The sequence below is a fragment of the Primulina tabacum genome, chromosome 5 (genome assembly GCF_025594145.1).
Source record: "Primulina tabacum isolate GXHZ01 chromosome 5, ASM2559414v2, whole genome shotgun sequence".
NCBI classification, from domain to species: Eukaryota; Viridiplantae; Streptophyta; class Magnoliopsida; order Lamiales; family Gesneriaceae; genus Primulina; species Primulina tabacum.
Genome location: NC_134554.1, coordinates 23920526 through 23992614, shown reverse-complemented (window position 1 = coordinate 23992614; position 72089 = coordinate 23920526). Strand labels below are relative to the sequence as shown.

At 36.6% G+C, this 72089-nt stretch overlaps 3 protein-coding genes across 10 annotated transcripts; all 3 read right to left on the bottom strand.

Moving 5' to 3' along the window:
• Positions 1 to 24348: 24348 nt before the first annotated feature.
• Positions 24349 to 28735, bottom strand: LOC142547345 (protein NLP5-like). 6 transcript variants are annotated; one of them, XM_075655601.1, is made up of 5 exons: positions 28527 to 28735; positions 27130 to 28047; positions 26823 to 26870; positions 25886 to 26681; positions 24349 to 25760 (listed from the first exon to the last, which is right to left on the bottom strand). In XM_075655601.1, the coding sequence occupies exons 2-5, from the start codon at positions 28012 to 28014 to the stop codon at positions 24874 to 24876; spliced, it is 2616 nt and encodes an 871-aa protein (XP_075511716.1). In that variant the 5' UTR covers positions 28015 to 28047; positions 28527 to 28735; the 3' UTR covers positions 24349 to 24873. The 6 variants fall into 6 exon arrangements, with proteins under 6 accessions (XP_075511716.1, XP_075511718.1, XP_075511719.1 ...); XM_075655603.1 differs by having other exon boundaries at positions 27130 to 27998; XM_075655604.1 differs by lacking the exon at positions 28527 to 28735 and adding an exon at positions 28385 to 28492 and having other exon boundaries at positions 27130 to 27998.
• A 4573-nt stretch (positions 28736 to 33308) lies between these two features.
• On the bottom strand, positions 33309 to 37743 carry LOC142547344 (catalase isozyme 3). The gene is made up of 8 exons (XM_075655598.1): positions 37585 to 37743; positions 37206 to 37302; positions 36487 to 36764; positions 35199 to 35975; positions 34822 to 34911; positions 34041 to 34108; positions 33724 to 33817; positions 33309 to 33580 (listed from the first exon to the last, which is right to left on the bottom strand). The coding sequence occupies exons 1-8, from the start codon at positions 37597 to 37599 to the stop codon at positions 33521 to 33523; spliced, it is 1479 nt and encodes a 492-aa protein (XP_075511713.1). The 5' UTR covers positions 37600 to 37743; the 3' UTR covers positions 33309 to 33520.
• Positions 37744 to 42741: 4998 nt separating this feature from the next.
• Positions 42742 to 55927, bottom strand: LOC142547342 (uncharacterized). Of its 3 annotated transcripts, none has more exons than XM_075655597.1 (5): positions 55804 to 55927; positions 54399 to 55141; positions 54220 to 54303; positions 43163 to 43268; positions 42742 to 42896 (listed from the first exon to the last, which is right to left on the bottom strand). In XM_075655597.1, the coding sequence occupies exons 2-4, from the start codon at positions 55072 to 55074 to the stop codon at positions 43189 to 43191; spliced, it is 840 nt and encodes a 279-aa protein (XP_075511712.1). In that variant the 5' UTR covers positions 55075 to 55141; positions 55804 to 55927; the 3' UTR covers positions 42742 to 42896; positions 43163 to 43188. The 3 variants fall into 3 exon arrangements, with proteins under 3 accessions (XP_075511712.1, XP_075511711.1, XP_075511710.1); XM_075655596.1 differs by lacking the exon at positions 42742 to 42896 and adding an exon at positions 42934 to 43087; XM_075655595.1 differs by lacking the exon at positions 42742 to 42896 and having other exon boundaries at positions 42934 to 43268.
• Positions 55928 to 72089: the final 16162 nt, after the last annotated feature.

The window sequence follows — 72089 nt, the reverse complement described above, 5'->3', positions numbered from 1 at the left end:
ACCATTCAGAAATGCACTATCCTTGTCCATCTGGTTAGACTTTAAAATTCATGAATGAGGCATAAGCAAGGAACATTCTGATTGCTTCCAGTCTTGCAACTGGCGCATAAGTTTCATCGTAATCTATTCCTTCTTCTTGCATCTATCCTTGTGCTACAAGCCTCGCTTTGTTGCGCACAACTGAACCATCTTCGTTCAGTTTGTTTCACTTTGTACCTAAAATGGTTTTAGAAACTGATCTTGGAACTAAGTTCCAAACATTGTTATGGGTAAATTGATTTAGCTCTTCTTGCATGGCATTTATCCAGTTAGGATCAGTAAGAGCTTCATCAGTTTTCTTAGATTCCAGTTGGGAAATGAAAGCTGAATGAATAAATAAATTAAACATTTGATTCCGAGTTCTTACCGGATCATATGGATTACCTATCACCAATTCTGGTGGATGTGATTTCTTCCATCTGTACTCAGCATTTGTTGCATCCATCTCAGCAACTGCTTCGGTTGGCAACTGAATATTTTATTCGGTTTCAATTGTTGTTGTATCAGTTGGTAACTGAGTATTATCATTTTGCTCCACCAACTGATTATCAGTAACAGTTTCTTGTTCAACTTATTGATCCAGCACTTCTGGTTCTGGTGTTTGAAGGATATTTCGATTAATATGATTCTCTTCCTTATTATCATCCTCCAAACTAATATTTGTAAAGCGATCAACTAGCTCAACTGGATCAGTTGGCTTATCAGTTAGCACAGATTCATCAAATACAACATGAATAGACTCTTCTACATTCAAAGTGCATTTGTTAAAAACTCTGTAATCTTTACTAACTGAAGAATACCCAAGAAATATTCCCTCTGCAGATTTAGCATCAAAAGATTTTAAATGATTTTTGCCATTATCAAGAATAAAACATTTGCAGCCGAATACTTTAAAATAAGAAACCACGCTTTTGCGTCCATGCCTGATCTCATACGGTGTTTTCAAATGATTCTTATTAATCATTGATCTGTTCTGAGTGTAACATGCAGTTTTTACTATTTCTACCCAAAACCTCTGAAAAATACCAGAATCAGCAAGCATTGTTCTAGCAGCTTTTTTAAGGGTCTGATTTCTTTTCTCAGCTAAACCATTTTGCTGAGGAGTTCTTGCTGCTGAGAGCTCATGCATGATCCCAGTATTTTTTAAAAATTGTGAAAGATTTTGATTGATGAATTCAGTCCCTAGATCAGACCTTATTCGATCAATCCCAACTGATTTTTCATTTAATATTCTTTTGAAAAGCTTAATCAGTTGTGCAGCAGTTTCATCTTTGAATTTAAGAAAGATAACCCAAGTAAATCTTGAAAAATAATCCACAACTACTAAGGTGTATTTCATTCCCCCTAAGCTCATGACTGATATAGGACCAAAGAGATCCATATGTAGCAGTTTTAAGTATCAGGAAGATGATTTACAACCCTTGTTTTTAAATGAAGGTCTTACTTGCTTACCAAACTGACATGCTGAACAAATTTTATCTTTTGAAAAATCTATTTTGAGCAAACCAGTTACAAGATCGTGGTTACTCAGATAGGCAATAGATATAATGTTTAGGTGGTTCAACCTCTTATGCCACAACCAGTTTTTAGAAGATTTGGAAGCAATAAAATAAACTGGTGCATAAGGTTGATCAGTCCAGCTGACTTAGTAGGTATTCGCACAACGATTACCAGTTAGGATGATCTCGTCGGTTGAGTCTCTAACTTAGCAAGAGTGTCTGTCGAACTGAACTGAGAATTTATTGTCGCATAACTGACTGATGCTAATCAAGTTAAACTTCAAATTCTCAACTAGTAAAATATCTTTGATAGTAAAATTTTCATGGATAAGCTTAACCTTACCCACAGTTTTACCTTTGGATTTGTCTCCAAAACTGATGTTTGGACCAGTGTATTTGATCAGTTGGGATAACAAACTTGCATCCCCTGTCATATGACGCGAGCATCCACTGTCCATATATCAGGTTGATTCTTTGTTTATACATGTCACCTGCAATCACACACAATATATGATCTTGGTACCCACATCTATCTGGGCCTTAAACTGATCAGTCTTTTAGGAACCCAGACTTGGACTAATCTTACTGACTTTCCAGTTGTTGTGTTCCAGATAGTTTTTCTCGGCTTGTGTGTGCTTGATGTGTAGTGTGTAGATGAAGCAATATGAGCTTTAGCCTTTTTGAAATGGTTTTTCAGCCGATATATTTTCTGAACTGGCTTGTTCTTATAGTAAATGGAGTAGCCATTTGAATTGTTCAGGTATTTATTGATGAACCTTTTTTGTGGCTGACTTTGTGGGTCAGTTGAAATTTTTGGGCTATAACCAATACAATACCTCCTAGCCTTGTTCTTATTTTGAATAGGTTGTACAACTGGTTTACTTGGCTCAGATTGTTCTTGTACCACAACTGATTTTACAAAGTGAACATATTTCCCTTTGCTCATGTTCAGTTTTGGCTGAGTATCACTGGTGGAAGTTTCATCTTGGTTGCCAATCCCTAAACTAGTTTTATCAATATTTGATTTTTTCTTATCTTGTATTTCAGCTAGTGCAACAGATGATTTATTACATGCCTTTATAAGCTCAGTTTTCTTTGAATTCTCAAGCATTAACTGCTGAATCATATATTGATTCTTGTTTCTTTCAGCATTCAGCTCAGCAATATCTCTTTTAAGACTCAACAAATCAACTGATTCATCAGTTTTCAGTTGTATCGTCTTTGGGATTAATTTGCTGTGCTTTGGCCTTCTTAAAAGATAGGGCAAGCTTGTGATACTCATTTACCATGTCATGAAGTGTAGAAATTAGTTCATCTCGTGTGAAGTCGGTTGAACTAAAGTTGAATACCTGTTGACTGGTTGACTCCAATTCTGTGTCATCAGTCATTAGACACTTGACCTCTTCATCATCATCACTGGAGCTAGCTCAAGCTCTCAGGTTTTGAATCATCACTGTCAGATTCTGCCCATTTAGACTTGCTTTCCTCTGCTAGAAGCACATCATGCTTCTTTCTGTATGATTTCTTGTCATCCTTAGTTCTTCTCTTGTGCTTATAAGATTTTTTTCCCTTTTCAGTTGATTCTCGACTGTCTTTCTTTGGCTTAGAACAGTCAGCAATGAAGTGACCAGCTTTACCACAGTTGTAGCAAGCATTAGGTTCTTCCTTGGAGTTATTTGTCTAATATTGTCTTTGAATGTTTCCTTGATTTCTTCTCATAAATCTTCCAAACTTTTTGACAAATAATTTCATAGCGTCATTACTTAACTAATCAGCAGATTTGTCAACTGAACCAGTTGGTTCTAGTTTGACAGCAGTTAGGGCAGTTGTAGCAGCTGATGTAGAAGGTTCCCCTTCTCTGGTTTGCAACTCAAACTCGTAGGCTTTTAAATCTGCAAATAAATCATGAAGTTCGACCTTGTTCAGGTCCTTTGATTCTCGTATTGACATGGTCTTAACATCTCATTCCTTGGTAAAACCTCTGACTACTTTCGGTGTTACCTCTTTATTTGAATACACCTTTCCGAGTGCATTCAGTTCGTTTACTATAATGTTGATCCTTTCATCATATTCATGCATGGATTCTCCAATCTTCATCTTGATATTGTCGAACTTTTGAACAACAACAGATAGATTATTCTCCTTGGTTTACTCATTGTCTTCGCAGAGCTGAATCAGTTTCTCCCAAATTTCTTTAGCAGTTTTGCACATTTTTATTTTGCTGAAGGTGACTTTATCCAGCGTCTTGTACAAAATATCTTTAGCCACGTTGTCCAAGTTGACTTTTCTCTTGTCTTCAGCTGTCCATTCATCTCGGGGTTTTTCAATGCGATGTGGTGCCCCATCAGTTATGGCAACAGCAGTGTTTGCCATCAATATTTTCATGGGTCTGTCTATAATAACGTACCACATGTCATCGTCTTGTGCAGCTAGATGAGCCTGCATTCTGATTTTCCAATCATCGAAATCTTCTCTAGAGAACATTGGAATTTTGTTGAATGAAAATATGGTAATCAATTTGTATATTGGAATATTCAGGAACAAGATTCAACTTCTCTGATACCACTTGATAGGATCGGTTAAAGGTGAAAGAGTGTTTAGAAGGGGGGTTTGAATAAACACTAATAATTTTCACAACCTTTTCTCGATTTATGAATCAGTTTAGTGATACACTGATACTCGAGAATCTTGTCAGTCGATATCAATAAGTTAACAATAAAAGTGCGGAAATAAACTGACTGATAGATAGAATAAAACTAAACTAAGAAGACACGAGTTTTTATGGATGTTCGGAGATTTGAAACACTCCTACGTCACCCCTTCTATCACAAGAATATGATATTCACTAAAATACTTTGATCAATACAAACTGTTGTACAGACTCACTTCAGTTTTGGACTTAACAATGTCAAACTGAACGCTTAGTTACAAAACAATTTACAGTACTCAAATGGACTGAAATAAATTAGGACAACTGATCTCCTCAAGATCAAGTATTATAACAATAACGATTTGTGCTTGTAAGCTCAAAGTATAGCCTTGAATGCTATGATTGTATATAATAAGAGTGAGCAAATATTTCAGCAGAGTAACAGTATACCAATTGGGTTAATTCAGATTCAGAGTTGAGATTCAGAGAGTTGTATCTTTCTCAGCTGCTCTTCTCTACTATTTATAGACATTGCCTCCAACGGTAATATTGAATATGATTTGAAATTTTTTATTCGTTGTTTGCCACGTCAACATTCTTCTGAGAGTCGTATACTGAAACTTTTCTGACATGCGGCTATCCCACTACTTGTTGCAGTCAGCTTTTGTGTAGTTGTTGGTTGAACGTCCTTTTCCTTAACTAATGACATGTATAGCTGAAGGATCAGCTGATAGAATACAGCTGATGAGCTTACAACTGATTGTAGTAACTGATCAGTTCCAACTGATCAATCATTTGTCTGCGTAGTTCAGTTTGCTAGTAGTAACTGATCAGTTAAATCTAATCAGTCAGTTGTCTTCGAAAAACTGTATACTAATCTTCAGTTATGGACAACCGATAGTTTGCATATTTTAGATCAGTTTCTATCAGTCTTCTTGATCAGTTATGTGGGGACCCGGACGCTAATCATCTTCTTAATCATCTTTGGGATTTAATTATCAATTAAGATAAACAGGGTCTAAAAATTTTTCTTTTTAAAATATAAGTGCGGAACGTAATGGAATTTAACTAATATACATCTCAGTATAAAAGTACAATAATGTACAACAATTATTCAAACTAGTCTAAGGTTCAACTACTAATTTCCAGTGTTAAACCAAGTCTACATCTAAGTCCGGAATCACCACTCTAATCTCGATCTCTCATCTTCCTCTTGACCCTGATCGTGCCCCACCTGTTGTCATGCACACATACAAACAAGACAACAGCCGGATACTCCGGTGAGAATAAATCCCAGTATAAATAATGTATACATGCAGTTAACTGAATTAACATAAAAGCATGAATTATATCTTATCACATGTAGCATAATCAACCAACATGTATCAATATCAATCTGTAAATAATATCTGAATCGTAATCTACGAAACATAAATCAATACAAATCTGTAATCAAGTTCTAGTCTCGATATCTAAGACTCGACTCATCTCTCATTCTAATCTAGGGATTCCGGTGAATAAGAACGTAACAAGTCTCACACCTACTACTACCAGTCGCGGTGGCGGTACATTCTTATTTCTGGACTATGGTCTAGCTGTATCGAATAATCTACAATAAGAACAATGTCTGTATCTTAAGCATATCGATACACCAAATGTCCAGTGCCTTGGCGTATCTACCAAGACTAAGCCTAGTCTGACAATGTGCAATGGGTCAGTGACTATACTGTCAAAATCTAACCGCTCTGTCAGTGACTCTCACTCAATAGCTCTCTGCTTTCTACTTCTAATTCAATAGAATAAACATAATCATTAAAATACAAAGGTATAAAAACAATAACATACAAATATGTGGTTTAGGGAAACTCGAGTTAAATCTAACTCAAGTCGATCTCCCAATTAACATCAATTTATACCTTTCTCTTCTCGGTCTGATGAAGACGAAGTTTTGTATTCCAATCTGTCCATACCCAGTCTGGCAATGACAAATCACATAAATACCATATCAGTATATAACTCAATTCAAGACTTGTTCTGATCAATACTCAAATCAATACATAATCTGATCAATATCTGAACAAGGTACAATCTAATTCATATCAACGATATCACGATACAATCGAAATTATTACTGAATCTGATCAATCTAAATCAACTGATGTTTCGACGGCATAACGATACAGTTTCGATATCCCCGTCAATCTCACATCACAAAGATACTACCAGAATTCATAATCAGTATCAATACAATTCCTAATCTCAATATCGGTACACTTAAAATCAGTAATAACTCAACTCTGATATCGAATCTCAATCAATTCAACTCTGAAAATCATAACAATTGTATAACCAGTCTATTCTTTAATCTGACTTCAATTATGCAATGCCTACTGTAGCAGAAACATCATATCTGATTCATATTCAATTCTGACAATATCATAATTTCAAATCATGTCTAAACGTAACAAAACTTACGTCAAGTTGTAGCCTGCGTTGATAGGAACACAGTACTGAAGTCGGATTTAAAATTAGATCAGCGGATGTTTCACAATCCTAAATCTACGATCAAAGAATTGAAAATTCCTCAAAGCTTTCCTTCGGTTTCCTTTTTCTCCCTCTGAATAGATTTGTATAATGTATATATATATATATATATATATATATATATACACACATTGCACTTCAAGAGACCAAGTGGCAATTCGACAAAATTCATGCCGCGCGCATATGCGCCGGTAGTTCTGCCCGGCTGCCTGTTGCATAAATCTTCTCGCGCATATGCGCGAGATGTTCTATCTCGCATATTCCCTTACTCGCGCATATGCGCGCCTTCCGCCGTGCATGTGCGCCGAACTCTCTGGACGTTCCGCTCATATGCGCGCATTCAAGCCGCGCATGTGCGCGCATGGTTCTGTCTTCCTCGCGCATGTGCGCCTAACACGTCGCGCATGTGCGCGGGGACTCTTCCTTACACCTCATGTCAAATCTTCTTTCGGCTCTCCCGGTCTGATCCGTTCCGTCTATAATCATCTCAATTAATAAATAAATCATTTCAGATTAATCTCAGATTACAGTAATAAATTCTCGGGCCTTACATTTCTCCCCCTCTTAGATCTGAGTTCAGTCCTCGAACTCGTAAGTAATCAATTCAGATCTATCAGAAGAAATGTATAACGAGTTTAAATCAGAAACTCATCTTAATGAATCCATTCTGAAATCCCAATCTTATATTAGATTTTCTCTCTCAAAATAGCTCTGACAAAATCAATCTCGCAATACTAGCTATATAACATCCGTATATACCAAACTACAGCTCATAACAAATCACTACCATCAGCTGTTATCAAATCTGTTTATCCCATTCAAGGATATATTAAATCTTCAGCCTCGAATACCAATCGTCACCATCCGACGTTGGCATATTAAGTCTGTCTGGTCTGAGCTATCTTCATTCTTTTCTGAATTAGCTACCTTTTCTTTGTCATATCTCTGACCGTATCAGATCTTATCTCAGATATCTTTGAGACATTATTCTTATACCAAAGAAATCTGCAGTACTTATTGTACAATGCTTCGTATGTTGCTATCCCAATACTCATTTGATGATTCTCATTGCACCAAGTGACAATGCATCGTGTTAACTAGTGCTAACATCCAGCACTATAGATCTATACATAATCTCTCAGATCTGGATAGTATGCGAAGGAGTTTGTGGTATATTCTGCCACAAGTACAAAATCACGCAAAAATCACAATCTGATATAATCTACTGTGGCATTCTGGTTACTCTGACCACTTCTCTGACATCGATCTGTGTCATTTGGTCATGTTTGTACGTTATCTGGTACAAACTAATAGATATAGATTGAACAATCTGTCAATCACAATCATATCATATCACAATCTGGAAAATATTGCAGTGGTCTAATTACGAAATTCATCGAAATATACTCCCTAGGTCTAGTCAGAATATACAAATTCTGTAATAAATCTTCTGATTTCTATTTTTCTTTCTTCATTTATTGACAATTCAGACATATCAGTACAATTCTGCCAACATTTCAGTATAATTCTATCATAACTGATTTAATCTGTCTATATCAAAACTGTCTGTTCGAATTATCATACACTTTCTGTTACCTGAACGACTACTGAATCCATTTCTGTGCGCTTCTGACCCTATCTGTCATTTCAAATTCGAACTATGCAGCACAAGAAATCAGTTAATAATATAAACTAAAGAAAAATACCTACCCGATATTCGATTCTGATTATCAATATCAAATTCGGTTGTACAATTCTGAAATATTTGACGTCACAAGATAAACATTCTTATACAGTAAAATCACATATCTGTCACTCGGATCGATGTTCTGCTCTGATTATCGAATTTAAGTTCTGAACATTCTGGTTAAATCTCTGAACTGCCGTAATTCTCGAATTTAGCTCTGATTCGGTTTAAATAATCTGTATATAATCTCAACTATTCACAATGATCTGTATTAAATACTGCTGTAAAAATATAACAATACTCAGGCAGACACAAAATAACAATCGTATAAGATAATCTGCCAACTCAGACCAAAAATAAATTTCTGACAATTCTGACATTTCTGAAATTTCTGATATTTCTGATATTTCTGATCTCTCTGATATCGGTATCATTCTCAGTCACTGATTCTGATCTCAATTGTGTCAAAATCAATCAGTTTACTAACTTCAGATATCGCATATTCTGAATACAATCTGTTTCAAGCAGAATTCATTTCTGAATAATTTCTGTATACAATAATTACAGTTTTCAGAGTATTCAATACAATCTTCAGATATTCGATTCAGTCAATCAGATGCTGCAAGTATATCAAAATATCATAGATACAACCAGCATGAAATCAACAGAATATCTCTAAACATACTGAAACATGACATAAAGAAACACTAAATCAGATGTAACTCCTGGTCGGTACTCTTCTATTGATCTTTTAATTCTTTCAATTCATTCTGTATCATTCTGTACATTCAATATCCTTCTGTATTGAATTCTAAAACAACAACAGTACCTGATATCAATTCAATTCTGAAATCTATCTTTCTGATATAAAGCAAATCTGAAATCTTATCTGGCAATTATCAGCCAACTCGTACATCACTGGCAATCTGCCAATGCTAGGCTCGATTTCAGTACATCTACTGAATACATAAGGATACCATCTGCTCCTTTCTGTATCAATCGAGTCTTAGACAATACAGATATCAAAGGAATTCTAAATCTAGAATCCTTACCGTGAAATCTTTACTCATCAGCCATATCTGGTCCGAATCTTATACTCTCCTGAAAGGAATCTATAATAGTTCTGTACTTGTTCAGCATATTAATATCAATAATGCAGTCAAATCAGAAAACCACAAGTACATCATAATCTAACTCGGTCGCATTCTCATCTTACTGTAGTATACAATATTTCACAGAAATATCTAATATCAACATTTCCCCCAAAAGGTAAGGAAATCAATACTACAGTACAAACAGACCCAATAGATAATGCATATCTCCATGCAACTCAGTCAAAGATAATCGTAGAAAATGCATTAGTATATATATCAATACATAAGCCACATAATCGTAAAAGATCAGTACCTGTTACTATATCATCAAGTGTACCCTGGATCTGTTCCTCGATCACCACACCCAGATGATCCAGCTCCCTGAAATCTGCGGGAAACTCTCTGTGGACAGACTCTTGCAAAATGTCCAGACTGTCGACAGATATGGCAACTACCAGTCACTCCCTGGCATTGCTCCGTGGGATATCTTCTTCCGCACATTCTGCAGTAAACTCCAGTATAACTCGAGCTCGAACAACTGGAACTAGAGGAACCACTCCCTAACTTCTTGAATGGCTTCTTTCGAGCTTTCAGCAAATCTTGCTTTCCACTCGTACTGCCGCGATCAAATCGGAGAGAGGATTGCTGTGTCTGGGGTTGCATCGTACACACCCTTTTTAGTTGTCTAATCAGACTCGCCTCCGCTCTCTTCGCTTTACTCAAGGCATCAGCAAAATATTAAGGTCGCTGCATATTCATCAATGCAACTATCTCCGAGTTCCATCCTCTGATGAACTGATCCGCTACAGCTTCATCATTCCCAACTACATGAGGAGTAAAACGCAGTAGAGTAGAGAATTTAGCAACATATTCTTCAATATTCAGTTGACCTTGTCTCAAGTTCTCAAACTCTGCTTTCTTGTCCTCTCGGTACGAAACTGAGAAAAATCTTCGATAAAATTCAGTTCTGAATATTTCCCACGAAATCACTGTACCTCTCTGTTCTAGCATTCTTTTACTTGTAATCCACCAACTCCTGGCAGTCTCTCGTAACTGGTGGAATATCAGTTTAATTCTCTGCTCATCTGAATAATCAAGTAAATCAAACAGTATTTCTATGTCATCAAACCAGTTCTCACAATCTTCAGACGTCTCGATACCACTCAGAATCGGCGGCTGAAATACCTAAAACTCTTCCAACTGTATTTCCATCGGAGTTTCTGATATATCTATCTGTTCAGTCGAAGTACTACCCCTTTCTGGAATTCTCCGTGGAGGTATATCTGCTTATCAAAACATTAGTACCCAAATACTACAAATCTGTTCCAAATCTTTCTCTGATCATCTTACTGCTGATCGAGAATCAAATCTGATTCATACTCAATAATACATATTACCAATTCAAATCAGATAATTAGATAACATGTATGTTAAAGCAGTAAAACATAATCTCATGCTAGCATACACAATGTCAATCAACATTAAAATAATTCTCATGCTAGCAATTACATGCAAGGAAAGAAAACTCAATCTATCTACCCCGCTCATTCTCTTCTATCTCAGTCTAAAGGATCTATCGCTCTGATACCACCTGTTGTGGGGACCCGGACGCTAATCATCTTCTTAATCATCTTTGAAATTTAATTATCAATTAATATAAACAGGGTCTAAAAATTTTTCTTTTTAAAATATAAGTGCGGAACGTAATGGAATTTAACTAATATACATCTCAGTATAAAAGTACAATAATGTACAACAATTATTCAAACTAGTCTAAGGTTCAACTACTAATTTCCAGTGTTAAACCAAGTCTACATCCAAGTCCGGAATCACCACTCTAATCTCGATCTCTCATCTTCCTCTTGACCCTGATCCTGCCCCACCTGTTGTCATGCACACATACAAACAAGACAACAGCCGGATACTCCGGTGAGAATAAATCACAGTATAAATAATGTATACATGCAGTTAACTGAATTAACATAAAAGTATGAATTATATCTTATCACATGTAGCATAATCAACCAACATGTATCAATATCAATCTGTAAATAATATCTGAATCGCAATCTACGAAACATAAATCAATACAAATCTGTAATCAAGTTCTAGTCTCGATATCTAAGACTCGACTCATCTCTCATTCTAATCTAGGGATTCCGGTGAATAAGAACGTAACAAGTCTCACACCTACTACTACCAGTCGCGGTGGCGGTACATTCTTATTTCTGGACTTTGGTCTAGCTGTATCGAATATCTACAATAAGAAAAATGTCTGTATCTTAAGCATATCGATACACCAAACGTCCAGTGCCTTGGCGTATCTACCAAGACTAAGCCTAGCCTGACAATGTGCAATGGGTCAGTGACTATACTGTCAAAATCTAACCCCTCTGTCAGTGACTCTCACTCAATGGCTCTCTGCTTTCTACTTCTAATTCAATAGAATAAACATAATCATTAAAATACAAAGGTATAAAAACAATAACATACAAATATGTGGTTTAGGGAAACTCGAGTTAAATCTAACTCAAGTCGATCTCCCAATTAACATCAATTTATACCTTTCTCTTCTCGGTCTGATGAAGACGAAGTCTTGTATTCCAATCTGTCCATACCCAGTCTGGCAATGACAAATCACATAAATACCATATCAGTATATAACTCAATTCAAGACTTGTTCTGATCAATACTCAAATCAATACATAATCTGATCCATATCTGAACAAGGTACAATCTAATTCATATCAACGATATCACGATACAATCGAAATTATTACTGAATCTGATCAATATAAATCAACTGATGTTTCGACGGCATAACGATACGGTTTCGATATCCCCGTCAATCTCACATCACAAAGATACTACCAGAATTCATAATCAGTATCAATACAATTCCTAATCTCAATATCGGTACACTTAAAATCAGTAATAACTCAACTCTGATATCGAATCTCAATCAATTCAACTCTGAAAATCATAACAATTGTATAACCAGTCTATTCTTTAATCTGACTTCAATTATGCAATGCCTACTGTAGCAGAAACATCATATCTGATTCATATTCAATTCTGACAATATCATAATTTCAAATCATGTCTAAACGTAACAAAACTTACGTCCAGTTGTAGCCTGCATTGATAGGAACACAGTACTGAAGTCGGATTTAAAATCAGATCAGCGGATGTTTCACAATCCTAAATCTACGATCAAAGAATTGAAAATTCCTCAAAGCTTTCCTTCGGTTTCCTTTTTCTCCCTCTGAATAGATTTGAATAATGTATATATATATACATATACACACGTTGCACTTCAAGAGACCAAGTGGCAATTCGACAAAATGCATGCCGCGCGCATATGCGCCGGTAGTTCTGTCCGGCTGCCTGCTGCATAAATCTTCTCGCGCATATGCGCGATGTTTCTCGCGCATATGCGCGAGATGTTCTGTCTCGAATATTCCCTTACTCGCACATATGCGCGCCTTCCGCCGCGCATGTGCGCCGAACTCTCTGGACGTTCCGCGCATATGCGCGCATTCAAGCCGCGCATGTGCGCGCATGGTTCTGTCTTCCTCGCGCATGTGCACCCAACACGTCGCGCATGTGCGCCCAACACGTCGCGCATGTGCGCGGGGACTCTTCCTTACTCCTCATGTCAAATCTTCTTTCGGCTCTCCCGGTCTGATCCGTTCCGTCTATAATCATCTCAATTAATAAATAAATCATTTCAAATTAATCTCATATTACAGTAATAAAATCTCGGGCCTTACAAGTTAGTTCAATCTATTAAACGCTCAGTTTGTCAAACTTCTGAAATTCAGTTTCCAACAATTGATGACTGCACAAGGTTTTGTTACGTCTCTCTATTGAAAAGTAAGGATGAAGCTTTAGAAGCTTTCAAAAATTATAAGAATGAGGTCAAGAATCAACTGAGTACAAAGTCAAAATGATTCTAAGTGATCGAGGTTATGTCGCTCTATTTAAAGAATTTTGTACTAACTCTGACATAATTCATCAAACTACAGCACCATACTTACCTCAATCCAATGGAGTTGCAGAACATAAAATCGTACTCTTAAGGAGAAGATGAACGTGTTATGATAAATTATGGCTTACCTCAAAACCTTGTGGGGGGAAGCAATCTTATCTGCAAATCACATTCTTAATAAAATATAACACAAAGGGAAATATGAAACTCCATATTCTTAAATAAAACATCTATATATTCTCTCAGATCAAATTCCTCATTATTTACATGTTATGGAGTTTTTTTTATTTCATAATTAATAAAAAATATGTATTGAATTTCTAAATAAAGTCTATTATTTAAATTATAGTAAATGATATATTGTTTAATATACACTTCTAGTGAAAATGATATTTACTAATAATATATTAAAAATTGACATTGTGTGCTTGCGAACAAAAACCGCATAACATTTGGAATTTCAACGTCAATCCCCATAAAATATTTTAAGAATCTTAAATCCTTGATTTTGATCATCTTATGCAGATATTTCTTGAGACACTATATAGATTCCTTACGATTCCCCGATATCACAATATCATTTAGATATACTAACAAAATTGTGATAAAATTATGTCTTTTTTCACAAAGAGAAAATGGTTATTGCTAGAACATGCTTGACACATAACATTTTCAAATTTCAGGTTCCATTGACTCGATGCTTGCTTCAAGCTGTAAAAGAACTTGTAATAACCCATTACTTTAAAAAAAACAATTGGTTCTTAAAGATCGAATGACATTTTGGAACTAGATATAAAGAGTATCCAGACCTAAGATCAGACCTTCCAAACCCACACAACCAGCAAAGCTGTAACACTTCCAATGAGCATCGACACATAAGAGTTCGGATCTTCTTAAGTGGAGATCGGAGCTTCTGAACTGTGAGGTGTCGAGAGGCAGTTGACACGCACAGTTAGGACCTTCCGAACTCCAAATATAAATAGGTCAGTGCTCCCAAAATGGTCGGCATCTCAGAGTCCGGATAACAAAGCAATCATCCCCAAAGGACTGACTACGGACAAACGTATAATCCGAGAGCCTTAGTTATAATTGGAAAATATTAATTGAGATATAAGCATGATTATAAAGTAATAATGGTAATTGGTTATGATGTTACCACCAGTAAGTAGACACCCAGATTTTCCCATGACAACTAGAGGTACGAAAGTAATTACTGAGAAATTCAGCTGAGTATGTATTTTCATTTGTTGCATTTTACTTTTCATATGATGAATGTTATTTGTCACAATATTATGTGGCATTTGCATATAATTTTGAGATAGTATATTCCATAAGATAAGGCTTATCTAGTGAGGGTCGCTCAGTCTTATTTCACGATTATCAAGAGTCGTGAATCACCCATTCACTCTACGGACCAGCGTACTATGATAACTCGTGATATTTCAGGTCCAAGATCTGGATTTATATGTGAACCACCAACTAATTTGACGGATTAGCGTGCTACTCTCTCATTTGCTTAGACATTGACTGAGCACGAGTTTCTAGTTTGATCACGTATCACCAGTTCATAATTCATGTATACGCATATAGGTTTGTATGCTCATACATTATGTATTGGACGATTAGGTAGTCAATGTCCTTGTTTTTATTTTGGAAAACATATTCCACAAGGCAGATCTTATGTTTGATTAGCCAGGCGATGCAGACAATGACTAATGGAGACTAATGATTTCTGAGGAGGTTCAACATTTGTTATTTAGTGAGTATTTTATTTACGAGTTGACATACAAACTTTCGATTGTTAGAGTAGGTGTCCGGCAAGCCAACTTGTGGCCCCGGTTTTATTGACTCTTATGTAAAACAATCTTTATTTTAATAATATTTTACAATTTTATTCGATTATGGCATTATACTTTATCTGTATACCCGTGCAAACTGCATAGATAAAGTCCCCGAATATACAATAGGTACCATGAGGTCTGCGTCCCAACGTAAGATCATGAAACTCATTAGAAGTGTACCGTATATTCTAAACAGGTTCCTAGTCGAATCAGCCGCCTAAAACAAGGATAAATATCGCTCGAGCTCGAGACTAGCATCTGTTGCGTAAACGCCATGTTTCATTGGCAAGGGCATGGAGATGTCCATTCACACAGATGGGTGATCATATGATGATGCACTGAACAACCCTCCCTCGGACTATCCAAGTGGTTCCCACTTATCGAGTGGAATAGTTCGCAGTTATGGTTGTAGACCATTAGTCCTTTAACCCGGGACAATGTAGAGGCTATACGTACTATCATGCACTTTGATCCATTTACCGACTCCATCGAGGGTCATCAGGTGGCGAGGTTGGGTGTAGTTTTGAAATACGTAGGAGAAAATGCATTGTAGTCGGGGATTCACCGTTCGCCTATGGGTGAAGATATCCTATGTGATCTGATGAGTTAATAGTGCAAGGAGTCTCTGGCCAGAGCAAGAAATGTGCTTTAGGAAAATGTGTTTTCCTAGTTGCACATGCCATGCCACTATTAGTACTCAAAGATAAATCGCATCGTTATCGAATCCATATGCAACTCTCGATATACCAATGGTTGCAGATTCGATCGGGATATATGTGTTGAATGGACCGTACTGTACGCTAACCATGACTAAAGGTTCTTGCAGGCACTATCAGTGATACCTAGGGGATCATGGGGCGATGCTACTAGACGCTCTTACCATGATTCGATGGGTGCCATCAGAAATGAGTTATGACATCTTGATCAGGGATTTGATGAAAAGAATGGGGTTAACTAGGGTAAACCCGAATAAGAATAAATGTTATTCTGAATCACATGGAGATGTGAACGCACGGCTAGCTGTATCCCTGAACCATTGAGGGTCACACAAGCATCGGATTCTGTGTTCCCGTTGAGATAGTCAAATTTCAAGGAGTTGGAATTTGGCGACTATAGTTTGATGGAGATCAAACAAGAAGCTCATAAATGAGTTTATGAGCTGATTTCCATAGGATGGAAGAAATGGAAGTTAGCATGATTGCTAAATAAGGAAGGAGAGTGGAACTGTCTGTTTTGTGAAGGAGTTCACTTAGACTGGCAGATGTCTAATATGGTAAGTGAAATTTTCAATTTTCATTATATGAACAAGATTTGTATCATTTATACATCGGCGCTTTCGGATTGTCGATCGGGGTAATAATGAGTTCGGAATCATTTTTTTAGTAAATTTAGGAATTTACTAATTAAATGATTGTGCTAGTGGTGATGACTACTAACATGCACAAATTCTCATAAATATTCTAGAGGAGTCTAGAATTAAATTAACCAATGAGTTAGTTTATAAATTAAATAATTGTTATTTAATTTAATATACATATACATGTATATATTTTATATGGTGATATAAAATATGTGTTTATAATATTATTATATAATGTATTATTCAATGTTAATAAATATATTATATATTAATTATATGGGAGTTTAAATATAATGAAATTATTATAGCCTTGTGGGAGAAGAACTCCTAATTAGATTAGAAGTCTCACTCTATATATACACCATTAGGACTCATAATTGAAAAACCTAATTTTTTTCACGCAAAACTCATCTCCCTTCCCTTGAAGCTCTCGGCCACTTCACATGTTTTGAGGAAAGACATTCGGCCATGTGAATTGAAAGATGTGGTTCATGAAAGCTATTAATTGTTAATGGCTTAATTAAGCTTCAAAATAATTATTGATTTAACAATCAATAATTTTCCATCAAGAAAAACAAACGGCCACTTGCAAACTTTCAAGGAAAATTTTCGGTCACTTTTGTGTTTCTTCCACCACCGTGCCACCGTCGCTGCATCGTCTCTAGATTTTGCAAATTCGGAGACTACAGTCTCAATGCATAAATCGTTTAAATTTTCTAGTGCAAACCAAACGAGGAAAACAGTCTTCGATCGTGGACCTAATTAGGCGATCAAAGGAGAAGAGCCGTTCGTAGGGATTTAAAAGAAGGGCTATATCCGCCTATACATCGGAGTAGTTTGGAGTCTAGTGTTAAGAACGCAAAGGTATAATCCTAAACGTCCTATGAATATTTTTAAACACACGACGCTCAAGATCAAAAAATTTTAACTTCCGCTGCGTCTTAGGTGCGAGAATACGATGTCCCAACAGTGGTATCAGAGCCATGTTATTCTCAATCATGTGTTTTAATTAAATTATGTTGAGTTTATTATTTCTAATCACGTAAAAACTTTTATGAAAACGCCCCTAGAAATTATTTTTTGAAAAACTTGTTTTTGAAAAAAAAAATTTGGGTCTGCCCGAAACTGTCCGCACGGCGCCGCACGGCAAGCGCGCAGCGCGCGCGCATCGCCTGCGTGCCTGTGCGCGCGGCCAGCGCACAGCGCGCCCGCCAGCGCCTGATCGGATCGGGCAGCGGGCGGGCTAGCGGGCGGGCTGGTTACCCGAGAACGTCTCGGGCACCGCGCTAGGTCGTGAGCTTGAATTGTTCGGGCCAGGGGCGATTTTCTGATTTTTTAAAATTTTGGGTTAAATTGATATTTTGTGAAAATACGGACGATTTTACCTCTACAATAATTTTGATAAAATCAATTTCTTAAAAAATAAATAGGTAAAAGGTGTATTATAACAAATTTAATTATTTGAAATTAAATAAAAGTGTTTATTTAATTTGAAAATTATAGCGGTTAGTGATAATTTACGAGATATACGATTTATTGATAATATGTGATATTATGAAATTTATATAATATATGATATTATATGCTAAAATGATTATCGACAGCCATGACCAATGTGCTAGGTGTATGTTAGGATATTTTACGTGTTGTAATTTTTGATTATTTGATAATTAAAAGTGGACATGGTTTATGGTCTATTCTAATCCCCTAAATTTGTATCACAATGTGACATGGATATTTAATGTAAATATTAGAATTAGTAGGAGATCAAGATTTGAAGACGGTGGGCCCGATCCTCATAAAGAGTTTTGAAGATCGAAGACATGTAAAATATTGGAAGCTTATGTAATATTGCATTTGCATCCCTGCATTTACCTAGGTTATGGACATGGATCCGTATGTGGCTCGTACGGATCAATTAGCTCTCGGTTATCGATCATCCTTTATTATTTATTATGTATGTGATATATTATAAATAATCAGTATGTGCGTTATTATTAATATAATAAAAAGAGTTGCATGAATCCGGCAATCATACAAACAATCATGGCACGAGTTTTAAAATCAATGATGAGACAAATTTTTAAAATTAAAATCCCTCATTTTGGATGAGATCCAAAATTTAAATTAAGCCCATTAAAAGGATAATTAAAAGAAAGTTTAATAACTCCTTGCCTTCCATCAACGGTGGTTGCATGATGAACGCTACCCGCGGTCAGTGTCTGACTCATATTATTGGGGAGGCCTGGACACCGGAAAGCTGTGACTTCCACTGACATTTTTTATGTGAACTACGTGGAACTCCCATGACTTCGGCTCATATTATTGGGGGATCTCATGGCGACCGTCAATTAAGGTTCAACATTGATGGGCCGGGCTCGACACGTGAAGAGAAAGGGGATCATATTATTGGACCTTCCTCAAACGTGAGGCAAAATTACGTAAGGGTTGTAAGGAGTTGCAATTGGGCTCTACCTTTTGGAAGTTATGATTGGCTGATATTATTCGGGATCATAATTTCGCAATTGGGCCTTGCGTACTCACTAAAGAAATTGGATTTACCGTTTGTCATCTGAGGGTGGTGAAAATGTCAAAATAGTGGGAGGCAATTCGTAAAAACAAAAGTCCATATTTTACGTCTTACAAAATATTTTAAAATAGTCGGTAATGTTTATTCTGTTTTCATATCAGTATATTTACGATTTCGTCACGTAATCCATTTCTATCATTAAAACAAGCTAACCGAACACTAATTTTCAAGATTGGCTGGGAAAATTGTTCTAAATTCGGAGGAAATAGCATACACACTAATGTCAGTCTTGCTAAATTAACAAAGCATGCAAGATGGTAGGACCATAGGATGCAAGCTAAAGTGTAATATGCTTGCTTCTATGTCAAATGAATTGTAGAGACAGTTTGAGAAAATTTTGAATGTTGTTGACATTCAAATACACATACAAGAGTTGCATAGTGCATGAAACTCGTATAATGATGCACGCCACTTTCAAGGAACACATGACTACACACATACAAGATGGAGCTCTTGCCCATGAGCATGGTGTAAGTATGATTGGGCCTAATGAGAAGGTGGTGGGCCTGGAATTTGACAAAGGCCGATAAGTCAGAACATGTTTGCTTCACTGCAAGAAGCCTGGACATAAGAAATTATTTGGATCAGAAATGTTTTGGCAATGATAAGTAAATGTCCAAGTAAACACAATTTCAACAACAACCAAAAGAAAACAAGATAGTCTAAACCAAGCACATTTGTGACACGTTAGGCTAGGATATATTTCCCAAAGAAGGATTCACAAGCTAGTGGGAGAGGGCATGTTTGACTCGTCAGACATAAACTCTCTAAGAGAAGTGTGAGTTCTGTCTGAAAGGAAAAATGACCAAGGCCCCTTTCCTAGGGAAAGTAAAACGTGCAGATGATCTGTTGGATTTGATCCATACAGATGTGTGTGGCCCACTAGGTGTTAGCACGAGATTTGGCCATTTCTACTTCATTACTTTTACCGATGATCATTCGAGGTTTGGGTATGTGTATTTAATGAAATACAAGTATGAAGCCTTTGAAAAGTTCAAAGAATTCAGAGCAGAAGTAGAGAAACAATTAGGAAAGAGTATTAAAACACTACGATTATATCGAGGTGGAGAATACTTGAGTACTGAGTTTCAAGACTATCTTAACGAGAATAGGATTCTCTTACAGTGGGCTCCGCCTGCCACACCCCAGTTGAGTGGTGTGTCAGAACGTGGTAATCGGACATTGATGGACATGGTCCGATCTATGACGGGATTCACTGAGTAGCCGCCATCCCTTTGGGTATATGCGCTTGAAACAGAGGCAAGGTTGTTGAATCAAGTCCATACAAAAGCAGTGGATAAAACTCCATATGAGATATGGATGGGAAAGCCGCTCAAATATTCTTATCTAAGAATATGGGGATGCCTTGCTTACGTGAAGCAGGCAGTGGGAGACAAATTGGATAGTAGAGCCAATTTGTGCTACTGTGTGGGATATCCAAAGAACTCTATTGGATATTACTTCTATTATCCCAGTGAAACAAATGTGTTTGTTTCAAGAAATGCCACCTTCTTAGAGAAGGAGTTTCTATTGGATAGAAAAATCGGGATGATAGAACTCGATGAGATTCGAGAACCACCTACTACACAAGTAGCAGAACCCACACCCCAACAGCCAATCAAAGAAACACAAGCTCTTAGAAGATCCGAAAGGATCTCGAGGCCGCCTAATAGGTTGAGCCTGCTTATTGAAGAGGGCCAAGGTGAGCCCATTCCTGGAAGTGATCCAAGAAATTTCAAGGAAGCATTGCCTGATGTCGATTCATCTAAATGGCTTGAAGTCATGCAGTCTGAGATGGACTCCATGTATTCGAACCAAGTATGGTCCTTAGTAGATCCACCTAAGGAAATTGTTCCCATAGGATGCAAATGGATTTAGATGGGAAGGTGGTGACCTTCAAAGCTAGACTGGTAGCAAAAAGATATACTCAAAGACAAGGTGTTGACTATGAGAAAACTTTTTCTCCAGTCGCAATGTGCAAGTCCATTAGGATACTGCTAGCCATAGCAGCATAGTATGACTATGAAATATGGCAGATGGATGTGAAGACATCGTTCCTTAATGGGGATATTAAGGAAGAGATTTACATGTCTCAACTTGAAGGATTCGCATCAGTAGAAAGTGAGCATAAGTTATGCAAACTTCATAGATCCATTTATGGACTCAAAAAGGCATCGAGGAGCTGGAACCTCAGATTTGACAACACTATCAAAGATTTTGATTTTGCCAAAAATCCTGAGGGACCTAGTCTATACAAGAAGGTTAGTGGGAGTGTAGTGACATTCCTAGTACTTTATGTTGATGACATACTACTTATTGGGAATGATGTAGGGATGTTGCAGTCAACTAAAGTATGTTTAGCTGGTAAGTTCTCCATGAAAGATATGGATGAAGCATCATATGTATTAGGAATACAGATCTATAGGGATAGATCAAAGAGGATGCTATGGCTCACCCAATCCACATATATCGATACCATAATGAGGAGATTCTCTATGGAGTAGTCCATGAGAGGATATCTCTCAATGTCTCATGGTGTGAATCTATCCAAGTCTATGTGCCCTAAGACTGATGAAGAGATAGAAACCATGAGCCGCATTCCATATGCATCTGCCATAGACAGTATTATGTATGGTATGATATCTACTCGACCTGATGTGGCATATGCACTGATTATTGCAAGCCGATATCAGTCGAATCCCGGTCCACTGCATTGGAAAGCAGTGAAGGACATTCTTAAGTACTTGAGAATAACTAAGAATTTGTTCTTAGTATACGGGAGTGGAGAACTAAAATTGGAAGGCTACACTGATTCTAGCTTTCAATCAGACATGGATGATTTGAAATCGACCTCTGGATTTGTATTCAAGCTAAATGGTGGTGCTGTCTCTTGGAAGAGTTCTAAGCAAGACACCACAGCGGATTCAACCACTGAGGCCGAATACATAGCTGCATCGGCTGCAGCAAAGGAGGGTGTTTGGATGAGGAATTTCATCAAAGAGTTGGGTGTCATTCCTCAAACAGTTGATCCAGTCCCGGTCTACTGTGACAACACCGGTGCCATAGCGCAAGCGAAGGAACCGAGGTCTCATCAGCGATCCAAACATATACTGAGGAAGTTTCACATAATCCGGAAGATTGTGGGAAGAGAAGAAATTTCGGTAGAGAGAGTCGCCTCCGCATATAACGTTGCTGATCCACTGACGAAGCCCCTGCCAGGACCATTGTTTGAAAAGCATCACGAAGCAATGGGTCTAAGATCTATGGGTAGTTGGCTATAGGGAAAGTGGGAGATTATTAGAGTAGGTGCCCGGGCAAGCCAACTTGTGGCCCCGGTTTTATTGACTCTTATGTAAAACAATCTTTATTTTAATAATATTTTACGATTTTATTCGATTATGACATTATACTTTATCTGTATACCCATGCAAGCTGCATAGAAAAAAGTACTTGAATATACAATAGGTACCATGAGGTCTGCGTCCCACGTAAGATCATGAAACTCATTAGAAGCATACCGTATATTCTAAACAGGTTCCTAGTCGAATCAGCTGTCTAAAACAAGGATAAAGGTCGCTCGAGCTTGAGACTAGCATCTGTTGTCTAAACGCCATGTTTCATTGGCAAGGGCATGGAGATGTCCATTCACACAGATGGGTGATCATATGATGTTGCACTGAACAACCCTCCCTCGGACTATCCAAGTGGTTCCCTCTTATCGAGTGGAATAGTCTGCAGTTATGGTTGTAGACCATTAGTCCTTTGATCCGGGACAATATAGAGGCTATACGTACTAGCATGCACTTTGATCCATTACCGACTCCATCGAGGGTCATCAGGTGGCGAGGTTGGGTGTAGTTTCGAAAATAAGTAGGAGCAAATGCATTGTAGTCGGGGATTCACCGTTCGCCAACGGGTGAAGATATCTTATGTGATCTGATGAGTTAATAGTGCAAGGATTCTCTGGCCAGAGCAAGAAATGTGCTTTAGGAAAATGTGTTTTCCTAGTTGCACATGCCATGCCACTATTAGTACTCAAAGATAAATCGCATCGTTATCGAATTCATATGCAACTCTCGATATACCAATGGTTGCAGATTCGATCGGGATATATGTGTTGAATGGACCATACTGTACGCTAACCATGACTAAAGGTTATTGCAGGCACTATCAGTGATACCTAGGGGATCATGGGGCGATGCTACTAGACGCTCTTACCACGATGGGTGCAATCAGAAATGAGTTATGACATCTTGATCAGGGATTTGATGAAAAGAATGGGGTTAACTAGGGTAAACCCGAATAAGAATAAATGTTATTCTGAATCACATGGAGATGTGAACGCACGACTAGCTGTATCCGCCTATACATCGGAATAGTTTGGAGTCCAGCGTTAATAACGTAAAGGTATAATCATAAACGTCCTATTAATGTTTTTAAACACACGACGCTCAAGAACAAAAAATTTTAACTTTCGCTGCGTCTTGGGTGCGAGAATACGATGTCCCAACATCGATATGGTTGTATAACTTTATTCAGGTTTTACCGCGAATATATCATAGATACTATGTGTTATTATGATTTACATTTCCGCTGATTATGGATATTAGCTCTGATTACTCTTACTATGATTTATTAAGTTTATTATTGCATCATAGAATTATTTAACATAGACGTTCCAGATAAATAAGCCTTAAAATTTGTGTGTGAAATTTATTCACTGAGTGGTGCGAATTATCATATAATAAAGTAATTTCATCAATTATATTTCAAAAAATTTACAATTTGAAAAAAAACATTAGTGAAATAGAATTGTGGATATTTCTTTAATGGAATCATATGAATGAAATAGAAAGATGGGTGTATTTATATCAAAAAAATTAAATAAAAGTGATAAAGTTATAAAAGTCAATTTTTATAGTAACTATTTATACAAATATATAATTTTGGGTTTATTTTTCCTTTTTAAAGATAAATATAAACTGCATAAAACACTTACAAGTCCAAAAGACTCCACAGATGGAGAAAGATAGAAAATGAAAGTACACCAAACTCACAACAAAGTTCTATCCCTTTCACATAAACCAACATGAAGTTAGCTTTATCAACATGCATGGCGGTGTAGTAAGATTTCTAGAAAAGGAACCAAACTTTACAATGGTGATGCTCTCAACTTAGATTGAGAACTTCATTTACCGATGAAATATAGCAAGTGTAGTGTTCAGTGTGCTATCCTCGACTGTAAACTGTATTGTGCAATGTTCAGTATGAAGCTTCACCGAGTTCCGAGATATCCGCATTCTTTCGAGTTCTATCGACAGGGGCAATACCAAGAAGGCAGAAGAGCGATTAGATATGTTTCTGAAACAGTTTCAGAAAAGCTTGAAACCTCTTTACATGACAATTAACTATTTTGTTCTGCTGTCTGCCTCCGAACGCCTTATTATTGAACAAAATGCATTGTTCTGTGCGAGTCACGGTAGCAACATACTTTTGAGCAATAAACTCACAAGACAAACCACTTTCAGAAGCTCGTCCTAAAGTTAAGGTACTTGCTGGTTTCGTATCAACTGATCCATCAAAAATGATGTCTACTGCCGTATGACGAACCAAAATGTGCTTGGGAATCACCAAGAAGTTGGAGCTTTATGGTGTCGGTTTGAGACGAGTGACAAACATCCACACATTCTACCAAATCATCGTCGCATGTTAGCAATACCCATTCAGCATCGTCGTCCAAATACTTGAGATGGTATCCCTGAGTGTCACCCACACCAAATCTTCTGCAAATTTGTTGGTATAGATCTTTGTAACCCCAAGAATGTTGGATCCGGAATCTGATCTTCTCTTCCCCAAAACTAATTTTTACTCGTGGACGGACTCTTTCTTGAGCTTTGATGGCGCCGCCAACCTGTGTTTTAGGACGGCTATTTTCTGGTTTAACAGTCACGTATAAAGATGCCTGGCTTCGGGACCTTTGAAGGAGCTTTTGTTCATCACTTGATAGATGTAAATTTGCATCACTTCTAGTCCTCTTGAACATGCCATCAGCGTTGTCCTTGAAGACTGATTCATCGTGACGTGGAATGCCCAAAGATGATTTAGGCTGTGTTCCACCAGAACAAGATCCACTTGAGCCGGAACTTTGACTGGAAGAAGAAGAAGGTGACAGAGAGACAGCAGCTGGAGGGCTTGAAAGGAAGCTTTCATGATGTATTTCTGCAGGCCATACATGATCAGTAGATTCGAAATTCGAAAAATGGGTAGTTTTCGATGCATTTGGGGACGCCAGTTCAGGAAAGTTCGAGTAGAAAGATTCGATCTGCAAGACACCAGAGGCACCTTGGACAGAGTCGATCACACGTTGGATTTTTTGTAGGGAATGGCCAACTTTCTTGATTTTTCGAGAAGGCCAACGCTGTATTCCGTGCTGCCTGCATATCCTCTTCAAAGTTGTGGGGCAAACTGGTATTAAATAAAAGGGAAAAAACACAACATTAAACACTAATTTACAAATATCATCTTTGATATAAAAAACTAAAAGGAAAAATTACTCATCACTACAAGTCAACGAAAAAGTTTATGCTCACCACCAAGATTCCTAGCAGCATCTTTCAGGCTACCGGCAAAATGTTGCCGAAGAACTTCCAATGTAATAGTTTTATCAGCTTTAGCACGTCTTTTCTCTTCAGTTCTGTTCGTGTAGACCGAACTGTCATCACCAGAAGTAGATGGTTTCGTTACGAATGTGAAACCTTCTCTCGAATTAGAATCAGGTGCCTGGCTGAATCTCATGGCTGGAGAAATTGTCAACTCTTCATCTGGCAAAGTAAAATTTTCTTGCAACTCTTTGTCTGTGACAACTCGTAAAGTCCGGCAAATATTTCGTATTATATGCGACAAAGAAGTGAGCAGTTTCTTCTGTTCTTCTAAATCCTTGCAATCTATAGGCAAAAAGAACTCCAATACAAAGTCCGCAGAACCTGTGCAAATACTCCTAAGTCGTATAGCAACAGCAGCTTGTAGTCCAAACATTCTTGCGTGGTGAGAAAGAGGGTATTCGGTCTTACTAAACGAAGTAACATCAGGCGAGAAACAGGGCTGATTAGTTCTAAACGCTTTACCAACTATGCCTTGACCTTTCAACAAGTGGTACTCAGAGCAAGCTTCATGAAACCCCTGAATACGGGAATCGCCTATGTAACAAGCAGAATCTACAGTGGAGAGACAGTTTTCTAGATTATCATCAGAGTGACGACATCCTCCTTTACCTTGCAAGATGCACGGAACCCATGTCTGAGCCAAAGGTAATCCATGTGTTTCACAGGCAGATTGAAGAACTTCCAAAATTTCCGGTAGTGCAGTTTGGTAAGATATATCACTTGTCTGCAAAAAAGAACCACAAATATCAGGGGCATATCAATAGGGGTAGAACTTGACAATCATCTTCCTCAGATAAAAAAATTTCAGATTCCAAAATGTTAGCTCTAAATTGTGGGGGAATACATATATTATGTAACCAACTACCTTGACATTTTGCGACACAGGAACTTCAGAAGTCCTGAGATCAACAGCCTATGCACAAGCAAATTATTTTCTTGTCAGAAAATTCAAATAAAAAAAAGATTATTTGTTGAGTTGAATATGTATCTAACGATATACTAGATTAACAGCAAGATTTCAGCACTAATTTCATACAAAAGCGACATGAAGTTGAGTTATCAAATGTCTCGGAGATGTATTTTTCAGTTGCTAAAGAACATGGAACATAGTATAATAATGCTTGGATGATGTACCAATCCAAGAAAATACAGAAAAAGGCATAAAATCAAACCTCAAGAGCTTTACAGACACGTTCTAGCTCCGCACCATATTTGAGCTTGGGTGTTGTCAAAACAACTTCGATCACACCCAAACAAGTTCGACTACCTTGTTCCATAACTGGAACTGCAAGAGTACCGCGAATATCATATTTCTGTGCATCAACAACTCTAGGATATTCGTCCCTTGTAAAGAACCGAACATCAGGAGTCCACTCAGGGATCTTATTCCGGAACACCCTACCAGGCAATCCGGCTTCTTTTGAACCTTCCTCGGTGGAGAATTGGTAACCCCTTGAAATCTCCCGATATTGAGCAAGATTTGGACAGTTACGGTCCACGGAAACAAGTCGATCATTTGTAGTCAGCACACGTTCTCCATCTCTGTTCACGGGAACCCAAACTTGAATCAGCGCATCTTTATCCTTCGAGTAATCTTTTATATATCCAATAGCCTGAAACAATCGGTCCATTATCGATGTCGAAGCTCTAGGCGCAATCCACAATCTTTTTCTTGATTCAACACCTTCAACCACATAGCTTTCGGGTTGCCCCAGAGAACCAAGTGCATCTTGAGCTTGACTTATGGATACATTCTCGGGGAAAGATGATCTCTGTCTCCCTTCTTTCGATGAGACCCGGCCAAATTCGACAGTATTCGCTTCTAAAGTCGACCATAGAAACGAAGGTTCAAAAGGTGAAATGGGAGTCGAAGCATCAAAACTCAGGAATTCGGATCCATGCGTTTCTAACCAACATCCTTCTGAAAACAGCTGGTCCATGTAATCCAGATCCATGAAAGAATCAGACGGAGAAGCACCCAACACCGAATTAAGGGGAAGTATATTTTCTTCCATTGCCCAATCTTCCCCCACAATCACAACTGCATCACATCCCATATTCAACAAAATTAGCCTCCACCATAAGTAAATCTAGACGCAGATGGGAAAAAAAAAAAGAACACACAATTAATTTACAATCAAATCAATCGGATGACCCTCTAAAGGTGTGCTTCAGACAAAGAACAAAGGATGTGAAACATCAGGAGAAACACAAGTACAACTAACTAACTTTCAGAAGATTCTTTACAGTTGTCAAAAGACATGACTCCATTCACCAAGATTCCTGTTCCCACCATTAAAACAAATAAACTACAGGGTTTCCATTAAAATCCAACAAAACAAAAAAAAAAAAAAAACCTTCACAGAGAACACTGCAAAAGATTTATAGCCAGCAGATAAAACCCACAAAAATGGAAAAAAGAAGTACCAAACAAGGAAGCATCAGACAGAAAGATTTGAGAAGCAACTAGCTGTGTGCAAAGATTCTTGGATATTCCAATAATGGTTGGTCTATTTCCCGAATTCAAACCCCAATAATCGAAATAAATAAATAATATTAAATTTCATACACTCAGAAAAACTTGTGGTGGCTGCCCGTGATTCAGGAATCTCAGCAACACATGTAAGCTGGGTAGGGCCTCAACTCTGAAAATTGGTTCTTGTGTATACTTACAAAAAAATTCCAAAGTTTATATTGTCTAACCAATATCAGAAAAACCAAAGCACGAAGAAACATCACAAACCAATTCCCCGTGTCTCTGTCCACCCCCCTCAGCTATATTATTCACACACATATACATACATATATATATATATATATATATTATGCATATACATAGAATATCATATTATCTGTACACAGCAGTGCTCAGCTCATGCTTTGGATCAATCGGCACAAGCACGTAATACTCCATAAAATGATAAATATTATAGTTTGGTTGAAAATATTATTCAATTTGTATATAAATATAAATTGATAATCAAGATTCTCGTAACATTCAAGGGCCCCACCACAAAACCCGCCTAAGGAATCCAGCTACGGTCAACTATGGAGTAGATGAAATTGTATGAGATAAAAATAGTGGACGAAGTCATTTGATTTTTCCTCAAAAAAAAAATTGGTCATTTGATTTTCATTTTGAAAAAAAAATAATTTTTCTTATGATAGAAATGTTCTTTCTTTAAATGGGTTGTTTGGTTTTCGGTTTGATCATGCAGTATTAAATAATAAAATTTTTCCTCTTTATTACTTTTCATATTTTTTATTTACTAAAAAATTCTTAAATAGTATTGAAATTATAATCTTATTTTGCATTGCAAATTCCCTTTTTATTATTTTTAAAAAAATAAACCGAACTCATAATTTGAACCGACTTTGCGGCGAAGAGTCTAAAAGTCGATCGAATTTGGTCACGTATAAACTAAGCTCTGGTTAATTGTATTTCGAGTTTTCAATATATTTTAAATTATTTTCTTCATTACCTAGTGAGTGAATAATTTTATAAAAGTTGGTTGTTATTATGGTCATTTCCAGCTTCATAAAGATTTCCTAGATTTTAACTTTTAAAAAAATCTAGTCATTTGATATACACAAATCCATAGAACATTATAAGTTTTTTGATATTTAACAAGGTTGCTGATCCAAAAGATAATTACAGAGCATAAATCAATTGAATTCAAAAAAAAAGTGGATATTCATAAGAAGAAGTTCTGTAAAGAATCCAACTGAATACAAAGCCGACTGATGAGATTCTGATAGCCAACCCGATTCAAGATCAAATTAGAACATTCTCTAAAGAATCATTATAACAAGTGATAAAATATCATAGCACAACTGAATTAGCGGATAAAATTTTTGTATCAATAATCACTTAATCCTAACAGAATGTTAGGTTTATAACCACTATCAGAACATGGCCGAAAGAACGATGACATGTCAACATTGATATTTGCATTGGAAATGGTATGTCATTTTAAAAAGATTATCGTTCCAGATCAATCTATAAATAGAGCATTTAAATAAGCTCTAAGGGTTGCACACTCTATCTCTAAACCTTTTGAATTAACTCATCTCCCCTTAAAAAGATTTTGCGAGCCAAATTGAAACAGTCGGTACATGCTGATAATTCATTATTTGATCATATTGAAAATCAAATTTATACTTATAATTCCGTCGTGAAATCTGTGTAGTTGAGAATAAGAAGATTTACTGCTCAAACTGTTTAAATTTGAGTACACTAAGAGTTTCAGTTATACATCGTTAAATTGTACTAAAATGAGTGATTTCAAATTATTTTTAATTACCAAAGTTTTTTAGTGCAATCCTTCTGCAAGGAAAAAATGAGTGACGTAAGAATATTGAAATCTCTAAACATACAGAAACAACCTTGTTCCTACTTTCAATTTATCTACCTTATAACTATGCAGTCAATCCCAACTGATCTTTTTTTAAGTCATTTGTTCATAGAGTCTCAGTAATCCTACTTCCGCACAGTTTGTACTGATTGTTTTACTGAGAATCCAACTAACAAGAATAAAATTTCAATGTTGTTAAATCAATCGAAATTATCTGTTGGAAAAAATTTATTCGCCCCCTATAAATTTAGTTCCAGTCATAACAATTTTATTTTAAAGATAAGAAAAACAAAATTAAATATTCCATTTAGTCTAGGTACTCTAACAGTGACTCGAAACGAACTACTCGAGCTCGACTCGACTTGGGAAATGTGAAATATCTTTTGTAATCTTGATATGGGATTGAGAGATCAAACATAAATAAACAAGAGTAAACTAAGGAAAGTAAATTTTATTATGTTATTTCTTATAATGCAATTGGTTAATTATAAAAAATAAAATAAAAAAAGTGTTTTTTGGTAGGCTGGATGGTTTGTACTTTAATGACTTTACTTCTTCCCATTTTCATTAAAATATTTTGGATACTTTTTTTTATATGTTTGTCAATGACGATGACATCACATCAGCTTGATGATATAATGGTAAAATAATGGATATAATAATCGTAATAATCTATGTTACTAATAATATAATGGATTAGGTCTCTTGTGAAACGACTCACGAATCTTTATCTATGAGACGGATCAATTCTACCCTATATTCACAATAAAAAGTAATACTCATAACATTAAAAGTAATATTTTTTTATGGATGACCCAAATAAGAAATCCGTCTCACAAAATATGACTCGTGATACCGTCTCACACAGGTTTTTGCCTAATATAATGTATAAATTAGTTGTCCGTGTGGTGTTGTAATCCACTGTCCTTTTTGTGATGAGTAAAGAACAAGGGGATAAAAGCCAAAAGTGATAAAATTATATATAACGTTTGTCAAATCTTGATAGATACGCCGTAGATTTATTTCGATTATGCTAATATCAAATTTGATATATTTATTCTAACATATAAATCGAATAATATCGGTTGAGGTTGAGAACATCATCATCGGGATAGACATATTGATCATCATTGTTCGAAATTGTTTTTCGTGAGATGAAACTTCGGTTTTAGATCAATAATGACTATTAGATCTGCAGCGACAGTTTAATACCACAATTCAATCAATATGTAATAATTTCATATAGCGAATATTGCAAAAAAAATTCTTCAGTAAAATACGATTGAGGACTCGAGTGGATGAGCTAAATCAATTATATTTCAAAATAATGAATATATAAGTGGGTTTCACTTTTGTATCAACTGTGATGTACAATATATATTGTGTGTACTTGGGCAAGTTGCCTACTTGTCTGCCATTTTTAGCTCGAAACTTGCTATAATTGCCCAATAATAGTTTACCATTTTCATTAGTCAAAAAAAAAAAAAATTCTACTTTAAATATTATGATGGTGATTGAATTGAATATTTAATTTAAAAATGAAATTGAATATATATATATATATATATTATGCGTATATATATAATTATCGTGAGTTGGAGATGGACTAAGAATTAAGTTATTAAACTCTAATTCGTTTTGATTAGATCATCTACTAATTGTCAAACAAATTGTTTAATGGTATTTCTTATTATATTTAACTTGTTTTTTGTACGTAGAATAATTTTGTGTTGGAATCCGAGTGACATTTATTTGGTTCTATTAACAACAACTACAAAATTTAATAAAACTGCGAGTCTTTGATACGAAAGAATGACATATCGAAATATATGTTTTTTTTTTTTATCTAACTGAGGATTTTGCTACAGTTGAGTTGTCAAATCCGAAAATCGTCTCGACTTAAGATTTTAACATCGTATCAGCTATAAATCATGGACAAATACTACTTTTAAAATGCAAAATATTATTGTAAAATGCAGCAGATACAAATCCCTACTCCGATCTGGCGGTGCTTAGAACTCAGATTATTTGTTGCCTAGCTATAGGAAAGAATCAGCCAAAATTAGCTTGAATTAAATAATGGACTCCGGACCGAATCTCTCTGACAAAATTCACATCTACTTGAATTACTACACTTGTACGTTGTTCTTTATTCTGAAAACCTACTCTAAACACTATATATATATATATGAAACATTCATAATATATTAATAATTTTTTTAGAATAAATATATTAATACTTTTTGTATAAAAGGTAAATAATTTTCTCATTGGAGCCCAATCCAAATCTAGACATTAGAAGGGACAAATGATATCTTGGAAACTTCATGTAGAGGAAATATTCTAAATGAAGATTCTCGATGCCAGTGTCACAAATATGAACATGCAATACATCGATCTCGCCAATTTTTTATTTTAAAAAAAAATCAGTAATTTAATATATTTGAATTGATTTAGGAAATTTTTAGCTATTTTATATACAAATTTCGAAATTCCGGCCAATTTTTAACTTAAAAGATAAATAAAAACGTACTCTTCATTTTTGTATCACATGATTTTGATACTTGAAATTGACCAAATGTATCTTTTCAAAAGGAAATTTTAAAAATAAAATAATGTGTTGTATTGAGTCAGGTTAAAAGGAACAAAATCCGTTTTTGTATTTAATAATAATTACGATCATAATAATAAATCATTTGAGAACCTTCTTTGCTTTTCTTTTTCTAAAAAAAAATAATAATAATAAAACCTTCTTTATTTAAGAGGTAAATTGAGAGAACCGTTTCACCCCGCGCCACCAGTTACACCACACGGCCAAGTGGCAGATATATCATTTCCAGCCCCAACTACATCACTTGCAAAGTAGCATAAGGTAAGGGAGTTGACCAAGTAAACCAACAATTTAACAAAAAAAACATAATATTTTGTTTTTTAACCTCGGTCAACAATTTAATTAAAAGAATATTTCATCACACGATATTCATAGGATAAGGGAGTGGAGCACAATAACCAACAATTTAACAAAAAGCATAACAAAGTGTTTCCCCGTCTCACATGTAGAATAGAATCCCTATTTATTGAAACATTAGATGTGATGATTTATGAGAGACAACACAGAGGTTTGCTTCATTACATAAAACATATAACAAAGAGATTGACAGACTACCATCCACTTTATGCATCAAAATCATCTCCTCCACACACAACTCTACATCGTTGGCCTCACGTTAAGACGGGAAGCAAGTTTCTGACCGAGAGACTTGTCGGCCTGTAGTGGTATATCAAATCAAACAAGGTTTAAGTGCAAAAAGATTCAAGGCAGAGCCGAACCGACTAACGAATAGCCACATTACTAAATCGATACTCAGTTGTATCCATAAATGATAAAACTATCATGCACATGAATCATACCTGCGACCAGTATGCAACCCAAATGCTGCGGATCTCATGAGTGAGACGGGGATCAGATAGTGCGTCAATCCATCTGCGGATAAATCTTTCTTGCCTGGAAAGAAAGATGTGATCAACAAATGCTAAAATTTCACGAACTCGGACTACATTTTGGTTTACTCGACCCTACCCCTGCTGGCAGTGCCCGCAAGGGTCGATCCAACGGCTTGAATTTTTCCCGGATCACTCATGTGGAGTGATCCGGGCCGTTCATTGCCCGTGCAGGCAGGGCAGGGTGAAACAATCCCTACATTTTACGCAGAGAGGAAGTAAAGTACCTGTCTGGTTCCCACGAACGGTATCTCTCTCCAGGTTGCTTAAAGTTGTTTTCCTTCTCAATGCAAATCTGCATTAAATGTGAGATGTACTTGGTCACTCGGTCTTCACAATATACCGATTCAGCTGATCAATTTAATTGGGGGACACAGATTTTTAAATCCACAAAGGCAAGTCAGGCCCAGGTTCGTAATATGATCAGGAATAGTAATTATACCCCCTCGTGGATAAATGTGTCCCCCTTGTTTGGATAAACACACTCCGGACAAGTTGATTTCATAACCAGTATACTTTTCAAGTAAAGTGTGCTTAGATTTTTTCTGCTCACTAATATTTACAAATCAAGGAAAAAAGTGAAGGAGCTTGAACTCCGTGATAATTCTCATTATCCATTGATCTTCCTCAGAAAGACAACAAACACAGACATGGACATTAAAATATATTGCACATACATTTTATCTACAATAAATTTCATTTTGGCCCCCCTCCTATGATGACCGCATTCATTTGGTCACTTAGGTTACTAAAATGAAACAAAATATCTATTCAAAAAAACCTAGGGATTGGAGCTGAGGAGGATCCACCATCATCAGATGCTCAGGAATCACTCTCTCCTCGGCGAACCCCAAACTAATTTGAGACACCAAACAAAAGGTGACTTGTCCCATTTCAGTTAAGTTTTGGTAACACCAAACCATTAAGCACTTTTTAAGTCGCAATAGAAATTAGAGGACAACAGCCACAAAACGTTAAACAAAGAATCAAGCAAACTGAGAAGATTACCCTGTCCCGCTTCCCTGACAGCGCCACTGGAGGAATCGGGTACCTTTCAGCATGACGACAAGGATCGTACCTTGATGGGAAATAGTTTACCTGAAACAAGCCAGAATATCTGATCATACGTCTGAACAATTTAGTGATTGAGGAACAAGAAGGCGAGAACTATGCCACTTAAAACCCAGTTGACCAAAGTTTGGAATTTAAAAAAAGGTAGATTGAAACTCTGTTCTTCTTCCTAAAGCGCGTGTGAGCAAAGGAGTTGGAATGAGTCACAAGAAGCCTCTTATGACAAAGGAGGATTTTGATGAAGCAGAAAGTGAATTCAACAGTAAAAATTCTCTGATTTTTAGGCTGACCGACCAAAAACTAAATCATCATACCTCCTCATCCCGATGCATGAAGTTCATGAAACCTTCATGGTGATTGTTGTGATGGGCACATTTGGGGGCATTAGCTGGAAGCTGCAGATAGTTTGGCCCAAGACGGTGCCTCTGAGTATCGGCATAAGAAAATATCCTCGTTTGAAGCAGTTTATCATCAGAATAGTAAATTCCAGGGACAACAATAGCAGGGCAAAATGCAAGCTGTTCATTCTCTGCAAAGTAATTATCAATGTTCTTGTTCAACACCATCCGCCCAACAGGCTGCAAGGGCAGGATGTCCTCAGGCCAAGTCTTGGTTACATCAAGTGGATCAAAGTCGAATCTGCCTTCATGATCAGGATCGATAATCTGGATAAAAAGTTTCCACTCTGGATAGTTGCCAGCTGCAATTGAATCATAGAGATCCTGGGTGGCGTGGCTGTGGTTAGCTCCTCCGACCTTAGTAGCATCTTCCTCCAGTAGACACTTCACTCCACAAGTAGGCTTCCAATGAAACTTCACATAATGTACTTTTCCGGCCTTATTTATTAGGGTGTATGTGTTAACACCAGAGCCCTCCATGTGTCTGTAATCTTGTGGAATGCCCACATCATCAAAGAGGAATGTGAACATATGCAAACTCTCTGGATGGTGGGAGAAGAAGTCCAGGATTCTCCAGTTCTCCTGAATGTTGGACTTAGGATTGGGTTTCAATGCATGAACCATGTCTGGGAATTTCATTCCATCGCGAATAAAAAAGACTGGAAAGTTGTTTCCCACCAAATCAAAGTTTCCCTGCACCAATGAAAGAAAATGACAAAAATCAATTCTGCAAGTGTTAAGTCATTAAGCAACACATTTTCCCCAATTACCTCTGTGTCTAACAATTCCACAGTCCTATTACTCCAGTCTATTAAATTCAGCATTCCATTTCGAATATAAAAAAATTCAACAAATTATATTCTACTCCTGAAAATAAAAATTTCATTTTCATATGTACACTTTTCCACATGCTAAAGTCCGAGGGATACAACTTACAACCACCGTATGAGAAGGACAAAAATGTAAAATCAATTAACAATCTCTCTTCCACATCCGAGCCAATTCAAAGTCAATAAGTTCAACACATGGGGGGCCAAGCAATTAGGAAAGGAAAAAACGTAGGGTCCAAGCATCTCACTAGGCACTAGGCAGATATACATTCAAATTGATGGTTAAAACTCATCCAGTTAAAATATAGAAAAATAATATGTTGGCTTCAAAAGACCAACTCTCCTCGAGAAAATGAAAAAATTCGAGTTTTTACCTCTCTGGTGTAAAATTTCACTGCAAAGCCTCTGGGATCCCTGAGGGTTTCAGGGCTGCCTCGCTCATGGATGACAGTGGAGAATCGAAGGATAAGAGGAGTCTGAACTCCAGGAGCCCGGAGGAAATCAGCACACGTAAGGTGAGTGATATCATGAGTGACCTCAAAAAAGCCCTTGGCACTGGCACCTCTAGCATGTACAACACGTTCTGGGATCCTCTCACGATCAAAATTAGCCAGTTTCTCCACCAAATGGTAATCTTCAATAAGGATTGGGCCTGTCAAGTTGGAGAATTTTGCATTAAGACGCCTTAAATCTCAGGTTTCATCTCAACTAAATACATAGGAAGACGGATGATCTCTACAATCCACATATCTAAAACTGCACCAAACAACCAAGCTAGACAGTTTATCTATACAATCAAATAGCTCCATAGTTCCAAGCAGAGCTTGCGCATTATAACAAACATATATATGTATATATATATATATACATACATATGTTTACAAGGTCCACACAGAAGAATTCATTCATTTCTGGAAGAACATGTCACATAATTAGGTGAAAAGAACAAGGCCTGGCAATGGAATTAAAGTTCTCAAAACAAATTATCAAGATGTAACGTAAGATAAATCAAGATTCAATAGCAGAAACAAACGAAACTAACACAACAGGGACGAACCCTAAAGGCTACCGAGAAGCTAAAACAAATAAATACCTCGAGTTCCAACAGTCAACGAGTTGTTATTATTCCACACCGGAGCTCCAGAATTCGTGGTCATGAAAGGTGAATTGAAAGCACTGGACGGACGGTACTGGACAATCAACAAACCAAAGATTAAAAATCAACCAAAAAAATCTCACCAACACCACCATATATATCTCGCGCAATACCCAAAAGATCAGTGCAATCCAACTGCACCCCCAATCCATTCCAAACAATGTTTTTCGATACAAACGTATAATTAGTCAAAAAATATAAGCGGAAACACATCAATCAATCCACTAACCTCCGGAAATGCCAAAGATCAAAATTCAACATTAGGAAAATCAAAGCGAAATCAAATCAAACAATAAAAATATTCGAAAATCAGTACCTTGTATGGATCCATGGACAGAGATGCGGCGTGTGTTTTCAGGGGACGTGGTCTAAAAAGGAGAGGGAATAGTTTTTAATGCAAAGAGGCAACGCTCGGAATCAGTTATATGTAATAGTATCCACAACCAACATAAATATTATCATTTTCATTTTTTGTGAATTATATAATTCAACATTTACATTATAATAATAAATTATATATATTGTATTATTATTATTATTATTATTATTTTCATAATCTTTTATATATTATTTTTTGTATGAATTTAACGATTGATTATTCGATATAATCGATGACTTGTAAAATCTTTTTATATTTTATTAAAATATTTATTAAATAAGGTTAGACTGAAATTTATTTGTATGATTTGTTTCTGCTTATATTGTGTGAAAATAAACATGTATATCTATTTGAGATGGATATTTTTTCTCAAGTAGTTCTCTTGTGAGACGGTCTCACGAATTTTATCTGAGATGGATCAATCCTACCGATATTCACAATAAAAAGTAATACTCTTAGCATAAAAAGTAATATTTTTTAATGTATGATTCAAATAAGATATCCGTCTCATAAAATACGACCCGTGAGACCGTCTTACACAAGTTTTTACCTTTTTTCTCCAGTAAAAATTGTTACGAAAGATCAATTTCTTGAGATGAATCTCTTACTCGATCAATTTATAAAAAAATATTATTTTTTATTCAAAATATAGATCAAATCGAATTACCTAAAAGAAAATCGACCATTTTTTTAACACATACAAAGGATGGAGAAATTTGAGGTCGGTATTAATTTATTATTTGGATTATATTCTGTGCCGGGAGATAATCATAATTTTTTTAAAAAAGGGAAAATATATTACTATAAAATATTGTTATTATTATATATTAAATAATAAGGAGTGGGGGGTTTTCCTTATCCAAGCTTTGGAGTTTATCTGTATTCGGTGATGTGTGGCGGTCATGATCCGATCCAGTAGAAGACAGGCACGTGGATCAAGCGTCGGAATGTGTGATAGCAGATAGAAGATTATTCGGAGGCCGTGTGAACGCGGAAATATTCCGATGACGGACTCTGATAGGACCCATCTTTCTAATTTTATTTCAAAAATAAAAAAAACAATTTATCGGGTCGAAAATAGGAGTGTCAATTCTTATGGGTTCGAGTCGAGTTAACGTATGATATTATTGGTGTAACGTCCACTCATTTAAAATTGTGGAAATATTTTTTTTAAGCTCACATTTTCGATTAAATGTTTCGCATACACGAGCTCTACAAAAAAAATATAATATTTAAAAATAATCTTAAATATTTGACTGCAGTGCCGTTTAAAATAACTAAACTCATCCAAAATTATACGTAACATAAACGAATTAAAATCTTAGAATCATCAACGTATACAAATGTTCATATCCTCTCAAATCACATAAATCATAATACGGAGAACATGTGGTCCTCGGGTCGTGTCGTCCCACCGAGCCTGCCTACTCAGAGTTCGGCACCTCCAGTCCCCTCGATATCATGCTCACCTGCATCACACACGCCTAGTGAGTCTAAAGACTCAACACACATGTACCAAACATAACAAATACATATACATGACACACAACAGTGAAAAATATCATAATCAACATATATTTCATGAATTTAAAAGCGTAACATAAACGTGCCGTATAAAATCGTAACGTGTGGTACAAAATCGTAACGTGTCAAAGCATGTCTCATCATGTCATCATATATGTATAAATTTTATTTTTTTAATTGAATTCAGTTATTAGTTGTGAATTTTATATCAGCTCTATTCGATGGATCCATCTATAAAACTGTGGTACCCGACGGCGGGGACTTCAGCGACAGCATTACCCTTCCACTGAGCCTTGGCCTCAGCTCATAATATCTCATGTCATCGTATACATATACATCGTCAGTCACAACCAACTAATATCCTTCAAAAATGTCATCATGTTCAACACTTAATAAAAACATATATATACGTAACTTTTTCTTGAAACCAAGCATGCACCGTATTTTTCGTAATTACATAAAAATCATAAACGTGGTGCATAGACATTTAAAACATAATAAAATGTGCTCATGGCGCTGACAGTACTAAAATCTTACCTCTGGTGCCCCTGGAAATCCAAAATGACCGTTTTACCTCTGGACCTCTAAATTTCGACCCGAAGCCAACCAAACTCCTTAAAACATTCCAAAACATATTAAGATTATTTCTTAGACGTGAACTTGAGTTTCAAAACTTAACCGATTCGTTTTAAAACTTGGACCGGGGTCCCAGTTTTAATCCGAATCGACTCGAAACTTAACCAAATCCCTCCCAACTTTTTACCACACCTTATAGACCTCTAAAAGACCCTAGAGTTCTCAAAACTAGACCCCTAAGCCCTACGAACAGCCCTCACAATCTGCTGGACAAATCAGCACCTTCCATTTCCTACGAACCCTGCAATACCACCTTCCATGTTTGCGACTCTCGCCTACAACCGATGGGACCAGCCACGACTTAGCCTTACCTAGACCACCCTAGGACCCCTCTAGGCCCAATGAACCCACAGCTGCACTCCCATGCAAGCCGCAGCTCGACCACGATCGCTACTCTCCAGAAACATACAAATCGAACCAACTCACTCGACACTCTCCCTTGCGGCTTCTAGGACAGGTCCTGCGGTGGTCGAGCCTTTCCAGACCATGTTTCAGACCCACCAGAGTCTGGTCCAAGGTCTGGAGTCGCCCTTGCACCCCCGGTCCTCGCCTACCCAACGATCTACCCAAAAATGCGAACCCTTCGACCGCCACACCTCTCGGCCCTCACTCTAACACAACCAAACCTTACACCAGCCTCATGACTCCTCCCTACTGCTCTGAACAGCCCCTTAGCCCCAACAAAACGGCAGCCTCCTTGCACAATTCAGAAAAACGTGAGTTCAAAACAAGATGATGCAAGTTTCATGTCAAAACATCACAAAATTGCCCACACATGAGAGATTGAAGAACGAACGTACATATACATATATTACAGCATACTTAGGGGCGTAAGTGATGAGAAAAATGAGAATACAAGTGTGTCTTGATGAATTCTACGCAAAAACGTCGAAAAACGAGCGTCGGGAAATTGCCGGGTTAATTTTCTTGAAAGAAAACTACTTGGCCGAAACCTTGCTGCTATGGAGGTGCTGAAACCGAGAGGAATGTTGCTGAGTGGAGGGGGTGTCGGCCGGTGGGGAATAATTTAGGTTTAGGTTAATTAAGTGATAAGTTTAAGCTTAAATAAATGGTTAATAGGCCCTAACATAAAAATAAAAGGGTAGAAAATGGATTTGGAGTCCATCATTTAAAATTAGACCCATTAAGTCCAAACACATCCCCGAAAAATATTTCGTGTACGTACGTTTTTAAAATTATTGTCTGAACCCTCAAAAGTCCCCCGATTCGATAAAATTCGCGTATCGCTTAAAAATATGCTCTGACGGATAAAAATACCCAACAAAGCCCATTTCTTGAAAAATATTTTTAAAACATCTTATATTAATTAATAAAAATTAATCATGTAATGAAAATAATTTTCCTGATAATTCTCCGATTTCCGTTTCTCGTTCGAGCGCGAAATACATCTAGAAACCCTAATGCATGAACTTTTAAAATACCATGAAATAAATCCTATCATGCAATAATTATGCATAAAATGCATAAAAATGATTAAACGCATAATTTAAATAAAATCTTAGATTGCTTGCATTTAGTTACGTGAATTAAATTCTTGTACCTTACAGTACGTATTTTGTGATACGGTCTCACGAATTTTTATCTATGAGACGGGTCAACCCTACCGATATTTACAATAAAAAATAATATTCTTAGCATAAAAAATAATACTTTTTCATGGATGACCCAAATAAGAGATCCATATCACAAAATACGACCTGTGAGACCGTCTCATACAAGTTTTTACCTATTAAAAATTGTTAAATCCGTATCCAACTCATCCCGTAATCCGATTTTGATTTTTTATATATTTTTAAAAATAATTAAATAATAATAATTATATTTTATTTGAACACATAATAACAAAACCTTTTATATATGATTTAAATTTAAAAGTTTAATTATAAAAAATTTAAAATATATTTATTAAGTCAAATAAATAATTTTTTAAAAAATAAAAAATATACAAAATAAATATTGAATGATGAACATTTATTATATAAATATATAATAAATATTTTAAAACATGTAATATTTATTAATTATATATTTTTTAAAAAAAATTTAAATTTTCGAGTCAAAACAATCTAATCCGAACACCGAAAACCTCCAACCTAAACATGTTCGAAGCAGATTATCGGATCTTGTCAAATTTTGACATCTTTAAGTGAAAATAGATGAAAGCATCATCAACCAAGGTATATGTATGTATGTGTATATTAAAAGAGATGCGTGCTAACAAAGTAGGTCTTTTGTGAGATGATCTCACGAATATTTATATGTGAGACGAGTCAATCCTACCGATATTCACAATAAAAAAAAATACTATTAGCATAAAAAATAATACTTTTTCATGGTTGACCCAAATAAAAGATCTATTTCACAAAATACGACCCGTGAGACCGTCTCACACAAATTTTTGTCGTGCTAACGAGGAAAAGAAATATTATGCACTTGTACGTTAACAAAATCAAGAAACCTTGTGAAAATGTAATACACCGTGGAAAACAATAAGCAGTAGGGAATCACCATGAAAATGTAACACACCTTTATTCGTTAGATGAATTAACTTTATTTATATTTATAATAAAAAATAATCCTCATGACAAAAATTAATGTTTTTATCATGAACGACTTAAATAAAATATTTATCTCGTATAATTAATCTATGAAACGATCTAGCATTATTTTGTAAAACATGAAATACTTCAAATTTCAATACATAAACATCAAATGTCAGGAATGGTGGTGAACAAACATTTGTTCTTAAAATCATGTGATTAAATTACTCGTACTATTGTTAAAATTTAATAATTACATAAACATTCGTGAATATCATAAAGAATTTTTTTAACAATAAAACTAATAATTAATTACATGCTTTTATAAAAAATACTAAAATTGATTATTAAAATATTGTAACTATAAGACTATAACTATTCAATAAAATGTCACACCTCAATATACATATGACTAAAATTGACGTTTTACCGAAAAATAATTTAGAAAGTTTAATCCTGATCTCGAAATATCTTGCTTTCTCCGGTGATTCTATGCTACTATTCTGTAAAGAAACAATCCATGTTCCCCTGGACATGCACATTTCAAGAACCAAAGAGAATCAGCTCTACTAATATATCTGCCCTATCAGATTGACCAATTCTCGGAGTATTTTACAATGCTTGCAGAGCAACCATATAACTAAAAAGTCACAAAGGGTAGACTTTTGCAGTCATCCAAGCAGAAAAACAGGTAAATAGGTTTGAAAGACAACAGATTCCTACAACATAAAATTTTCAGAGAGAATCGACAACGTTCCAATCTGACTGCAAAGGATACATTCTCTTCAAAATACCTGTTAATTTCATCTGATTGGCACAGCTACGTTGATGATGACAAATTGTTGGTCGGAGAAGGCTTCCCCAAAATATTCAGCGCCTTCATCCGTTGCATTTCGTTTCCTGTCAACAAACAAAACAAGAATATAGAAGAATTTCGCATTTGAATTTGGAAAAAAGAAATTACATTAAGCAGCTTCCAAGCTATTCCCAAGGCTCTTTCAGAACTAAAAGAAAGATTTACCGCCTCAACTGGGTAAGTGAGCATAAATATCCACATTTCTAGCTACCAACATCTCAATTATACTTGAATAAAAAAAATCTCAATTATACTGTAAGTATATAATTTCTATACCAAGAGTGAAACCCTCAAGAGTAAATGCATTGGTATGTCACGCTGAAAATTTATCCAGAAAAGAAGCAACAAGCCAAGTTCCAACTCATATGACAATTTTTACACATGCCATTTCATTCTAAATGTCCTGATGAAACAGAGAATGGGAAGTTTAGAGATGATATTCGAGTAGCTTGCCGCTCTTAATCTGTTGGCTTATGTCGTCAATGTCATGAGCTGATGAGAGAGAAATGATACAACTGTACAACATTACAGGGCCTCATTAGGTATTATTACTTGTTGCTTGACAACTCAAGCTCCATGATCAGATACATGAAAAAAAAGAACAGGTGGGAGAAAAGACAGGAAACTGTACAAAATGCGTATGCAGTTTTCGCATATAATGAAATAAAGGCATTGTTTGGATTCAAATTTTCAGCTCTCAGAGAAGGTTTTGAGATAAAATTTGGAACATGATTTATGTGACTTTTCTTATGGGACGAATGGACGATTTTTAACATCAACTTATGTAAGACTTTGCTTATGACAAATGATAATCATATCTATCTTAAAATTTTAAAATATGATTGTACATATCGTAAAAATATAATATAATAATAATTGGATATTTTTGGGAACTGACGAAAAACTTTTTGGGATATAGGGAATTAACGTTTGGTCGCAAACAAAACTTCAGAAAGTTGAACGAACAGGTCTTACTCCTGTCATGAGAAAGAATAATATAAGACAAGACTTTCTTCCAACCAAATGACACGACCTCAACCAGCCATATTCAACCAGCAAATCTCGACAATTTCAATTGACTCGAGCCCAAAACTCCACAATAGTCATTAAGGAAGTCATCAACCCATATTTGTTGGTGTATTAAAGATGATTACCAAGGTAAACCATGCAACTCCTGACCATGGAGTACTAAATTAATGGCTTCAACAGTCAAACACAGATGCAAAGGCATGAAATAAAATGATATTCAATGTGCATTCTTCAACTCAAATACATACTCCTACTGCCAAGTCCCATTATATTTATTATTAGATGAAAATGAACCCTACATCATATCAGATAAAGTTACACTGAGAGGGTGTTTGACTAAACTTATTTAAAACATCTTATAAAATGTTATATTTCATAAATTGTTTTAAGAGCTTATAAACTATTTTTTTATGTCTGGTATTATAAGATCATTTTATATGATAATTACCAAAAACAACATAGCACTATAACAATAATTTCAATAGTTATTTTTTATAAATTATTATTCAGATTTATAATAAAAATGTTTGTTTTAAATATATAATTAAAATACAATTATAATAGTATTATTAATAATTAAGAGTTATTATTATAAACATTTAAAATTATTATAATAATATTGATATTATAAGATAAATTATTATAATAATATTGATATTATTTAATTTAATAAATATAAATATACTAATAAATATACTGATAAATATTATTCATAATATTTAGATGCTTTAAATATAATAATAATATTATTTTATTGGACCCTACGTTATTATAATAATATTGATATTATAAGATAAAGTATTATAATAATATTGATATTATTTAATTTAATAAATATAAATATACTAATAAATATACTGATAAATAATTTTAAATGAACTAATAAATAATTTTAATAATATCTTATAGTGATAATAATATAATTATTGCTGATATATTATAAAATAAAATAACAATGATGATTATTATTATTATAACCATTTCAAATTTAAACTATTACTATTTCATAATAAGTATAAATATAAAATAATAATATTAATATTATTATAATTATAATTTTAGGCGTAATAGCTAATAATAATTATATATATTAGTTATTATCATGATAATTATATAATATTTATTATTATTGTAATAATAGAATAATATAGCAATATAAAATTAATTATTTCTAATATAAATATAAATATATTGATAATAAGAAAAAATTGAGGTGTGATATTTTTAGTTATGTATCTTTTATTGAATCAATTATGGTCATGTAACTATGTTGTAATAATCAATTTAGTCTCTCTCCTTAAAATAATGTAATTAAATGACTAAAGTTATAGTTAAATTTTATAATAACATAATTAAAAAAATTCCTTGTCATATTCGCGTATGTTTAACAATGTAATCATTAAATTTTAACAATGAGATTAGCAATTTGATTACACGATTTTAAGGAAAAAAACAAAAATTGATTACTAAAACATAGTTACAGTATTATAACTGATTCAATAAAAGATATAACAGTAAAAATATCACACCTCATAATAAAATAATTATTATTAATCATATTTATTATAATAATTATTACAATTATATAATCAATATAATAATGAAATATTTATTAATAAAAATAAAAGTTCTAATAATATTATTATTATTATTATATATTATTGATTTATCATCACCATTATAATTTTTAAATTAATTTGCATAATAAATTAAATGATGGTAGATTTAAGATATAATAAAATAATAAGGATTAATTGCTCTTTTAAAGTTATTCAAATAAGACTTATTCAAATAAATTTGGGTATCCAAATATTTTTTTTAAAACAGCTTACAAACTGTCAAACAATTTATTTTGACTGTTTATAAGATATTTTTAAAAAAAATTACCAAACAACTTTTAAGAGTTTATGAGCTCCCAAACATCTTATAAATTGTTTTGAATAGCTTATAATTAGCTAAGTCAAACACTACTCTTAAGATGCGGTCATGGTATCTAAACCTGCAAGCTCATTTATTAAATATGGCACTCTTCACAGAAAACAATACAGTGATGCAGGTTACTAGGTGCTATCATTTGCTGTAGTTATTATGTTCCAATAAGGAACGTTTTCTCACCAGTAACTCAACATTTTATGTAAGCTTTAGAAATTCGACCGACGTAATCTGACTGCATGTGAATCTAGAATTTTATTAAAAGACTTATTTAATGATTTTTAAATGCATGTTTATGACATGAATATGTGCTTTTATTTCATGAATTACTAGATTTCATTTAACTGGGCTTTTAACAGTATTTCACGCTCGAACGAGGAATGAAGATCGGGGACAGCTTGAGGCAAATGTTTTTATTAAATAGTTATTTTTAATTATTTAATATATGATATAATTATTAGGAATTTTCAAGTGGGCATTTTCAGATATTTTTACACGTTGAACAATATTTTTATCCGATAGTCGATTTTTAGCAAAATGAAGGACTTTTTGAAGGTTCGCAAAATATTTTTGAAAACATCCCAAAACGAAATATTTTACGTGCGTGTAATTGGGCCTAATTGGCTTGTTTTGGTTAGTTTTTGAGCCAAGTCCATTACACTTCACCATGCTAAATCTAGGCCCATTATCCTATTACTTGAAAATCATTTTTTTCACTCCAAAACACCCTACTCTCTCACCTCACCATTCGGCCGCTCCTCTTCAACCTAGCAGCAACTTTACTTCATTTCTTGAAGGAAATTCGGTAGAATCGTCGCCCCGTCCTCCGATGTTCGTCCCTTGCTCCGTTGGTCATCTTGTTGCGTACATTTCTTCATTAACGCACGCCCGATTCCCTTATTTTCTCATCGATCACATTATAATATGTATTTTGGATTGTATTTGCATGATATATTAGCGATATGGTGTCATGCATCGGTCTTGCTTGGTTTTATGCGAAAACATTGAACTTTCTTGCATATTTCTCATGTGTTGATCATGTTTTGTAAGGGGCTGCCATGTCTAGGGGAATCTACAGCAGGTTTACCATGGATTTAGATGAAAAAGTCGAGCTATATCCCGTTCCTGTAGGTGGCCGATCGAAATTTCTTGTTTGTGGCTCGATTTTGGGGCGTACGGGTGGTGCACGTGTATTCAAGAGCATGAGGTTGAGGGTCATGGTTAGGGCAGTGCAAGAAGGTGTGTTGTGGTCTAGGATAGGTTGGTTCGAGTCTGGTCCGGGCCGAGTGATCGTAAGATGGTGTGGCTTTGAGGTGAAAATTTGGGGTTTTTACCTGCAGGTGTGGCGCCGCGGCGCTACCCTTTCGGCGCCACAGCGCTTGAGCTTCGACTCTTGCAGCGCTGCGGCGCTTGTAGTCAGCGCCTAGGTGCTAGTCCTGCACTTGAGAGTTATTGATTTTGATGAGCATGGTTTGTTTTGGGTGTTGATATGTCAATGTGTCTAAGGTTATTGATGGTTTATTTGGGTCATACAGGGTTTGGGTAGGAGTCGTTGAACTATGGTTTAAGTTTGGGTTAAAACCGGGGATCCGATCTAAGTTTTAAGTGAATTTTAGAAGTTAAAGTTTGAGCTCGAGTTTACATCTAAAAAATGGTTATAAATATGTTTTGAGGTGTTTTAATAAGTTTGATTGGCTTCGGGTCGAGTTAGCAGCCCTGACAATGCCCTGATAACTGAAAATGCAAGTTTGTATATGTTAATTTTATTTTTTTGATAAGAAACAAATTTTATTAATTTAGGAATTAGTTACATCATATGTGCGGATGAGTAATCCGCAACAATCTTACAATACAGTATTGTAATGTACCGGTCTAATCGCACAAAACACAAAACTCAAGACCATATTAATTTCCAATCCCTGCACAGATCGGAGACACTTAGATGATAATATTGAAGAAGGTTGATAGTCCAAGTGGCGAACCTCAATTTTACTCTCTCCCACACTTGATCAGTTGACTCAGAAACATCTTCAAATATCCTTTTGTTCCTTTCCAACCAAATTGTCCACAATATGCTATGAATGATAATAAACCAAAACTCTCTGAACTTTTGCTCGAACGGATACCATGAGTTGTCATGAAATAAATCTTTTGCTTGTCTTGGCGCAGCCCATTGAAATTCCAGCTCTGTTAGCACTTTAGTCCAAATACCTGCTGCGAATGAACAATGTAACAGTGTGTGATCTTGACTTTCTTCATGTTTTCGACATAGGTAACACCACTGCGGTCGTAAAGCACAATTCTTCCACCTTCTCTGCACATAATCACATGACGGCAACTTCCCCAAGCTTACTATCCATGAGAAAATCCTGATTTTCTGTGGGACAGGAACTTTCCAAATGCTTGTGTGAAAATTAAAAAATGGAGAGCTAGAGTTTTGAAAGAAAGAATCGTAAAAAGATTTCACCGAGAAAATCCCCGAAACGTCCCCCAGCCACACTCTAATGTCTTGAGCCCCTTCCTGCAATTTGACTCTATCTAAAACTGTCAACAAATTTGTGAACTCAAGAAACTCACCCTCTGTAAGATCTCTTCTAAATCTCACATCCCAAATGAAAGATGAACTACCCCCAATAATGACGATTTCTACGAAATGACTAATCGGTTTGTTAACAAGACTGGAAATTCGAAACAAAGATGGAAAACATAAATTAAACGATAACTCCCCCTCCCAAACATCCTCCCAGAAACGAATTAAGTTACCTCGTTTTGGCACCCCCCTAACTAGCTGATGGAAAGCCTGGTATGATCGAGATATACACTTCCAAGGGCTTCTGAATGTCCCCTTCTCCGCCAAACCTAAATCCCATCCGTTGTCCTGTAACCCATAGATACTCCTAATCACTTTTTTCCACAATGACTCCTTTTCCACCGAACATCTCCACCACCACTTACCAAGTAAAGCCCTATTCCTTAGACAAACATTTCCCATTCCCAATCTTCCTTTTTCCTTTGATTTGCATACTTGCTTCCATCTAACCACATGGCAATGGTTTTCCCCGTCAGCACCATCCCATAGAAAGTCCCTCATGATTTTTTCCATTGAATTTGCCACACTATTCGGAACCTTAAACAATGACATGAAGTATGATGGCATCGCGCATAAGACTGACTTTATCAAAATGAATCGTCCCCCCCTTGATAGGAATGATTTTTTCCAGCTTGCTAATTTGTTATGCATTTTAGAAAGAACCGGTTCCCAAAAATTCAACTTTGTGGGGTTGCCTCCCAAAGGTAGTCCAAGATATTTGATTGGCCAAGTTTCTTTTTTGCACCCACAAGTTATTGCCATATCCTCTACTTCATCATCCAAACAAGTCAATCCCAAAACCACACTTTTTCCCAAATTTATTTTCAGCCCTGAGTTTGTTCCGAACAGTTTTATTAAATCCACAATTGCCATCACATCTTCTCTTGTTTTTGCGAAGAAAAGGGTATCGTCCGCGAATTGTAAATGTGATATTTCAATTTTATCTTTCCCAACTTCAAGTCCCCTGACCTTGTTATCCTCCCTTGCCTTGTCTATCATCCTCCCCAGCACATCAACGACAATATTGAACAGAAATGGTGATAACGGATCACCTTGTCGTAAAACTCTCTCTCCTTTAATTTTCCCACACGGTTTTCCATTGATAAAAACCGAAAAATTCACATTAGATACACATCCTCTTATCCACCTCCTCCATCTATCTCCAAATCCTTTTTTAAACATCACAGAATATAAAAATTGGCTGTCTACGTTGTCGTAAGCTTTCTCCAAGTCAATTTTGAGGAGCCAACCCTTTTTTCTTTTCCTTCGATATTCCTCAACAATTTCATTCGCTATGAGGCTACAATCCAATATCTGTCTACCTTTAATGAAAGCAGACTGATTCTCCGCAATGGTATCGCACATGACCTTTTTCAGTCGCGTAGTCAAGACCTTAGCCAAAATCTTGTACAAACTCGTAATCAAGCTGATTGGTCTGAAATCTTTGATCTGTCTTGCATCTTTTATTTTTGGGATGAGACATATGTACGTTTCATTCGTGATTCCATTGACAATCCCATTATTAAAAAATTCAGCAAACACCTTTAACAAATCCTCCCTCACTGTATCCCAATTTTTCTGAAAAAATGCCATTGTGAATCCATCCGGTCCCGGAGCTTTATTACCATCGCATTCGAACACAGCCTTCTTAATTTCTGCCTCGTCAAATGGTTTTTCCAACTCATCTGCATATGTTCTTTGTATAGGATTCCAGTCTATACCGTGAAGACCTCTCCCTTCCTCCTCAAAATTTACTCCATCACTTCCCATCTTCCTGAACAAAGCCGCATAGAATTCCAAAATTTCTTGTTCAATTTGGCCTCTGTCCGTAACCATTCTGCCGTCATTCAATTCCAATCTATCTATCAGTGCTCTGTTCCTTCTTTTATTCAGTAAAGAGTGGAAAAAATGGGAATTCTGGTCCCCATCTTTGAGCCATAAACATTTCGCTTTTTGGCTGTTGAGTTGAAATTGTTTAAAAGACAATTCTTCCAGCTCACACTTTGCTTCCTTCCTTTCGGTGTGTAACTCTTCCGACCATAATCCCTCTGCCTCACGCCTATCCAGTTGTTTAATCTTGTCGCTTAAGTCTTGAATTCTCACTCCCACATCCCCAAACACTTCTTTATTCCATTTGGAGACCTCAGCCTTTAACACCTTTAATTTGTGCATGAATTTGTATCCTTCCCACCTTTGGTTTCCTTCCTTGTTCCACCAAATATTCACAAGTTTTTTGAATTGTGGATGTGTCATCCACGCATTTTCAAATCTGAAAGGTACTGGCCCCCAGCGTGTCTTAACGGTATCAAGTACAATAGGACAATGATCAGACGTGATTCTTGGTAGCACATTTTGTCTGAAATCAGGGAATATAATCGACCAGCCCCTGGAGAAGAGAAATCTATCTAACCGACAACAAATCGGTTCCGTTCTACAGTTAGACCATGTGAATTTAGCGTTCAGTAATGGAGGATCTACGAGTTCCAGCTCTTCTATCAAAGCATCAAAGCAGGCCATGCTTGTATTTGAGGATTGACTGTTAATTTTTTCTCCCACATTCCTTACAACATTGAAGTCTCCTCCTAAACATCAATTAACCCCACAGATCGATTTCAATCCCGCTATTTCATCCCAAAATAACTCTCTGTCTCTTGGTTTCACCGATCCGTATATTGCCGAAAACCACCAGGTTATATCTTCATTCCACTTTATTTCAATTGACACCGAGAATTCCCCAATTAGGTTATTGCTAACTGTAACTTCTCGTGGATCCCACATCACAAGAATCCCCCCCGATCTTCCCACTGATGGTAGACAGACCCAATCTACGAATCTTGACTTCCACACACTTGCCACAAATTTTCTGTCCACCATCTCAAGTTTTGTTTCCTGTAGTATAAAAATATCTGGTCTTTCTTTGCGGATAATCGTTCTTACCAACTGTCTTCTTCGCGCAGCCCCTCCACCTCGTATATTCCAAGAAAATATTTTCATCGGATCACGCTGGGACCCTTCGAAGTAGAACCTTTTTCGTAATTTATACCACATTGAAGTCTGTACAATTCCTTCTTTAAATTATCGTTTGACATCTTAGCCCCTCTTCCACACCTGACAACTCTTACATTTGCCGCCTCCTCTCCTGCTTCCACTATCCTTTCCTCCATCACATTCATTGTAAGTATACATGTCCCGTTACCTGGCTTTCCACCAACTCTTCCTAACCCCCCACCTAAAAAACCTCTAGACAGACCCAAGTATGTGAAAGGTGATTGTAAAAGAACAGTTAAAGACAAAGAATGGATTGTAGAGATAGAATGATTTTGTACAAGAACCTGTCCCACTGAAGGTGCTGGATTTTCTAATGAATTGGAACTTGTGAAAGTCTTTTTTCCTTTTGGTGATGAGAACAATGTATCCAATTCTGTTACCACATCTTCATCAGTTTCTGGAACTTCCGAACTGATGTAGCCCATGCTACCCGTATCTGATGAATCAAATTCCTCTTCAATTAATTCATCTTGAGAATCTTCAATTGCGATTTCCTCTGATCCTTCGGCGTCACCAGCTTCCATCTTCCCACAGATTCCCCTGTCATAAATGTCTGTTCCAAAATACCCCCCTAAGTTTTTTCCTTCGGTATTTCCTGTAGCAACCTTATTCCTTGATCTGTGATAATTTTTCCCAAACTTGTTAAATTTTTTGTTTTTGTTTTCCGATCCCTCCCTGTTGAAAAGTTCATCACCTTGGTTGATATTCAATGAAACAATAGAAGAACATCTGAATTTGTTTGGTTCTTTTGGATCAAGGTTTCTCAGTATCTTGATTGCCTTTGCCTTGAATGTTTGGTTTTTTGGTTCAGGCGCCATGTTTGGAATATTTTCCGAATCTGTAGGAGGTATTACACCCCTTTTCTCTTCCATGTTATACCCCATGCTGCACGCTCTTCCTTCTGATCCGACATTTATGAATATGAATTCTTATGTAAATGCTGGAAATACGTTGCATGCTTGGTTTAAAGAAAATGTATCTATTTGCATGAATTTTACAAGTGATGAATACGATGATACATTTTTGAAGAAGGTGAGTTGGTTATGACTAATACGAACACGGACACGAACACGAACACTTAAGGCTAAGGTTAAGTGGATTTCGCTGATGTCCCCGCCGCCGGGTACGACGGTTATACGTAGATGATCATCGACTTAGAGCTGATATGAAAGTCACAACTAATTATCTGAATTCAATAAGCAAAAATGAACACATATATGTTGATACGAGCTGACATGACACGAAATGAATATGTTTACCGTTTACGCTTATGTTTATACTTTTGAAGATCATGAAACTTATTTTAATTACAGCACTTTCCACTGTTTCTTGATATGTATATGTACTTGTTATTACGGTTCAGGTGTGTTGAGTTTTTAGACTCATTATAGACTCATTAGGTGTGATTGATGCAGGTGATCATGATGATGTGAAGACTGGAAGCGCTGAAGACTAAATAGGCGAAGCTGGGGTGCACTTGTTAACCCGAGGACCTTGCATTTCTTCCGCATAATATGATTAAGAGTCAGGGGTTTTAAACAGTAGTTTCACATGTTTATGATTTTTGTTTATGCTCTGGTGATTGTCAGAAGTTCAGATGTTCGATGGCATTCTTTTTTTTAAAAAAAATAGCAACTCCTTGATGATGTCAATTTTAAGATTTTGTGTAACTGCAATTATTTTCAGTCAGTGATTGGATGAATTTTAAAACGCATGATTAACTTATTTAAATGTTTACGAGTGTGTATTTTCGGTCATGGCATTTTTTAAAAAAAAATATTTCAGTAGAATTTTAAGTAGCAGATGTTTCATTTTAAGTCGAAGATGCCTACTTCTTTAAAAATGTGATATGGGAAAATCGTTTTAGTTTCACAACCAACCAAATCAACATGCCTGTAGTATAGTTTCAGAATGCAGTACACCATGAAACAGGAATATAGCCAAAGGATAAATGCTCTCCAACATGTATCAATAGTTCCACATTTTGCTGATGATGATGCATATGAAAAATAGATATACTTAAAGTTCAAAAAAAGAAAGGAACTTTCTAGAACTCCAAAATACACAGAAATCAGATGCCACCAGTACATGGTATTTGTGCATGTTCCTTCATTTCTAGCAATCAAAAGCTTATGTCTAATTTCTGGGGAAGGTAATTCCGACACATCTTTAACATGAGTACCTTTTTCCTACTTTTATGAAATATTATGGTATATGGATTATTAAAATGCACATATTCCATGCGGAAAAGTAATCATTCTCCAACCGAGTCTCCAATGCATGCAAATAAGTCAATGCAAAGCTTTCAAACATTTACATACTTTGATTTGATGCCAAACAAAGATATAGAAATTGCAAATAAGAATGAAGCAAACAAATGTACAAAAAGTACATACCTTCCTCCATGGTTAACTGGATTGCTCTCTTCTCCAACTCGACAGCATGCTTGCTAAGCTCAGCTGGAGACAAATGCATAAGCACTGACAGAAATCCCATAAAAACAAGCAGTGATAGTCAATAAAGAACACAAGGAAGTGAGTAGCACCAAACAAATTCATGGAACAGGAGAACTCACTTTGCATGTACTCTCTTTGGTTGGACTCATCACATTGCTTCAGAAACTTCTGCAGGTGAATGAAGCGTTCTGTTCTTAGTTGATCACTAGCATTCTTAATGTCAACTGTACGTGGAACCTCTGGGGAGACCTTGGTAGCTTGAGTGCTATTATTCTGCTTATTTGGAACTGATGGAACACTGCTTGAAAAGGCAGTGATAGGGGTCATAATATTTGATGTAGCCAAAGGCATGTGTTGAGGACTATTATCCTTTGTCTGAGCAGGCCTTTGAGGTACCTCCTGTGATGGTTGGACAGTGTTCCTCAATTGCAAATTGTCTGAATATATTTCCACATTTTTCTGCAGTCTTCCCCTTCCAAGTTCCAATTCAAATCTCCTACGTGCATTCATGACATTCTCATTCATACCGCTGTAGGTCAAGGATGGAAGACCCTGAGAACTTGAGGGGCGCTCGGGTGTAAGCCGCTTATTCCCGCTAGACTTAACCTCATCACGATTTGATTTTCCCACACCAGTAAGCAAATTATCTTGCTGCTTTGGCATCAATCCTGCGTTTTCATTCTGCACGTCTCTCAGAGCAGTTTTTTTTGGTGCGCTAGGAAGTTGCTTATCATGAGCAGGAGTACAAGTTCCATTAATACCCATTCCATTGACATTGTGTTCAGTATTGATCATTTGTGATGCCAAAAATTAAGCCCTCTAAAATCAACGCAAAAGCACCATCCCAAAGAACCCTTGAAAACTGGTGACAGGTAAAAGGGAGTCAGATTTTGTTTCTTTAAAAATAAAACCTCTCATATCAAACAGCGTGAGTAAATAACAGTAGAAATCAAGATTGCCCAACTTCTTGAATACGCCTACCGCTTTAAATAAAGATACCAATATTTTGGAAGAAAAACAACTAAAATATGCTGACCATCATTCGAAATTGCAGACAAACAAAATGATAAATTTGGGGAGTATTGGCAAACAAATTTAGCAATTAAACAAAAAAAAAACGAATATATGCTACCTAAAGCGTCCCAAGTCCGCACACCAGCGTACTAAATTCAACATATACACAAAATATAATCAACAAAATATTCAGATTCAAAACAAAGTCAAATTATAAAGAAATTCCACTCAGAGTTAAAAAAAATTGAGCAGAAAAACCACACAAGCAAGCACTGAACACACCAATTCGGATGCTTAAACCTTATTTAGCGACTCGAAACTAAATTACTGAAAAATCAGAATATCCAAATAAACAAAACCCACAAAAACCCTAATTCATTCCTTCATAATTTCACCGAAAACATCCATAAAACCCCGGAGAACACATAACATCAAAAATAATAATCCCGGAGAATACAGAAATTGAAAGCGGGGAACAGCGTAAGAAAATTGAACCGCAGCGTAACTTACCGTAACAGCGAGAAATGGAGTGTAACTACAGATCCAAAAAGAGGGGAAGAGAGACGGCGCGAGAGAGAGCAAAGGTTTTCAAAATGTACCGCTCGGGTGTCTATTTAACACGTGTTGATTGATTATATTTTTTTCATTTCATCATTATATATTTTTCGATTAATATATATTTTTGGATAAAATTACTCTGCTACTTGGACATAATTTTTTTAAATAAATTATTACTTAGCTGCTCTAAAGCCAAGCTTATATTTTTACTTTTTCATTATTTATATAAATATATAATTTTCTCCACACAAATAATCGTGTCTTCTCTTTCCACCGAATTCATGATGCCCTTCTCTCAGAAAAATAAAAATCCATCGGCCCTCCCCAAAGCAAATCCATCCGTCGATCTATCATCCCCCTTTCTGCATCAAAAAATCCGACGTGTTTACGTGTCAAGTCTTTTATGTGTTTGATTATTTGCTTTAGTTATCACAAGTGAATCAGTCTATCTGTGTTTTTTTAGATTATGAGGAGGTTTCTAATTTGAGTTAATTCCGAATGATGTTATGTCCAACGACGGACTTACAGTATGAGGAAAAGTGGGAATTTGCAGCATTTTTCCCAATAGTTTTTTCCCCCAAAAATGGCTTTTAAGCTTTTTGTTCAATGATATTGTATTTGATCTTTTAATAATTTATTCATTATAAAAAAATCATGGTCATTTTTCTTAGATGAACATGAAAGAACCAATGCCATAATTGTTTCATTCAATTATATTAATTATGTTGTGATGTTTCTTATTTATTTTCAAAATGCCAAACCAACATATCATTTTTGTAAAAAAAAATTCTTGCAGGCATAAGCGGTTGCTAAATTGAGAAAGCGGTAACTGAAGGTTGTTGAAAAAGACCTATAAGATTTGGTCCCATTATGTGATTAACTTATAGTTTTGTATTCAATGACTAGTGTGTTGGTGTAAAATTTGTTGCTTATCTATCTATGTAAGACTTACTTTATATGGTTAAACAAAACTTTTGATGTTGGCTGTGTAATTGTAATTGAGATATGGATTATGAAGTCGTTTATGCAATAATCAATAAATTTTTATGTTCAGTGACAGTTTTATGCATGTTGTGACTTGCTGTGGTTTCTTACAATTACAAATATACTCTAGTAATTTTTTTATACGAATATTTTGAAAAAGTACTATATTTTAGGCTCTTGGTACTTAATTTTCGTCAAATAATACTCAATTGTGTGGTTAATTTATAATAGACTTTTTAACTCGATTATTTGCAATTCAACTTACATTTGAATTGTTGTGTTGTGGTGTCATTTAATTTTTCAAAAAGCACGGTTCATCATTCATCAGAGTAAGTACTTACTTTGACTTGCAAATTAGTACATATTTCTGGAGTTTCAGACACTTGATTTGACTATTTGAATACTCCAAATGTGTAAAAATAATTGTATATTCGAGCAATCGCCATAAATTCAATCATTGTTGTTATTTTCTTATAGAAAATACAATATGGTGACTTATTCATGTAATTAATTTGTTTAAAAAATATGGTGTAGGATTGGTTAAGTGTTTAGAATGTAGGTTGAATAAACACTTTAACACAATATGCAAGTTTCTTCGATTAGTTTAGATGGGTGGGAAACTAAACTGATTATTCTCAAGCGTCTATGTCAGTTTGCTAACATATAAGTGCGGAAAGAAGCTAGACTGACATATTTGAACAAATCGCAGAATGAATGGGAAGGGGTACGCTGAAATGTAAAGAAGACATGTTTCTAGAACTTTAGAGAACTGAAGCTCATACGTCTCCCCTTCTTCATTTTAGGAAGGTTTGCACTAGAAGTCTTTGGATAATACAAGTAGTTTGCAAGATCCGGATTCAGTTTGGTCTTAAACACTGTCAAACTGAAACTCCTAGTATCTCAACTGATTGATAGACAATGTACAAACTGCTATACACAATGAAACTAACTTTGAAAAAAATGATACTTAAATGATCAGATAGAATTATTTTAAGGTGTGCTGAACTATTTCTCAGGTATATTAAGGATTTTGAAGACTTAATCTTGATAGTGAAAAATGCTCGTCACATTCTGAATTCAACTTCCTCTATTTTTACTTTCAGAAATAGATTCGTTCAATCAAAAGTGTCAGTTGGCTTGTTTTAGTACATGTCAATGCTTTTCTGACAGTTCGTACCATGTTACGATCACTTTGTTCAGAATACTTGATGTGGACATCAGTTTAGTGTTTAGATATGGACTAATCCTGATGTTTGGTAAACTGAAATTCTTTAGACTTATTCATTCAGTTTAGAATGATATCAGTTTTATTAAACTGTACCAGTTTTTCTTATCAGTTTTGCCTTGATATTATTTGTTAACCACCAAAATATACTAAATTCTTGATTTAACACATGATTCCCCACTCATCATGGAATAAAAGTAAGTATAAAATCAGTCATTGTTGGTCTTTTCATGAAAAATACATTAGAATGACTTATTTATGTCATTAAATTTTTTTAAAAGAATATTCCACACTCATCATGGAATAAGAGCAAATACTTATTTTGACCTATACATTACTTATTTTGGAGTTTCAAAATACTTGAATAGTTTTTGAATACTTCAAATGTGTATAAAATATAGAATCTTCGAGCATTACCGTAAATTCAGTCATTGTTGGTCTTTTTCAAGGAAAATGCATTAGATGGTCTTATTCATGTCATTTCATTTGTTAAAAAAAACTTAGTTCCTCACTTATCATGGAATAATAAAAAGTACTTATTTTGACATAAAAATACCTATTTGCGGTTCCATATACTTGAATTGGATATTTGAATACTCCAAATGTGTAAAAAATATCGGATCTTCAAGCGATCACCATAAAATTCAGTCATTGTTGGTGTTAGGATCGGTTGGAAGTGAAAAAGTGTTTAGAAGGGGGGTTGAATAAACACTTGACAGTTTTCATAACTTTTCGATGGATGAATCACTTTAGTGATAAACTTAATTCAAGAATCTTGTTGTCAATGTCAATCAGTTAACTTAAGAAAAGTGCGGAAATAACTGAAGGACAGCTAGAATAAAACTAATAAGGAAAAACACAAGATTTGTGGATGTTCGGAGATTTCAAACACTCATATGTCACCCCTTCTATCTCGAAGATAAGATATTCACTAAAAGACTTTGATTTATACAAAGATTTGTACAAACCCACTTCAGTGTGGACTTAACACTGTCAAGACTGAAAATCTTAGTATCAATACAATTTATCAGTACTCAGCTAATGTGTAACTTCTTAGCACAACTAATCTTTACAAGATCGAATAATACAACAATTGTTTGTGCTTTAAGCTCAAAATATAGCCTGAAAGCTATGAATATGTATACTAAGTGTGAGCTTTTGAGAGCTTTTAAACTTGAAAGAATATGCGCAAAGTTCTTGACTATATTGCTTGATAACTTGGGCAGCTTCGTAACTTGATTATTTTGCTTCAGCTGATCTTCTTGGCTATTTATAGGCTTTGCTTCCAATGGTAACAATAAATGCATTTTGAATCTTTATAACTGTTGTATAGCCATGTCAACATTCTTCTAACAATCGTACATTGTAGCTTTTCTGAAATGCGGCGTTCCCACTATGCGTTACAGTCTGCTTTTGTACAATTGTCGGCTGATAGCTACGTTCCTTAACTGATGACGTGTAAAGCTGATCAATTGACTTCTTTAGCCGATAGGATTAAATGATCATTCTCAACTGATTGTAGTGTAACTGATCAGTTTCATCTGATCGTTCAGTTGGCAGCACAGTTCAGTTAGCTCTGCTCAGTTCAGTTGCCTTGAATTATATACGCATTAATTTTCAGTTCGAGAAACTATCAGTTTATGAATCTTCCATTCAGTTACTTTCAGTCTTCTTGATCAGTTGTTCAATTTTTTCACGCTCAATTTGTCAAACTCCGAAATTAAGTTTCCAACAATTTTTCCCTTTTAGGTGTTTGACAAAACTTAGAATTTACGAACTGATCAAACTGAACTCTTCGTAGATAAAATAATCATTTATTGATAACTCTTTCAATGTAAAGATTCGTACAAAGAATGAAAGAATAAAGAATTTCTGAAAAAAAGAATCTTCTTTTATTGTACAGATTCGTGCAATGAATAAAAGAATAACTGACTGAGAAATCTGCCAAAACTTTCAACTGAATAAAAAAGTCGTCTTCCAACTGATATGGACTTCTTCATTTCTTTGCTCTTTTATGAGCTGGTTCTTGATCAGTCGTTTGACTAGGTCTCTTCTTAGATAGCTTCTGTTGCTCTTCATCTTCCCCCTTTTTGTCAAACTCATCAACCTTGATGGATAACGCACGGAATTCCAAGGTGACATTAGATATTGCATTCATTATTTGTTTTTGCATCAGATCCATTCTCTTTGTCACTACTGTTTCCAAAAATTCAATGCGATTTTTGAACATGTCTTGAGTCTGGAAATGATCTTGAACCATCACTCGGTCTTTCTTTAATTGATCTAGTTGAAGAAATAAGAAAGTGATATCCTTTGTAACCTGGTGTAGGTTCTTCATTGTATTCTCCTTCATAGAGTCAATATTCAAAGTTTGCAGCAATTGGGTTGACTTGATATCAGAAATAGATGAAATCAAATGTAGAAGGTTGGACTGAATGTCTTCTATCATGGAATCAGTAGCCATTGGTATCTAAGGAGACAGAGCTTCAGATGATTCTGGTTCTTGCTCCTTGTCTTCTTCATTAAAGATTACCAAGACTCTATTTGTTGATTCAGTCACAACCGTAACCATTTCTGGAATAATTTCTTCAACTACTTCCTGTTGAAGTTCTGGAGGAGGAATATAAATCTGAATAGCAGTTGATATGGTAGACTCTTCAGTTGGTTTATCAGCTGATACTTCAGTCGGCTCTTCAGTTGGTACTTCTTCAGTTGGTTCTAAGTACAACTGAGCCACTTAAGTTTCAGTTTGAACTACTTGTTCTGTCGTGGCAAGCGACTGAACTAGTTCTTCTATTTCTTGTAAAATAGCCTCTAAGGTTGGTTGTTTAATTTTTCTCGGGTCTTCAACTGATTCTTTAGTTAAAACATTCAGCTGGATATCAGTGGCAAATGATTGTATTACTTCATCGATATTTGCCAGTGATAACTCAGCATCGATATAGAGTTGAAGACCTGCGGGAGGAGATTGAAGAGCAGAAGAACTCGGTTGAGCATCCTTTGAAGAAGGAACAATTACTTGCTCAGTTAGTTCAGCAACTGCTTCCTGGGATGGCTCTGAGTGTTGAGTTGATGGTTCAGCCTGCTCTTCTCATGCTGAACTTTGGGAATTTGTTGAAATAATTAACTGTTGACCCATTTCCCAATTTTTGATCTTCATTTGCAATGATAATAGATCCGTGTCCAACTGCTCATAAACTGCTTTGTCATTAATGGCAGTTGGACTGGTAGGATCATAGTTCTTGCGTAGCTGAGTGATGACTTGCGCTAGCTTCTTGGCACACATTAGATCAAAGAAGTAGGTCCTCCTCTCAAGAACTTGAGCAATCGTGCCAGCTTTGACTACCTTTAGAAATATAGTTTCCAAGGCGATGAATTTATTCAAAATTGATGTCTTTTGTAATATTCTAGCAAACACTTCGGTCCTAAATCTGACCCATTCATTGTATGTTTTCAACTTTGATTCAGAAAACTCATTTATCTCTTCCCATATTAAATCGATATGAGTCTGAATCGGGTTGGTCGGTCTGGGCTCTTCTATCATCCTGCCCTTACCTTTCGGGTCAGTGAGGACACGAGAAATACTCAGTCCTGACATTGTTGCATCCACCTTTTCATGTATCACTCTTTGGGTCTGGCGAAAGGTAGTGTAGTTCGTCTGGTGATAGTGATCAGTGGTGTCTTCACTCCAACTTGTTTTTGTTTATTACCAGATTCGATGATAATCTTCTTAGATGGAACAGTTGGAGGCGGTAACTAACTTTCAGTTGATGATGCAACTGGAATGGCCCTGATTGGTATGGCACTGATAGGCTGGTCAGCTCCAGTTTGCCTCAATCTTTCAATTGGGACAGTTGCCACAACAACATATAGTTTGGTCTTTTGGGACCTTGGCTTCTTTAAAATTTTCGGAGATGGAATCTTCTCCGATTCAGTTTCGCTGACGATCATTTTCCTCTTGATTGCCTTTTTTTGAACCAAGTCCTTGGTCTTCTTGAGTGATTTGGGAGCTTGTTGCATGTTTTCCTGCTCGCAAGCGCACGGTTGTCAAGTTTTTATATATGAACGTAGAGTATCGATCCCAGGAGGAGTGTGTATGTAAAAATATATCAGTACTTGTAATTAAAATAGCCAAAACATTATCTATAAAAATCAATAAACAGTTTGGTTCGCTTTGAAGATGAATTAATCGCAAATGAATAATTAATCTAAAACCGAATGGGGAAATATCAACGAGAGAAAATATCTAGAGAAATGATTTCACTAAGTTTCCACGATAATTATTCCCGATTGAATTTATATTCATGAATTCCAATTATTTAATGGCCAAGAACACTTAATTATTTTATTCTCCCTTTTCCAAATGACGAATAAATTGTATTAATCAAACTTCGATTCAAACATTCCTAATAAAAATCTAATTTTCATCGATAAATGCAAATGATGTTCTCATCAAGCCTCACTAAAGTTATACTCCTTCCGAATGATATAAACATTCAACGATGTGTCTCTAAGGATCTATAATCATAATCCCTATCCAGAGCTGTAGAATTAATCAAACAACACACAATTTATGTGTAACATACCGTATTTTTAACTACTTAAAATTTGCGGAAAAATTAAAAATTTTATTAAATAAGAAGTGAACCTTCAAAATTCGATAAAATAAATTGTCCATCTCGACAACCGTTGTAACAAAAGATCTCGAAGTAAAGTTTGCCAAAAGTATTTGCTTAAAATCTCATAACCAATAACATAAATCGGAGTACTTTTAAACATTTCATAAAACTTAAAACTTGGCGGTCCTCGGGTTTAGCCTCCCGCCAAGTCCAAGCCAGCTCACTGGTCCACTTGTCTCCTCAAATGCATCCTCACCTGCATCGATCAAGTCTAGTGAGTCTAAAGACTCAACACGTATAAACTGGAAGTAGCGAGTAATACGTAATAAAATCACATGCGACTTTAAAATAGATCATACATACCGGAACTTTAACATGCGTAAAAGAGCTTGAACTTACATACATACATAGACGTGCCATAACGTGAAACTTTTCTTAAACATGCTTGCATACTTATACATACATGAACATACATAAACTTCATCATTTTGCGTAGAGGCATGTTTCAAAGCAAGTGACCCATACATAAATACGCCTGATCAGACTAAACCACAGTACTGGGCTGACAGGGAAGATCCACTGCCACATACATGAGATCCCCGTTCATGCTTTAACGGGTGGATTGGTCCCCGTTCATGCTTTAACGCTTTCCAATCCTGATCTAAACCCGTTCATGCTTTAACGGAGTGGATTGGTCCCTGGTCATGCTTTAGCGCTTTCCAATCCCATACATAATTGGTCAGAAGACATTTAGCATACCTCAAAAACTTGAAATATTTTCTTTTGCACGTCGTCATACCTACTTGGCGTTGAGGAATTCGTTGGATCTCGCTTGGGGCCGCTGCTGCACAACCTAACATGATTGAAATACTTAACTTGCATAACTTAGACTTAGGTACTCAAGCTCACCACCGAAGTGAATAAGTAGCTTATGACATTCTAGTTCCCTAGGGACTTGACCTCTTTTAATCATCGTACTAACCATTATCTTGAACCCCCAAACAAAACCTGATGTGAAGTCTAATTTTTTTCCCAAAATATGAAGTACACGGACCCCTTGCCCGGGTCCGTGTATGGGTCCGTGTAGGTTCGCAAAAGAAATGCTCGAAAAGAAGTAAGGACACGGACCCCGTGCTAGGGTCCGTCTATCGGTCCGTGTAGGCTCGCAAAATTGACACTTCCAAGGAAACAAAGGCACGGACCCCGTGTCAAGGTCCGTGTACGGATCCGTGTACGCTCGGTGAAAGTAAACCCACGGGAAATCATATACTCAAGGCTTATTTCTTCTAACTCTATCATCTCGACCATGAATCGACACCTCGAGACCCGGTCCTAGGATACCATAATAATGACTCAAGCCTATACAATTGTCCCAAAACAACCACGCATGACAAGTAACCCAATAAACCCGTGAACGCGACTTTTGACAACAAAACGAATTTTACGACTACTCATTCAACCAAATGCCTAACGACACGAAACGAAACACCAACAATCATCCCAACATCATTCTCGATATACCTAAACGCAGCAGCAAACACCCGTCGATCCCCAACGAAGTCTGCAACTCAATAACAAAATTTTCAAGAAACGTAGTTTGAGAAGTCCCACGAAAAACATCATAACTCTCTCAATTTTCATCTAAATATTTTGAATTTTATATCAAATCGAAGGTATCAAAAAGTTCTACGTTTCATACGTTGAAAGTTTTTCTAGAAAAGCGACCGAAAAATCACAGTATTTAAAAGAACAAAAAAAAACGAGATTTTCAGATCCAGAAACGTTCAAAATGCGATCTAAACAATTTCTGCTCAAACTTTACACATCACACATGTATTTTTACGTATAAAAACAACGCAAAACATACTATGACATGATCGACGCATGAAAAGAAAAAAGAATATACGTGCCTTTTGATATTTAACGTTACTGAAACGACGACTCCGACGTGGGAAGGAAGCGAGGGTTGATCCGGGACGATCGTGCAACGATTTTTCTTGAACCATGAAAAGTTGCTGGAAAGTATAGAGGGAGGGGGCGGCTGCTCTTAGGTGGAGGAACCCTAGGTTTTTGCTCTCAAATTCTAAAAATAAAATGTGTAGGTGTGTGTTGTGTGTTTTGGTGTGTGTAAAAACATGTAAGTGTGTGTAACGTGTGTGTGTGTGATTTTAATAAGGAGAAATTATTACTAACTTTACTAATTAAAATGCTAACAAAAGTTAACTCACACTAATTTTAAACAACTCCTCAATTAAAAATAAATACACACTAATTTTATAAAATTCTCCTTTTTAACAAATAAAATGCACAAAGCCAACTTTAAAAGTTTCGAAATCCTAAACCCACTAATTATATAATTTTAGGCTTTACAATGTTGAAACTTATTAAATTAATTAATATTCCCCAACCTTAACTTAAAAATAAAATACCACATAAAAATATGCCAAAATCGTCACCGGTCTCTTTTCCTCGATCCCGCATCGAATGATCGCTTGAAACATGAAACTCGAGAAAACATTTTAACGTGCATCACATAACATAAATAATTTAAAATAATGAAATTTCATAAAACATGCATTGCTAACATCATTTTTAAAATAAAATAAATGATTTAACAATTAAATAAATGCATGGGTTTTACGTGTACTGATTTTGAGTTCTACATTATGGCCAGTAAATTGCAGGGAATAAGAACAAGAAACACAATTAAACCAATCATAATTCAATCATATAAAAAACCACGTCAAATCATCGTATCGACAAAGCTACGTCATCCTCTAGAATGGAAAATTAGTTCATAACGAACTCTATGCAAAAACAAGACATGTTCAAAGTCTTAGACATCGCAACACAATAAAATATAGAAGCGAAAGAATAGATGACAAATCCGAAGTGTCGTCTCTGTCCCCAGACCCGTTGTTCTTCGTATTTGTGATCGATCTTCGCACTCCGAGTCTTTGTCTCGTGTTCCCTCCTGCTCTCCCATGCATTTTCTCTCCAAAAGCGGCAGTCCCTTTTCTTCTGAACCCCCTGTTTTCTTTTATTTTCGCAGTTGGGCCTTAAACGCAAGCCCATTAGTCATGTTCTCACCGCCACTAGCGCCGCGGTGCAACCTAAGCAGCGCCTAGCCGCCCGTCCCTCGAAGGTGTGGCGCCGTGGCGCTGCTTGAGTAGCACCTAGGCGCTTGTCTTTCGGTGGTCTAGCGTGATCATGCACATATGCAATTTTCTTTAAATTTAAGCAGACAACGTATATTTTCATAAAATCTTAAAAAATCGTGATCATGATGCATAAACATTTATGATATAGTAAATTTGTGCTCAGGGCGCTGCCAGGACCAAAATCTCACCCCGGGCGTAAAATGACCATTTTGCCTCTGGAAAACCCAAAAATTACTGTTTTACTCCTGGACCTCTAAAAATGACCCAAAGCTTACCAAACTCCTTAAAATGTCCCAAAACATATTTAAAATCATTCTTAGACATAAACTCGAGCCCAACACCAAACTTAACCGATTCGTTTTAAAACTTGGACCGGGGTCCCGGTTTTAATCCGAATCGACTCGAAACTTAACCGAAATTTTCTCAACTATTTACCACACCTTATAAACCCTTAAAAGGCCCTAAAACCTTCAAGACTCAGCCCTTAATCAGTTCTGAATGGACCAAAAATCTGCTGGACAGTTTCAGCTATTCCCATATCTAACCCTTCCATGCACCACCCGAATTCTAGCACCCATAGGCTCGCACCAGCTCGCACCAGTCATGAGCCCAGCCATATAGGACCTAGACCAGACCCTAAAGGACCTACTAGACCCATGGACCCGCCTCCTTGCAACCTGGAAGTCGCGATCGATCGCTAGCCCTCAAGAATCACAACCCGCGACTAACATCTCCTAGGCACGCTTGATCGAGTTCAGAGACGGTTATAGAAGTGTTTGAGCCACTCTCAGCCTTGAATCAGACCCCACACGGCCTGGTTTAAGCCTCGGGTCCCCCTTGCACTGTCGGCCCCAATCCCAATCATGCGATCTCCTTCAAACCTACGCCAAAATGCGGTCGCCCCCTCTCTCGGCCCTTCGACCTATAGCCCCAGCCACGCCTCTACTCCTCAAGATAGCCTATTGTTATCATGTTCAGACCTTAAACCAACAATAACCGCAGCCTCTTTCACAGCATACAAGAAAAACGTGAGTAGTGATCATGGAAAAGCAAGAAACGATAACAAAACTTATAAGTAATCCCGTGCAAGGCTGGATCGAGATATCTTACATAGTTTAACACACATTTAACATAAATATGGCTTGAATGATACATAAAAGAGAATACATGCGTGCCTTGATGATTGCTACGCAAGAACGATGAAGAAATGAGCAACGGGGAAGCGCCGGAAAAATTCTTTTGCAAGACAAGCTATGGCCGATGTGTTTGCTGCTGGAGGCTGAGAGAAAAACTGATAAGGGAGTGGAAGGTGTCAGCTATAGAGTGCTGATTAGGTTTAGGGTTAATTAAATATTATTTAAATAGTTAACAAATACACTAATGGGCCATAAATTGCTAATTAAAAGTTTAAAAAGGGTTTTAAGCCCAAAAAGCTTAAAAGTAGTCCCATTAAGTCCAAACATATCCTCGAAAGATATTTCGTGTTGGAAATTTTTTGCAAATAATAGCCGAATCCTCAAAAAATCTCCCAATTCGATAAAATTTGCGTACCGGATAACAATAAAATGCTGCGGGTAAAAATAGTCAATAAAGCCCATTTCTTGAAAATACCTTTAAAAATCTTAGATTAATTAATAAAAATTAATCATGTAATAAAAATAATTTTCCTGATAATTCCCCGGTCTCCGTTCCTCGTTCGAGCGCGAAATGCAATTTAAAAATCTTTAATGCACAAACCTTTAAAATTTCATGAAATAAATTCTATCATGCACTAATTATGCATAAAATGCACAAAAAAATTAAACACATAATTTAAATAAAAAAATCCTAAATTGCATGCATTCACGTTACGCGAATTAAATTCCTGGACCTTACAACTCTCCCCCCTTAAATAAAATTTCGTCCTCAAAATTTAGAATGTACCGAATAACTCCGGGTCGCGGCTCCTCATCTCGGTCTCGGTATGCCAAGTAGCCTCCTCCTCAGAATGATTCTGTCACTTGACCTTGACCATTTGGATCACCTTGTTCTGGAGCCTCTTCTCCTGCCTGTCCAGTATCTGAGTGGGTCTCTCCTCGAATCATAGGTGCGTTGTCAGTTGAAGTGGCTCGTAGTTAAGCACATGCGAAGGATTCAACATGTACTTCCGCAATATGGACACGTGAAACACATTATGAACTCCCGTCAGATTCGGCGGTAAGACAACTTTGTACGCAAGGATCCCCACTCTCACTAGGATCTCAAAGGGTCCGAAGAATCTAGGGCTGAGCTTGCCCGTCTTCCCAAACCTCATCAGACCCTTCATCGGTGCGACCTTCACGAAAACATGATCCCCTACTGTGAACTCAATATCTCGCCGTCTCTGATCAGCATAACTCTTCTGATGGCTCTGTGCAGTTTTCATCATGTCCCGAATCCTGGCCACTAAATCCGATGTCTGTTTGACAATATCCGGACTCAACTCCGCTCGCTCTCCTACCTCGTTTTAATAAACTGACGACCTACACTTCCTCCCATAAAGTGCCTTGTACGGAGCCATACCTATCGATGCCTGGTAACTGTTGTTGTTTGTGAACTCCACAAGAGGTAACTTCGGCTCCCAGCTGCCCTGGAAGTCGATCATGCATTCTCGGAGTAGGTCCTCCAGAATCTGAATCACCCTCTCTGACTGTCCGTCTGTATGAGGATGGAAGGCAGTGCTGAACAATAACTTAGTACCTAGCGCCTGGTGAAGACTCTTCCAGAATGCAGACGTGAACCTTGGATTCCTATCTGACACGATGGACACTGGAATCACATGCAGTCTGACTATCTCTCTGATATACAACTCTGCGTACTGAGTCATGGTGAATGTCTTTCTGATCGGTAAGAAATGAGCTGATTTAGTGAGCCGATCAACAATCAACCAGATGACATTGTATCCCCCAGTAGTCCTCGGAAGCCTGTCACAAAATCCATAGTAATGTTCTCCCATTTCCACTCAGGAATGGGGAGTGGTCTCAGCTTCTCTGCAGGTCTCTGATGCTCTGCCTTGACCTGCCAACAAGTCAAACACTCGGAGACGAATCACAGAATATCCCGCTTCATGCCCGGCCACCAATACAGAGTCTCCAGATCCTTATACATCTTCGTACTCGTTGGATGGATGAAGTACGAGGTGCTGTGGGCCTCGCTCAAGATATCTGCTTGGAGGAAATCACTATCGGGAACCCATAGGCGGTCCCTATATCTAACTATGCCGTCCACAATGGTATACAGTCTCTGGCCCTTAGCCTCGTCCCTCTGTCTCCACTTCTGTAACTGCTCGTCAGAAATTTGTCCTGTCCGGATTCTGTCTCTCAGAGTCGGCTGTACTGTCAGAGTAGCAAGAATTGAGGTCTCGCCCCTTGAATAAATTGCAAGCTCAAATATCTGAGTCTCAGCCTGTAGCGGTCTCTGCACTGATAGATGATCAATAACTACGTGCTTCCTACTCAAAGCGTCTGCAACCACATTAGCCTTACCCGGATGGTAGCTAATGTCACAATTATAGTCCTTCACCAGCTCAAGCCACCTCCGATGTCTCATATTCAGTTCCTTCTGTGTGAAGAAGTACTTCAGGTTCTTATGATCTGTAAAAATCCTGCACTTCTCCCCATACAGATAGTGTCTCCAGATCTTCAGGGCAAATAGCACTGCTGCTAGCTCGAGGTCGTGAGTCGGATAGTTCTTCTCATGGACCTTCCGTTGTCTGGACGCGTAGGCTATTACTCTATCCTGCTGCATCAGAACTATGCCCAAACCAAGCTTTGATGCATATGTATAAACCACAAACTCTCCCTGTCCTGATGACATAGCTAGTACAGGTGCAGTGGTCAAGGCTAGCTTCAGTCTGTCAAAGCTCTCCTGACACTCAGGTCCCCAGATAAACTTGGCATTCTTCTTCGTCAAGGCGGTCATAAGCACCGCAATAGAAGAGAAGCCCTGGATGAACTTCCTGTAATAGCCTGCCAATCCTAAGAAACTACGGATCTTTGTCACATTCTTAGGAACTGACCAATTTCTAACTGCCTCTACCTTGCTGGGGTCGACCTCTATGCCACTTTGAGATACAATGTGGCCCAAGAATGCCACTCTGTCAAGCCAGAACTCACATTTGCTGAACTTGGCATTCAATCGTCTGTCCTGTAGAGTCAGTAACACTGTCCTCAAATGCTGACTGTGCTCCTCCCTGCTCTTTGAATAGATCAGAATATCATCAATGAAGACTATGACGAACTAATCTAAGTATGGCTAAAACACGCGATTCATGAGATCCATGAACATTGCTGGCGCGTTCGTCAGACCGAAGCATAACCAAGAACTCATAGTGCCCGTAACGCGTCCGGAAGGCTGTCTTATGCACGTCAGTCTCTCTCACCTTCAGCTGATGGTACCCAGATTGAAGATCAATCTTTGAGAACACTGATGCTCCTTGCAGCTGATCAAACAAGTCCTCGATCCTCGGCAACAGATACTTATTCTTGACTGTGACCCTGTTCAGCTCTCTGTAATCGATACACAGTCGCATACTCCCATCCTTCTTCTTGACAAACAGAACTGGCGCACCCCAAGGAGAAAAATTAGTGTGAATGAAATCCTTATCTAACAGATCCTGAATCTGATCTTAGAGCTCCTTCATCTCTGCAGGCGCTAATCGGTAGGCTACTTTAGATATTGGAACTGTGCCAGGCATAAGCTCAATAGAGAATTCCACCTCTATGTCTGGTGGAATGCCTGAAACATCGTCAGGGAAAACACCAGGGAACTACCTGACCACATCAACGTCCTCCAGCCTCTGACTGACTGGCTCTGTCACTGATACGATGCTGGCTAAGAACACTTGGCAGCCTCTCTTCATAAGCTTCCTTGCACACAAGCAGAAAATGACGTGCGACATCTGCTGATGTCTAGCTGCCTCAAAAACAAATGGCTTCCTACTGGGCGGTCTAACAGACACCGACCTCCGTCGAAAATCTATGACTGCTCCATGAGAAGATAGCCAGTCCATACCCAAGATGATGTCGAATTCCGGCAATGATATCACTATCAAATCTTCGTGCACCGTATACATCTGTAACCGAAGCTCCAATCCCTTCACTATCTGGGAATTGAACATTTGGTCCCCAAATGAGATCAATACTCTGAATCCTGCATCCATCGCTACTAGTATGATTCCTAATCGCTTACGTAAGGATTCAGATATGAAAGAATGCGTTGCCCTTGAATCTAGCAATGCATGCATGACTACACCTGCAATATATATCCTCCCTACGACAAAACATACCATCAAATCTAATAGTGTTGAACTTAAGGAATTTCTTATTGGCAATTAACCCAAAATCCTCAAAAAAATCACTGCATTAACCCAAACATTGTTTCCCAAAAATTCGAAATTAACCCTTAGAATAAAAAAATTGCGAATTAGCCCCTTAAAGTTCGAAATTTGCACTTTGGTCCTTAGATTATCGGCTATTACAATTGGATCCCTAAAATTTCTCAAATCAAACAATTATATTCTTAATCCCAACCAGGTAGAACATGCATCCTAAATCTTTCTAAGTTATAAATCCCAAAAATAAATCCTCATACTATCATAAAATCCATGCAATCTTAAGGTAAATTAAAATCTTAACCAAAAGGGTTACCGGTAATCAGAGTCGAGTCTGACTTTGCATCGGCCTCCTCGGCATGCATTACATAGGCCCGGTCGGTAGTGGGGCCCGTGTTCTTTGGGCAGTTCGCTGTTTTGTGGCCCTCCTGTCCACAAACGAAACATCTGAAAATCCCCCATAGGCACCTGCCGACATGGAACTTGCTGCATTGCGGGCATGGCTGCCTGTCATCTGGCTTTGGGGCCCCTGGCGCCTGAGGAGGTTTCTGCTGCTGGGGCCTCCTAAACTGACCCTGGGGCTTCTGCTGTCCCTGCTACCTTGACAGCCCTGAAAACTAATTCTTATGTGGCTGAGAGCTGGGCTGAGGCTGGTGCCTCTTCAGCTGCATCTCAAAATCTATATCCCTCAGGACCTGCTCCGCCTGAAAAGCGCAGGCAGTGGCCTCATCGTAACCTACCGACCTCATCATCATGACATCCCGGCAGAGGGTTGGTCTCAGTCCATCTAAAAAGTGCCGCAGCTTCTGATCAGCATCCCTCGCTATCATGGGTACAAAATGACAGCCCCTGTCAAACTTGCGGATGAACTCCGTCACAGATGAGTCTCCCTGGCGGAG

Coding starts and splice junctions, on each gene's coding strand:
- LOC142547345 (XM_075655599.1), bottom strand. CDS start 28,228: ATGGAGTCATGTCTTTTGACAACTGTAAAGAATCTTCTGAAA. Junction 28,048..28,186: donor CTGTAAAGAATCTTCTGAAA/GTTAGTTAGTTG, acceptor ATCTGCGTCTAG/ATTTACTTATGGTGGAGGCT. Junction 26,871..27,129: donor GTGTCTGTAAAGCTCTTGAG/GTTTGATTTTAT, acceptor GCTTGTGCATAG/GCTGTTGATCTCAGGACTTC.
- LOC142547344 (XM_075655598.1), bottom strand. Junction 35,976..36,486: donor TGAAATTTTACACCAGAGAG/GTAAAAACTCGA, acceptor TCATTGGTGCAG/GGAAACTTTGATTTGGTGGG. Junction 34,109..34,821: donor TGTCAGGGAAGCGGGACAGG/GTAATCTTCTCA, acceptor CATTTAATGCAG/ATTTGCATTGAGAAGGAAAA.
- LOC142547342 (XM_075655597.1), bottom strand. CDS start 55,074: ATGATCAATACTGAACACAATGTCAATGGAATGGGTATTAATGGAACT. Junction 54,304..54,398: donor CCAAAGAGAGTACATGCAAA/GTGAGTTCTCCT, acceptor GATTTCTGTCAG/TGCTTATGCATTTGTCTCCA. Junction 43,269..54,219: donor CCAGTTAACCATGGAGGAAG/GTATGTACTTTT, acceptor GTTTGTTGACAG/GAAACGAAATGCAACGGATG.